This window comes from Lactuca serriola, chromosome 9 (genome assembly GCF_051521515.1).
Source record: "Lactuca serriola cultivar US96UC23 chromosome 9, Lser_US96UC23_V15, whole genome shotgun sequence".
Taxonomy (NCBI): Eukaryota; Viridiplantae; Streptophyta; class Magnoliopsida; order Asterales; family Asteraceae; genus Lactuca; species Lactuca serriola.
Window position 1 is genome coordinate 162,205,082 of NC_136416.1, and position 72,089 is coordinate 162,277,170.

Genomic DNA, 72,089 nt, shown 5'->3' on the forward strand with positions numbered 1-72,089 from the left:
GAACAATTTTACCTAAGGCTTGGAATGAATTAAAATCACCAAATACAACACTTAAGGGAGTTTACGGCCTTGGCATGGGGCCTATGGCCTTAAACTCTCATACTCCCATGAATAAGTGTTTTTAAGGTTCCAAAGTTAATCATATGTGATTCTAAAAATTCCTACAAGCCTTGAAATGATTTTTGGGAACAATTTGACATCCTTTTTGGAGTTTACGGCCTTGGAGCACCTTCTATGGACGTAAAATCTCAAATGAAGAGTTTTGATGTGTTTAAAGCCCTTAAACTATTTTTGGTTGGTTCTATGATTTATTCCAAGGCTTTTGGTAGTGTTGGATGGCTTTCTAACACCTTAGAAGTGAGTTTACACCCATGTTTGAGGAGTTTACGGCCCAAGCACATTCCTTGGCCGTAAACTCATACAAATTCCCCAAAATTCATGTTTGAAGTGTTCTAAGTCCATTACCAAGTTCCTAAAAGTCATAACTAGGTCTAAATTGGGTCATGGAAGGGTTTAAGGGCTTAAAAACCCTTTAAATATGGGTTTACGGCCTAAGCACCATTCTGGGCTGTAAACTCATATACAAGCCTCTAAATCACAAATAAATCTCGAATTTGAAGGACCAATATGATGCAAAATGAGTATAGGAAGGTACCTTGAAGATTTGAGACCTTAAACTCAAGATTTGGACCCTTAAATCTAGTTTGAGGAGAGAGGTTGGAGTGATAGTTGTAAAATGAAGCAAAAACTTCAAAATGAAGACTTAGATCACTTTAAATAGTGTCCAAGTTCGGGACACGGTAGAATTCTACCCGATACCGGCATTAGACGGGGCTTTTGGTCGCACCCGGCCAATTTGCTGTAACCCGATATGGTTGATTCTAGAAATGTTCCGATCATTAATATGAGATGTTAGAATGAGTTCTAAGGGTATTAAGACACTTATTAAGTCATAAAATAAAACCCACATCAACGACTTAATAAAAGGTCGGAAACGGAAACGAAATCGGAAACGGCGATTAGATGATCGGAACGACTCGCGAGAAGGGTTACATTTAGGGATATGAATTTCGGGTTGTTACATTATCCCCCCGTTAGAGGGAATTTCGTCCCGAAATTCAGAGATTCGAACACAGATCACGAAGTGAAAAGAGATATAAGGATGAATCTACTGCTTCGGGTCTTCAAGCTCCTAAGTGGAATCGGGTCTCCGCTTGACATTCCAGCGAACCCTCACTGTCAGGATGTGGCTTTGTTACGCATGGTTAACCTCTCAATCCATGATCTCAATTGATTCATCCATGAAGGTTCGGATTTTTATTGGTTTTGACCTCATCAAAGGGCGACTAGGGTTTTCATCAGGTTTGCACTTCTCACAAACAACGTTGTGGAATATTGGATGCTCGCTGCTAAGTTCCTAAAGATAGCTCAGAGAGGGCTATGGAATCGGTTCCTAACGAGGGTCTCGAAGAGTCTAAGGTTCCACAAGCTAAGTTTTCCACACTTCCCAAGGCGTACTATGTCTTTCCAGGGTAAAACCTCCAACAAGTGGGTACACTTTCACATGACAAAGTAATTAAGGGTCTGATGGTTCTAAGGGAAACTTCTACATGAGTCTACGATTATAGTCGGCGGAACCCAAGAATCGACAGGTTTCCATGGGTGTTCCTGGTATCGACTAGTTCTTTATTGCCTTAGCTTTTGGAAAGGTTTACGAGTATGACTGCTTTGCTTATCTATATGACCAAGAAAATGGTTCGACCGAAAGGCGCCACTACTACCTCGTAGTGATCGTATCATGCCCTGATTGCTGACTTGCACACATCGTGCTTACTGAGGTTTCGCTACGAGGAAATTCCTGGGATTAGGTCAATGCGAGACTGGACTGCACGTTCGGAAAGAATTACCAAGAATTCTTTGGAAATAGTATCGGGGAAGGAATCATAGACTTCTCGTTTCTCGATGATCACTCGGACGAGAAATACATGGAAAGACTTCTTAAGCTTTGATGTACGAAGATCATGAAAGTCGAGTCGGAGGAAGGTTGGAACGAACGGCTTTCTCGAAACTAGGAATGACAACATGAATGAGTCTCGGTCATTAGATGCTAAGGGTGACATCAAAGCATCTCATAAAAAGTTTGCCACTAGGTCGAATGGAAAAAGAATATCACTCGGATTGAGAATACAATCTACAAATACGACACAAGTGTTCTCATTCTCACGTGATAACCATATCAAAGATATACATATTCGGTTACTCGAAAACGACGGGGTTAGAAAATGTTCAAATGGATGGTTGACGAATTTCTTTCGGTGCTAGAATCGAAAAGAATCACAGGCATATAAATTTAACAAGGGAAAATATACCTGTGGCAACGGTGGGATCGGTGGTTGTCTCCTTTTGTCCTATCGCTATAACTTTTCCGGTGTTGCCAGGTGTTACAGCCTTGGGACAATTTCGCTTAAGATTCCCAACTTCTCCACAACCATAGCAGGCCCGACCAATGCCCGCTCCGGAAGTTTGACTCGTTGATTGGGTTGGTGTCTTATAGTTTTTCGCCATGTGACCCTTTATGCCACATTTGTTGCAAATTATCTCTATACATGGACCGGAAGGAAGATGATGATAGTTGCACTTGTCACAACTAGGAAGGGTTCCAGCATACTTACTGGCAGGTTTTCGAGTTGAGGATCCAACAACAGAGACAGCTGCAGGGGAAGTGGCAGCGTGAACTGCCACCGTTTGTTGTCTCTTCGAAGACTCATGCGATGCCTGACTTTTCTCTTTCTCCCCAAGTTTTCTTTTCTCAACACTCCTCACTGTCGGCTCAGGAGTGGTAGCTGCCTCCTCAAGGTCTTCGCTATGATCGATTAGGACCTGTGCTAAGCGTTTGGCGCTGTCGTATGTATCCGGCCTCGTGGCTATAACGTTCCCTTTCGTTGGCTGGGTCAGACCCCAAATGAATCTCTCTATCTTCTTACTCTCCGGGGTAACCATTCCCGGGCAAAGTAGTGCCAAGTCGTCGAACCTGGAAGTATAAGCAGTGATGTCGGAACCTTTCATCTTCAGGTTCCAAAGTTCATGTTCTAACTTCTGCATTTCGCCCCGATGGCAGTACTCAGCCAGCAGAAGTTCCTTCATGGCTTTCCAACCCATGGCGTTGGCTACAGGTAAGGTTAGGGATTTGACTCGACCGTTCCACCAAGTCAAGGCTTTTTCGATAAAGGTGCAGGCGGCAAACTTCACCTTGTCTGAATCTGAACAGGCGCAAATTTCAAAGATGGATTCGATCTTCTCGAACCATCGGGTGAGGGAAATGACACCTCTAGTGCCATCAAAGGACGGGGGTTTTGCGTTCATGAAATCCTTATATGAACGCTCTTTTCGGTGTCCCTGACTTCTTTCTTGGTTTTGGGTTTGGGTATCACCTCCCGAACCACCGGAACCGTCGGAGTTCCGTTGAGACATGGTAGCTGCTACCGCGGCTATAACAGCTGCCTGGAATACTACTGGATCAATTTGGGGAGGAGGTGGTGGCGGAGGGTTGTTGGTCGTGGAGCTGGGTCTCTTTCTTGGAGGCATCTTGATCTAATAAGATCAAGGAAGAGAGGATAATAAGTCCTCTGAATTGAATCAAGAGATATGACAGATATATGCTAACAAGCGATAAGGAAGGATAGAGTTATCAAGACAAGAAAATTATCGCTAAGAGGATGATCAAAGAACAATGTATGAACGAGGATTTCTACCAAGGATTGGCTCGAGAAATACTCCCATAGTATTTCAGGATTCGTTACGACACTAGCTCGATGTTTGTGGTATTAGGGTAAGTTTTAGGCATGCCGCATACCACAGTCACTCCCAAGCACATGTTGACCGTGTCTCGAATGAATATAGTTGGCCAGGCTATATTGATCCTAGACACGACTACATAACTGCCCAGGTTTAACCGCAGCATACAACACCCATTTATTTATGTTTTGTTCTACTTGTAGTTACGGATCTCGACGGGTCGGTATACATATATACTTTCGAAAATACTTATATTTTGAAGGATACTTTTAGTTCAGAGCACTTAGGCCCCTTAATGTTTATAGTTTTATACCATGTAAGGTTTGGTATACTTCATTCACTATAAACAAGGGCTCTGATACCAATCTGTCACACCCCGAAAACCAAAGGCGGAAACATTTCCGGGGTTGACTCCACTTTGAGTATCAAATCCAATGTACATAGTAAGTAAAGTAAATCAACCATTACATTACATCTAAGAAAGTTTTACATTTGTTTCAAAAGCATAAGCTATACAAGTGATACATATCATATATAAACAACACGAAACGAGTCTTCTACGCACTTCTTCTTCACCAAAAGAGATCGTTGGGTACCTGTCTAATGTGAACCTGAGAATACAAGCGGTTTGAAAATCAGCATAAAGCTGGCGAGTTCATAAGCGGTTTTGTTTTCTGAAAATGTACGAGTTCCCTTAGTTTTCTGAAAACGTGATTATCCAAGAAAATCCCATATTTTCTTATGTAAAGTTAGTTTCCAAATCCGAAAAGTAAAGTAAACGATGTACAATGAAAAGCATTATTGTTTATTGTGAATTGTAAAGTTTAGTTATCCAACTCGTTATACTTTTCTGGTTACATACTACTGTTACTCAGGAAAATCCTATATTTTCCTACATGTGTGAGTGTGAACTATTACTGGTTCTATGTGAGCTAACTGATACTGATTCCGATTATGTTCATTATTATCCATAGGAAAACCCCATGTTTTCCTAAATGAGTGAGGGTGTGCTATTACAATTCTGTGTATACTAACTGTTACCGATTCTGATTATGTTCATTATTATCCATAGGAAAACCCCATGTTTTCCTGAATGTGTGTGTGCATCATTACCGATTCTGGTTATGTTCAGTGTTCTCCCCAGGAAAACCCCATGTTTTCCTGAATGTGCGTATGTGTGTGCCTGTTATCCTTGAACGTACATTAGCTTTACTACGTACATAAAGCTAGTAAATGAGTCTAAAGCGTTAATAATCTAGATTGCGAGTCCTTAACCATACTCAGACTAGATATGACTCGAGTCGTGGTCAATATCCTTTTCATGACTTTCATCACCATTGAACCTTTCGGTTCGGCTGTAGCTAGCAGCCAGGTGTGGGATTGTCAGTCCCGTATAGATCTATACACTCAAGTCACGCTCTCCTACGTACGGAGATTCTGGTTACAGGGGCAGTCCTCCACTATCTCGTGCCGAGGAAGTGTTACAAGGACGTGTCTCCAATCTTTAAGATTACTCATCACTTCTCGCCTAGAGAAGTAGTATCTACGACTAACTAAGTTCTAACGTGCCTGTCCTTTACACTCGAGCCTAGGTGTTTTATTAAGGACATTACACTCGAGCCTAGGTGTTATCTAAATGATGACTGTCCTTTACACTCGAGCCTAGGTGTTTTATTAAGGACATTACAGTTTTTCTAAGTTATTTAATGATTACTTGTCCTTTACACTCGATCCTAGGGGTATTATTAACGACGTTACAATTGATTTGTGTGTTACGATGGTATTTATCTATCACACTCGAGCCTAGGTGTATTGTTAAGGACATACAGATGTTTTATGTTTTCTGATGGTGTCTGTCTTTTACACTCGAACCTTAGTGTTTTATTACAGACATTACAATATTTTATGTGTTCTATCAATTTAAGTGTGAACAATCAAACGTGAAGTAGACATTATAACAGTGTATAATAAGAATTGAAAATCGGGTTAAAACAAACAACTCTGCAAGTTAAAAATAGTTTGTTAAAAGGTTTTCAATTCTTAAAAATATACAAAGTGAAACCATTTAACTGAAATCGCCAGTTTAAGTACAAGATATTCTTGTAGTTTTGCTTGTATTCCCCCCCTGAAAACATTGAAAAACCATTGAAAAAGGGTAAGGATATGAACTCACCGGACGCGGAAGTGTATCGATTTCGGATGCTAAACGTTGAATCGAGGCCTGATAACACGCGAGGTTCCTATGTAATATGAAATGGCATACAAATATATCTAATTAAATTCATAAACTCTAATTAGATATGAAGTCACACTCCAACGAACGAAAACACCTCAAAACGGGTGTTTGGAGTGACCCGGGTGACATCTACGGACGAGAATTGAAGCGAAGGACTTGGGATTTGAGTTTACTCCCCAAGAGTAAACTTCCTAATGAATTTACGGCCTATACACCACTCACACATGAGTTCACGGCCGTGAACTCATGTTGGCAAGATTTATGGTGCTTAAAGGGTCATTAACACTTGGGAAAGGTTGGAACAATTTTACCTAAGGCTTGGAATGAATTAAAATCACCAAATACAACACTTAAGGGAGTTTATGGCCTTGGCATGGGGCCTATGGCCTTAAACTCTCATACTCCCATGAATAAGTGTTTTTAAGGTTCCAAAGTTAATCACATGTGATTCTAAAAATTCCTACAAGCCTTGAAATGATTTTTGGGCACAATTTGACATCCTTTTTGGAGTTTACGGCCTTGGAGCACCTTCTATGGACGTAAACTCTCAAATGAAGAGCTTTGATGTGTTTAAAGCCCTTAAACTATTTTTGGTTGGTTCTATGATTTATTCCAAGGCTTTTGGTGGTGTTGGATGGCTTTCTAACACCTTAGAAGTGAGTTTACACCCATGTTTGAGGAGTTTACGGCCCAAGCACATGCCTTGGCCGTAAACTCATACAAATTCCCCAAAATTCATGTTTGAAGTGTTCTAAGTCCATTACCAAGTTCCTAAAAGTCATAACTAGGTCTAGATTGGGTCATGGAAGGGTTTAAGGGCTTAAAAACCCTTTAAATATGGGTTTACAGCCTAAGCACCATTCTGGGCCGTAAACTCATATACAAGCCTCTAAATCACGAATAAATCTCGAATTTGAAGGACCAATATGATGTAAAATGAGTATAGGAAGCCTTGAAGATTTGAGACCTTAAACACAAGATTTGGACCCTTAAATCTAGTTTGAGGAGAGAGGTTGGAGTGATAGTTGTAAAATGAAGCAAAAGCTTCAAAATGAAGACTTAGATCACTTTAAATAGTGTCCAAGTTTGGGACACGGTAGAATTCTACCCGATACCGGCGTTAGACGGGGCTTTTGGTCGCACCCGGCCAATTTGCCGTAACCCGATATGGTTTATTCTAGAAATGTTCTGATCATTAATATGAGAAGTTAGAATAAGTTCTAAGGGTATTAAGACACTTATTAAGTCATAAAATAAAACCCACATCAACGACTTAATAAAAGGTCGGAAACGGAAACGAAATCAGAAACGGCGATTGGATGATCGGAACGAGTCGCGAGAAGGGTTACATTTAGGGATATGAATTCCGGGGTGTTACACTTTCTGTTTCAGTTCTTTTATTTGTGCATGGTTATATTGTTATGGTTCTATGTCATCATTCGGTATGAGTATTTTATTTTTGAGCGGTTGCTTGTGATTATGTTATATGCCATCTGCATACCTTGGATATTCGAATGGTAGTGAGGGGATGTGCCCTATGGGAGAAGGTTATATAGGATGCAGTAATTGTAGCATGCTTGGGAGGGACTTGGTATGTCTCGCTAGATCTGAGTTGTACAGTGTTAGAGATGGATTGGTAGATCCCTAGCTATGGTAAGCTTGGGTTCCTCAGTAGATTGATTATGGAATGGTAGCAAGGATTTCTTTGGAGTATTGAGCAACAAGGGGTAAACAGGATCGAAGTGGGGGAGAATCCCCCGAGTGTGCAAAGGTAGGAGCACGCAGATCCAAAATGAGTGTCCGACCTCTGAGAAGGAAAAGAAGTAGTTCATTATTTGATGAATTGAGGATTTCAGGGTTGGGAGTTTGAGAAAACTCCCCATCAGCTAGTGCGTGTGATGGTAATGGTTAGTACGTGGTTAGGAATTCAGGTTGTGGATCGCTCATAAGACTCGAGGGAGTCAGAATGAGGATCTTGAGAGCTAATGGCACATGGGTGCCTTCGTACTAGCATTCAGTGATGGAAGTGATGTAAGACTACGGGGCCGCCGTAGCATTCACTAGCAGTCAGTAATGGAAGTGTTGTAAGACTACAGGGCAGCCGTAGCATTCACTAGCAGTCAGCAAAGGATGGTGATGTAAGACTATGGGTAAGCCGTAGCATTCCTTAGTAGCTTAGATAGCGGAGTTGGGGCGAGGCCCTTACCTCCTAGTGATCGGTCAGGGATCAGGAATGGGTAGTGGATGAGAATGATAGGAAGTTTGCCTATATAGCCCAAGAGAGGTGAGACCTTGGGAGAGGCCGCTCCAGGATATAGTTGGGTGAGACCCGTGGGCGAGGCCCATATGAGATTAGCAGTGTAGATAAGACCTGAGAGCAGGGTTGCTTAGTAGTATGGTTGGGTGAGACCCATGGGCGAGGCGCGAGCGAGAGTGATTAGACTATTGGGACTAGAAGGATAGAGGCGGGTGGGACCTGTGGTCGAGGCCCGTGAATTTTAACAGCGTAGGTGGGACCTGGTAGGGACCTTAGTGTCAAGCCAGGGGATCGAGGATCCCAGGTTTGTAGTACCTGAATGGCAGAATATATTGAGCAGTTATAGTTGGTCGAAGTTTCCTCGGAAGTCGCTGGGAGCGACTAGTGGTAGTGTTGGGACTAGCTACCGGTGGGAGCCGGTAATCCAGACATTGATAGGTTGGTAGGGACCAGGGTGGTCTCAGTTCATCCGGAAGGCAGACAAGGAATAGCAGAATTTTCAGTCAGTAGTACTGCGGGTAAGCAGTGTATGGTGGAATTTAGTTAGTTGAATCGAGGGGTGCTCGACACCAAGTTTTGACAGAGAAAGGTGTCAGTGGTTACTGAAGGTGATGACCCATACTGGAAATACCCGGGTTGATGGAGTTGGTGAAGGATAGGACCTTCACAGTGACAGAGGAAATAGTTGGATATGGAGCATCGCCTTAGGAAGGCAAGGGAATCGCGTAAGGAAAGAAGGGGTCAACCACTATGAGTTCAAGTGCAGTACTTGGAGAATACCAGAAGGATTGTCGGTTGAGTAAGTTGTGTTTCTAAGTTGTTCAAGGTCAGGTTTGACCTGAGGTTTTATCCACGAGGTTTATGTTAGTCAGAATGACCAGGTGGAAGACCAGCGAAGGTAGGCAGCTGGTGTTGGGATAATTGGTGGGTTTTGGAAGCAAATCGCAGGCGGTGGACCATGGAAAACTTCGAGGATGAAGTTTAGTTTAAGTGGGGGAGAGTTGTAGCACCCAAAGTTTTGAAGGCCAAGAAAGGAAAGAAAACCCTAACTTTAATGGGGGGCACTCGGCGAGTCCAAGGAAGAACTCTGCGAGTCCAAGCGGGATCCGGGTCGAGGAGTAAGTGATCGACTCGGCGAGTCGGCCAAGGAGACTCGGCGAGTCAGGTCTGTTCGAGGAAAACCCTACATCCGGGACTTTGGGCGTTATTTAAACTCCTTATTCTCTCCATTAGGGTTCCTTAGAGCCTCCCTCATACAGAAAACGAACCCTAAGCCCTTATTGTTGTGCATTCAAGCTTCCAAGTCATTTTTGGGTGAATTTAAGGAAGAAGAAAGAGGGAAATCATTGAAGTCTCAAGGATTGGCCTTAGATCTGGAGTTTGTGGAACCTTTCTGAGTTATTGAAGGTAATAAGTCGTTTCTTTCCTTTAGTTCTTCTTTGGTTGTGAGATTTGGGGGTTTTTAAGCCATGGATAGTCATCCATTTGAGTTAGAAGCCGGATCTGGAGTTGCTACTTCAGATCCAAGCATATTATGGTCTTGAGAAGCATAAAGTTTCAGCCCTTGAGTTGATTATGGAGCCTCCTTGCCTTAAACCCTAGTTTATGGTGTATTTTGCCTAGATCTCCTTCTCTACACGTAAAGTTTGCAACTTTACGTGAGGAATAGGCTTGGGAAGGGTAGATCTACAGTTTGGAGTCCATGCATGACTCAAAAGTCCTCTGCATGTATAGAGATCTGAATGGACTCGGCGAGTCCTTTGAGTGGACTCGGCGAGTATCATGAAGATGAGGAGGAACTCGACGAGTGGGATGAACAGCTCGTCGAGTCAGATGAAGTTGGGCAGGAACTCGGCGAGTCTGTTGAAGGTTGTCTTGGGCTCGGCGAGTCAGTTCTTAGACTCGGCGAGTCAGGTCGCGAAACCCCCAAACCCTTCGAGTTGAGACTCGAATCAGTGATTTGAATGGAGACTCGGTGAGTTGGACAGATCAGGACTCGGAAATCGGTAGACTCGGCGAGTCATGGACTAAGTCGGCGAGTCGAGTCGCGAATAGAAGGACTCTGAACATATGAACTCGGCAAGTCAATAGGGTGACTCGGCGAGTAAGGTTGACCTGGAAGGTTGACTTTGACCAGGACTTTGACTTTGACCAGAGTTGACTTGGTTGTCTTTCGGGGGTCAGTTAGACTCAGTGTTGCATTGATATTGGTAGCTCGGGGAGCAAGTGGAGCAGGAGTTCAGAGAGTTGTCGGGCAGCACCTAGTGGGTTCATCAGCCAGTTCAGCCAGTGCAAGTGAGTTTCCCTTTGTATGAATGGGTCTACGGCCACAATGCTGGCCCATGTAGTTATGAGTAGAAGACCCAGGGGTTAGCCCTAGGCACAGTATGCTAGTATGATATTCGGGACGAGGTCCAATGATAGAGGGCGGGTGCCCAAGGAATGGTTTATGTGATAGTTTATACTTGTTGTCTGTGTGATACTTGTATGTGCCTGGTAGGGAGGTGAGTGTGGGCGAGGTCCCATATCTCACCAATAGCAGAGTGTGGATGGTGTTCCACATCTCAGTAGCAGCAGATCAGGGGCGAGGCCCAAGTCAGGGAAGGAGTGAGGGTGGGCTGGGTCCGTACCTCACTATCAGCAGGAGTATGGACGTAGTTCCATGACTCATCAGTAGCGGGACAAGGACGGGGCCCAAATATAGGCGAGGCCTTAGGACAAGATCCGTTAGAATGTGTTAAGCTTATGTGATGTGATGTGATATGTTTATGTGCTATTATATGTTAGTGGGCGAGGCCCTGTGACAGGCGAGGCCTAAATGAAACAGATCTGTATCCGAGCGGGGCTCGAAGCCAGGCGGGGCCTGGAGCGGCGGGGTCGTTGTAGCGGGCGAGGCCCGAGGTAGGGGTGGGCGAGGCCCAGGATAGCGGGCGTGGCCCAGTATGTGCAGTATGTGGTTATGCATGGTATGTGGTAGGGTGGGGAACTCACTAAGCTTTGTGCTTACGGTTTTCAGTTTTGGTTTCAGGTACTTCCGGTTGCGGATGATGGAGCTCAGGGTGATCGCATCGCACACACCATAAATTAGTCAGTCTGGGAATGTTTACTCTGATAACGATCATGTATTTTGGAAACTATTACTCTGTTTATGTTTTGAAAAGATGAATTTGCTTAAAGTGATGTTTTATTAAAAGAAATTTTTAGTTTTGAATTTTGGGATGTTACAGTTTCAAACAATGGATTTCATATACTTCAATAACTATGTTTCAAACAAAGGATTTCAGTTACTTTAAACTGTGTTATAAAAAAAACTGCTTTTCAATCGTTTTATAAATTGACATTAAGTCATCAATATTTATTATTAAACTCTTCAAATGTTTTAACAAACTTATTTTAAGCTTATATATTGTCAAATGCATGCCTATATATGTATAGTTATGTAAGAAATGTTTAAAGGACTTAGGACTGATAACTCCCTTTATTTCTTTTTCCTTGTTTGGATGTGGCCTTAGGGTATTGGTTATTTGTCTGAATGTTGTCTAAATATTAATTATATATTATGTATACATATGTGGACATAAAATTTCTATTCAATCAGTTCAGTACCTTTGGGTTGCAAAGGTATACATTCATCTATTCATATACATAAATTGCTAGTAAACTATAATAGGTATGGTTTAGGAGAATACTATCATATACAAGTACATACAGAGAATACTATCATATACAATTACATATACAGAGAATACTATCATATACAAGTACATATACAGAGAATACTATCATATATAGAGAATACTATTCAGAGAATACTATACATAAAATACTATTACTATAACAAGTATACTATAACAAGATTCAAAGATAACATAATGTGAGATACTATTTCTTGACACATCGACTATTTCGTTGTGTCACGTTTTGTAACCAGAATCTCCTGGAGGGAGAGCGTGAGTTTGCGTATAGATCTATACTGGATTGACTATCCTACACCTTTGATGTTCGCTACAATGAGACTTACAAGTCTACGGGGTGCCAAATGTCATTTCTTCCGATGTCTTTCATCGTCGTGTTATAGTCGGTTTAGCATGGTAACAACCATATCACATTTTACCTTATTTAACCATTGGTTTTGAGGTAGTTATTACTACAGTGATTAATACAAATAATACTGCAGTACGCACTTATAGTTTTCCCATTATATTCAAATTGTGATCTTCTCACATAAAGGGTAATATAGAACTATATTTTGGTAATAATAGTCAACTTGGGAAAGATATGTTTTTACAAAGAACAAACATACAAAACAGTCGGGTCTTGGTAGAAGACTACTTTTTATTATACTAGTAGAAAATATAGGATTTTATAGGGTTTTCAAACATATACAAACACTTACATTGAACATTTACAAACATATACATTGAACATATACAATCATTTTCATCAAACTTATACATACATTGACACTAAATACTTATGAACTCACCAGCTTAAATGCTGATCTACGCTTTCAAAATAACTTGTATTCTCAGGTCACCAGTAGACAAGTACCTATGATCAGGTTTTGAGAGGACGGAGCATCTTGTAGACTCATCTTTTATTTTGATTATTCTCTTTTGGTGTCTTATTACTATTAAAGAACACACTTGTATGGAATTATACTATTAATGTTATCGATGATGTTGTTGCTTATTTACTACTTTACATTGTTGTGATACTATATATGACGTCCTTCCCCCCCCCCCCAAAAAAAAACGTTTCCGCCGTTCTTGGTTTTGGGGTATGACAGATTGGTATCAGAGCATTGTTTATAGTGAATCGAGTATATCAACCCATAAAAGATATACAAACTATAAACACAATGGGATTAAAATACTCTGACCAAGAGTTTATACTTTTAAATAATAAAATATTTAACTAAGTATACATACCTGCATTCATACTAAAATCAGTGTCACTAGGATAGAACAAAAGTATTACGATTGTTGAATATCACAAGTAGGCTCGGGGATGTATGGTCAGTCCTGGGAGTGGCATAGCCTGATCAACTATGCTGGTCTGAGGAGTGATTAACATATGCCCAAGAATGGTTATGATATGGCAACAAGTCTAAAAACTTACCAACACCACTACAATGATAACATTAGAACAAAACATAAACTTAAAATACTATAGGAGTATTTTGTGTTACTATAATTACTTATTTGAGAACTAAAAAAAGGTCTTTACTAATAGGTCAATAGTTGCTAAGTGGATACACTAAGGTTATATGGGACTAAGGTGTCATAGACTTAGAATTTGTGATCTTTGCTTTACTTCCTATTCCTTGTTTGGTTGTGGATTTGGAGTTAGGGTTACTTATTCGAAGGTCTATCTTGTTTTGATTTCATATAACTGGTATGCACTATGAAAATATTGAAGTAACTGGTAAGGATCATCTTATAATTATCTTAAGTAGTACGTCTATTATATAAGATTCTTATACCCCTTTTCTCGTGTAGATATCATCGCTGGATTCCATCCCCATGGCGACCCGTACTTCCTAAACAAAGGCAATGCTAGATGGCTAGAGGATGAACAAGAAGATGATCACCCAATCCCTTTGGATGATCACCATGCTGAAGGCTTTTCTGATAGTTCTAACTCAGAGCATACTATCACATAATCATAAAGATAACAATATACCAGATTATTATCACAAAGACAATCATCTCAACTAATGCTCTTACTAGGGGGTCGGCCTTGGTGCCTTAGACTCACTTCTACTGGAAGGTAACTCACCTCGTTGTCGTGTAGTGTTTGCACTGTCCTCGGTACGGGAATCAACTCGTCTCAACTCCTCAATCCCTACACAACAACCTTTCTTGATTACTATTTCATGCTCATAACCCTCTTACAAGGGTCAACTTAAGTCCATGATAAAGTCAAGGTCAAACCCTAGTCAAAGTCAACATCAAGTTGACTCGAATCATCGAGTTGGTCCACCAACTCGTCGAGTCCCTATCCTTACAAAGTGATACAACCCCAACTCTATTCATCGATTCTAGCAAGAGGTCGACGAGTTCTCCTTCAACTATAACATCGGGAGCATCTTCAACTGACTCGCCGAGTTCGTCCTTGAACTCATCGAGTTCATCTTCATCCGTACGAATATGTCTAGTCTACGACTCACTGAGTTCTCCTTGAACTCCTCGAGTCCGTCTTCATGGGGTTGGGACATTGCCTTGGACTTGTCGAGTTTTTTCATCCACTCGCCGAGTCCCATGATTTCCAGGTCCCTAATGAGCCTAGGCAACTGAGTGTTCTTCTATCTTAGTATCTGGTCCATCAATAGAAAGGATCTGATAGGGAACACGACCCGATTCGCCGAGTCCCTCTTTGCCCAAAACTATACAGTCGATTTCAGTGGGTCTTAATACATCTAAATCATAGATCTGACCTCCTTGGGTCCCTTTTATATGTAAAGTTCCAATCTTGACGTCCATGCATGGGGGGTTTTGGCTCAAAAAGCCATAAAAGAGGTATATATGAAGCATGGGTCTCCCATGGCCATAAAGTTGGCACCTTTATGCCATGGGAACCCTCAATGGTTCCAGATCTGAAGCACAAACCCACTTTTACACACAATCCTAACTATAACTTCTCTAAAGCTTAGAAAAAGGTAGAAAATAGCCCCAAATCAAGATCTAAGCAATGAATAGCCAACGTTTCAGCTTTATACCTCAAATAATCTGGAAATGGGGCACAACCTCTGGATCTACTAGCCTCCACTTGAACTTCCAAGCTTCCTTCTTCTTTTCCAACTTCAAATACACACAAAAGGCACTAAAAGGCTCAAGAACACTCAATAATGGCTTAGGGTTTTGAGTTAGGATTTCTCTAGGTTGGAAGGGACGATGGAGGCTGGGTTGAGGCAAGGAAAGCTGTTTAAATATGGTGTAAACCCTAAATATTGGGGTTTCATCCAGACAACTTCTACTCGTCGAGTCAGTTGTGACAACCCGAAATTTCCATTTTGAACAAACCACACCAAGCCAATAGAAGTAGAGCAGTTACAGTGAAAACTCAAATTTCGAGTATAAGTTTGGCAATTTTCAGGATTATACATCTAAGGAGATATTAGGAGAGTGGATGCACTAGGGTTTTGTGCAACACTGTAATTCCAATACTCTAGGACATTAGAATTCATTCCGAGAATAGAAATATTTTCTGCCAAAAATCTCAGGACTATAAATAGAATTCTGAACCAAATTGGTTCCTTAGTTGAATTCCAATTAGAGAAAAGCCAAATTCTCTCTCACAGATCTTCGGGTTTTCATCCCAAATTGTGAGTACACTTCTCTAGTTTTGTTATAAGGCTTGTTTTATGCTTATTAACATAGATTGTATGTCAAATACATGAGATCCGGGAGTTTACCGCCCAAGAACATTCTTGGGGAGTAAACTCCAAAATCAAGCTTAAAGGCCACCTAGTCCCATTTCCTTGTTAGACAACTAGTTAAGGATAATATGTATGTACATTTGAGACTAGAACTCAATCAAGAACACCTAGCTTTAGGAGTTTACGGCCCAAGAGTTTCTTGGACCGTAAACACCAATTCCAAGGGCTTAATGTGCCCTAATCACCCCAAAGGATTAGGCTTTATTATAGACATGTACCCTAATGTGTTTAGAACATAGAAAACATAAGAAAGCACAAGTGTTGAAGAGTTTACGGCCAAGAGTAGTTCTTGGGCCGTAAACTCCTATAAAGGGGTTAAAGGACACCCTAACACCTTCCTTAAGCCAAGAGACAATTTGGGCATGTACCTAAATGAGTTTTGGACTAGTTAAAACACTTAGAACACCAAGAGTGAGGGAGTTTACGGCCCAAAAGGTTCTAAGGCCGTAAACTCCATAAAATGGTGCCAAATGGTGCCATAAACTCTTCTAAAGCCAAGTACAAAAGCCTAGTTTAGTTCCTAGAAATGTTTGAGACTTGAAAACACCATAAAAAACCTCCCAAGGGAGTTTACGACCGTAAACTCCAAGGGAATGTGGTCTCTGGGCCGTAACTCCCCAAAGGAGTTCATATGGTACCCAAACACTTGTATAGCCTTGAAACAATTTCCCACTAGAGTTGTAGTAATTCTAAGCTTCAATTAGGGACCCAAAGGAGAGTTTACGGCCAGGAGTTTACTCCCCTGGGCTGTAAACTCCAAAACATATGGTCATTTGACCATAAACTTCCATTAGGGACATTACACTCCTTTGTTGCAACCCATTAGCCTCCTAGCACTTGATCAAAAGTGTTTTCCTCGCGCTTAAATGTTATTACTTGTATAATTAGTGTTTTAATCACTAATTATTTATATACATATGTTTTCATATGTAATTAGGATCATTGTGTGTGTCTAAGTCTTCACTTGACACCAAGCACTTGTCCGATCCTTCCGTACGATAACAGTCCGTTCAATTCCAGTCACTTACTGCAGGTGAGTTCATACCCCTTAACTAATGTTTTAAACTATCTTAAATGTTTTATGGGGGGATACAAGTAGAATCATGCAAGTTATTATATCAATCACATGCGATTAATAAGTAGAATTACGCTAGTTATTATATCAATCACATGTGATTAATATACAGCATTCAAAAGATTTGGCTACTCATTAGCCGTTTTACCAAACGGTTTCCTTCAAATGATTTTTATAAACATTTTATATGTTTTAAACTACTTATTACACTGTACATCTTACTCTGTACATTACCTTTCAAACTTATTTACAACTGTGTTTCAAACAAATGTTTCCTTATACTTAAACTGTTTTATCAAACTTATGCCTTCAAATTGTTTTATAGATTGACATCAAGTCAATCATTTCTTAAAATAATATTTAAGTTTCAAATGTCTTACAAAACTTATTTATGCTTTTATATTATAAATTGCATGCCTCTATATGTATAGTTATATAAGAAATGTTTAAAAGACTTAGGAAGGCTATCTACCCTATTTCCTTTTCGTGCTTGAGATGTGGTCTGGTGGGACATTGGGTACCCGTACGAAAGTCGTTTAAATATTAGTTATATATCATGTGTACATATATAGTCATAAAAGGTCCTTCCAGTTCATCCCATGCCCTTCGGTAGCAAGGATATACATCAATGTCCATACGTACCAGTTAGACTACTAGTAAACTACCATACGGGTAGTTTAGGAAGATACTAGAACTATTACTAGAACACGATATCATAAAATGAGTCAGTTCATTCATGAGTCAATACTTTCTAGAACATTACAGTACATTACTATACTTGCTAGATAGAGAGAACTCACATTACAGCTAGCACACGTAGAACACTACAGTACATTACTATACTTTCTAGATAGAGAGAACATACATTACAGCTAGCACATGTAGAACATTACAGTACATTACTATACTTGCTAGATAGAGAGAATATACATTACAGCTAGCACACGTAGAACATTACAGGACTCTACTATACAATTACATGATCACACTTATATGAGTACTTTTACATAGATATTACAGGAGGAGTCCTATTACATTTTATATGTATCGACTCTGTTATCAAATCCTCATTCATATCTTTACCTTGTGATACAATCACATAATCGACGAGATAGATTGGATTTAATATCCTAGTACCAAAGGATACGTTGCGGGATTGACCATTCCTAGAATCTCTGTTAGCTACAGAGGTAAAAGCACATCCACGGATGTCAACGGTTGATACCATTACAGGTATACTTTAAGGGACTGAATATTCCTATACCCAGTTGTTAGCAACAGAGGTAAATGTACATCTACGGATGTCATCAGTTAACATCGTTAGTTACGCTGGTACCAAAGGGTAGTACTAAGACTACATTCAGAACAGTTAGGTCTTGGTAGAAGACACCTTCATATACTAGTAGGAATCATATGGATTCTAGGGTTTTTCAAACACTTACAGTTCATATACACTTTCAATACTTACAATACATATACTTACAAATTTTTACATACAAATTAAGACACTAAATACTTATGATCTCACCAGCTTCAAAGCTGATACTCGCTTTCAAAATTACTTGTATCCTCAGGTCATCATAGACAGGTACCGATGCAAGGAGAAAGGAAGATGGAGCTTGTTCAAGACTTATCTTTCATTTTGATTTATGCTTTAGTGTTTATCAAAATTTGACATAACATATTTGTATAATAATTATATTATTAATGCAATGGATGATGTTGTTGCTTGTTTACTACTTTACATTGTTGTTGATATTATACATGACGTCCTCCGCCCCAGAACGTTTCCGTCGTTCTTGGTTTTGGGGTGTGACATCAGTCCTCTGACTTGTCGAGTAGATCACTAAAATCCCTACATAATGTCGAGTCTACTCAACAAGTTGGGCCTCCAACTCGCCGAGTCGCGGAGTAAAATATGAAATTATTTGAATTAAAATACGTACCAGGAACCGGGTGATACACATTAAATCCATGAAGTAATCTCTAAGTATGAGTTTTCCAATACTTAAATCTCCATTAAGTACTCATGATACCAACTGTGATATCCCCAAATTCACGGTCATTGTAAAAAATTGTATTTATGCTTATATTAAAATCAGAGTATCATTTTTTAAAGAATAATATTGCAGAATTTGTTCCTAGAAAACATGATAATGATATTATCAAAGCATTTCTGAAGAAATGTATTTTGTTTATACTAAAAAATTGGGATGGCATCGTCAATATAGAAACATAAGCATAAATAGACCTTACATTCATTTACATTAATGATTTACATCTCCGTTAATCTCTCAGTGTAATGTAGCTTCGTATCGATACCTGTGACACAAATAAACTGAGTGGGTTAGGTTCGGAAACCTGGTGAATACATATAGTTTTCAACCCACAATAATATAGTTAATTTGTTGCTTCACATACTTTATTTCAAACAATTAACCCGATTACCCATCCCCATTATCTTTATTTATTCTTCCTTAAAGATTTACCCTAAGGTTCATCTCCAACATAGTATTTACCTCTCATCACCTTACATCGCATTTCCTTATATGTTTGTTCCTAAGGACTTTTCCTAAGGATCATCACCTACATCGCATAGACAGTATTAATTCGGGGATTATGTCACACCCCCAAACCAAGGATGGCGGAAACGTCCGGGGGTGGCGGACTTCATGTATAGTATCACAACAACGAGTATAATAGTGCTCAAAGTAAATACAACCAATCATAAATATAATTGAAAAAGTTACACCAAAATATGTGTTTACATGATTCAAATCAATTACATTATGATGACAAAATGAACTGTTTGACGATTATTCGTCCCATCCTCAAGACGCTGTTGATTTCCTGTTTCACTGAATTCCTGAGAATACAAGTAGTTTTGAAAAAGTGTCAACAATTAAGTTGGTGATTTCATAAGCTTTTGATAGTAAGAGTTTGAAAATCGATCTTTTTAATGAGTTGTATGTTACCAAGAAAAATCCAATATTTTCCTTATAAAAGTTATGTAGTCCTAAATACCAGGACCGAGAATGAACAAGTATTTGTCATACTTAAAGATATAAATTGGTTTTAAATTGGCGTAAAACCCTTTCTAATTTGAGAAAAAACCCCGTAATGAATGATGTGTAGTCTTAAATACCAAGACCGAAAGTATACCATAATATCTATAAATTATTGATATAAAAAGTGATTTTAAATCAACATAAAACCCCTTTTGATTTATAAAAATCCCCATAAACTTTATGTGTTTCTAACTCCCTATGTGAGCGTTATAACCATACTATGACTGAATGAACCTGCCACGACGTTTCTCAGGCGTTGAAAACTGATATGACATTTGTCACCCGTAGACCTGCAGGTCCCACTGTAGCTAGAAGCAAGGTGTGGGGTGTCAAACCCAATATAGATCTATACACAACTATCACGTTCTCCCTACAAGAGACTCTAGTTATAACTACCAGGAATTTTAACCCGTACTCTAGGAGTACTGAGAAGGATATCTCACAATTTAAGTTAACAAGTTTACGTGTGGTGTGCGTGAGTGTAAAAACCCTTTTTATGTGGGAATAAAACTTCCGAAAAGTGTTTGTTGTGTTAATAGAAACATAAACCATACCTATTATAGTTTATCAAAAACAAGGGTAGTAATGGTAATGTACGTAGACTATATCCAATGTAGTTTATTCAATTGTTTGAGTAAAATGGATGTACTTTGATTATAACAATTGTGTTATCCTTTATATCTCATATGTATATATATATATATATATATATATATATATATATATATATATATATATATATGTTAAAATCCATTTATTAACTGATGCATGTTTATATACTAAGACAAAATGTCATTTATTTGCTATAACACACATTCACATAAAGATATACACCTTGCTCAACATGTTACAAGGTGATAAGAAATTGTTAGCATTTTTCTGTTATTAATAGTTTCGATCACTGTTATTAGAACATTTATAAAAACTTCTTAACATATCCAAATCAGAATTTGGAAATTCTGGGAGTTTGGAAAATGAGTCTAGTTTGTTCATATATTTTTCCATGATTTTTAGTGACCTCCAACTTAGGTGAAAACGTCCATAAACACAGACTGGTCCGGATTGGTTCTTGAAATGATAGGCGGTTTTGTAAAAATCACCATAAATTGTAGAAAAACCGTATGGAGATGTGCAAGTAGTCATTTTAAAGGTATAAACCTGAACTATTTTCATCTAATACAATTTTGAAAAGAAAAATGTTTAAATTGACCAAAACAGTCCGTGAATGGTGTCCAACTTTTCTGATGAAAGTTTTCAAAAGAATTTAGTTGTGTTCTTGGTGTTTTATCTTGTATCCCCCCCCCCCCCCCTTAAAACTTAAGAAAACATGAAAATATAGGGGTATGAACTCACCTTGAGTGATTTTAGTAGATGGATGATGGAGAAAAGAAGTGTTCAACTCAAGAACACTTTGGGAGATTGCTTGAAGATTCGAAGATCTAACACAAATATGATGGAGTTTGTGTAAGCTATCCATGATTTGAGTAAAAGGAAGTGAAATAATCATATGGAGGATGTTAATACTTACCAAAAGTAGAAGAAAAGCTTGGAGAATGGCCTTGAATCTCGAATTTTAGAGAGAGAAAATGAAGTTTGATCTTGATGGAAGAATGAGAGGAAATGGAAGAAATGTGAGGAGAGAGGAGGGTTTTCTAACCCTTGACCAAGTGTGTGGCTGAAAATGGTGGGAAAAGTACCATGAAATAACTAGGTATGGGCTGATGGTGAATAGTGACATGGAGTGGGTATGGGAGTGGTTGCTTGTGTCATAAGGTAAAGCAAAGTCAACACTCAACCTTTGTACTTCACCCACTCTTCTTGGATAAGCTTTATCCCCCCAAAAACATGGGTAATTAGAAGATATGGGTCCCTAAATGTTAACATAAAGTTTCGGGTGAAAATCCCGCGTTAAAACGATGAAAACGAAGTCGGAATCGAAAATCGGGAAGAAATGGGTTTCCTGCGAGACCTCTCGGTCCTGGCCGAGGTTAGGTCCCTTCTGCTGCTGGGCCGAAGGAGAAATGGAGCGAAAGGGGTAGGAGGCGAAGGCGAAGGTTGGGTTCGGCCTATGCGAGGTTTGGACCCGAAGGGTCCTTAGTAGGGGTTTCGGCTCAGCAGGGTTCGGTCCCTTCTTGGACCTTCGGCTCTAAGAGGCTTCGGCCCAATAGAGGGGTTTCGGGTCTTTTAGGGTATGTTACCCGTTCTAACCCCGTTTTTGGCCCGGTTAAGGGTCGGAATCGCCCGAGAGACTATAAAAACTTTAAGGAACTTTTGAGAGAGATTTGGGAGAGATTTCAGATAAAGAGAGATAGAGTGAAAACGATTGAGAGAGGTTTCGTGTGTGACATTTGTGAGTGTCCGGCTTCGTATCGCAAGGTCTGTAAACCCCGTTAAGCTATGTTTAAGGATCTCACACACTCCCGATGAGTATGCAACATTGTTTTATCGGTTTGGTTCATTACTTAACACCGTTTTAGGTTAATGAAATCTAGATATACAAACTTTTCAATTGATGATTTCTCATTAGAATAACGAGTTGTACGGAAAATAACATAGCGCAAACCCTAGCACAAGGGCTAATTGAGTTGATTGGTTTGACTTGTTGACTGGTTTGATTTGTTGACTTTAGTTGACTTTGACTTGACCAAAAATTGACGGTTATCACAGATTAGTCCTCTAATACATGTCCAGTAAGGGTTAGAGTATCATCACATGAATACCTAGTTACTACTTCGCCTGAACTCGTAATTCATCACCTACAGGTTATGAGTCTGTTGGTGTTTCCACATGACTTGTTTAGTTTAGTTAGTGGCCACCATCTTTACCCTGGTAGATGACTACATCACAACATCGCAGGTTAAGGTTATGGCATCTCATAATCATCTCTTATCTCATCCCCCTTATTCATCTTTGCATATCTATCATCATTTAGTTATCAGCACCTATCTCTCATCACTCATCTACCCATCTTTACCCAATATATTTATAGGTATAAAAATACATATACAGTTTAAATCACGTAAAACATGTATAAAGCGTTCATTTATCGTTGATATCAAGAAGACCAATAATAAGAACATATAGCATGTATTAATATTAAATACTTTATATTTATGTGTAAGATGAAAGTAACTATGCACTCACTTGTTAAAGTGATGACTCCAAACTCGGGCAGCGGTTCGCTTCTAACAATTTTATTTTCCTTCGACGAAACCTAGTATCATTATCACTAGATTTTAGTCTAATATTTATTGTGACTAATTATTAGTCTAGATTTATTATTAACTCGAGGTCTACGAGCAATATTGTTTTTCTTAGTATTATATAAGTGTTAAACAATACTTTTCAACTACTATGCACAGACAGGGGCCAAACATGAAACACCGGAGGGCAGGACCATTTTGACATTTAAGTTGTTCTGAAATCCAATAACCCTATGCGGCCCTTCAAACCAGATTCCTTATACCGCCAGCAATTAAAAGGTATTATAATAACACTTTGTATACTTTATAATACTTAGCACATATATTGTTTATAGGTTCATAATAATGATAATGAACTTAAACATTAGTTATACTTAAATTAGGGTAAGCATAACTCACTTACAAGGGGGTTTAGCGAGGAACCCCGCTCTGCGCGGGCAGAACTTCATCGTTGAATCTTTCTAAAAAGATTCTTGTAGCGCTTCAACGCTCACCTTACTATACTAAAACTACAGAAAGAGAAGTCGAATCACGAGGGACCGAAATGATCGAGAGATAAGGAGATAAAAACTCTTGAATCAAGAGAATGGTGCAAGAGAGCCTAGAACCTTTTATTTATAGTAATTGAATTTTCAAAAACCACTCTTTATAGTTACTTAAATGACTAAACACTCCTTTATAATAGTATTTTAAATAGATTTAACGATTTTTGTACTAAACTATATAATGTCGAAAGTACTCAACACTAGTCTTATAACGACTACATCGTCGATACATTTCTAATGATATATATATATATATATATATATATATATATATATATATATATATATGTGTGTGTGTGTGTGTATATATAATTTATACTTTATTTTAATACGTAAATATGCTATTATAAATTCAAACTCGTTCATACGAACTTCCTTTTGACGTTCTTTATATCCACGCTTAGCTATCGACGAGATCTACAACTTTCGCTTAGACTCCGTCGGCTAATTTTGACTTTACTTTTCGTCCATATTTTTATAAAATTAAATGATTTTGCTAACATCATAACTCTCGTATGGACTCCGTTTTTGTCATTCTTTTTCTCAAAATTCCTATTTTAAGGAGTACTACAATTTTTATTTTGGTGACATTAGCTAAAAGGCAATCATTCTCTTCGTACAATCATTCTCTTCGTAGCTTTTTACGTCATACATTCGTTGTGTGCGGCTGACTTTTATATCTTATAAAAATCATATCTAATTCATACGCAGTTAGATTTCTACGAAATTTATATTTTCAGGATCGTGAAGACGTGTACTTTCTATATAAATTATATATATATATATATATATATATATATATATATATATATATATATATATATATATATATATGTTTTGGCGCACTTATTTTTTATGACTTACGGACGATTCGACTGACTTTTCCTATTTTATTAAATTATAATAATAATTAAACACATAATTTTCATATAATTCTTCTTTATTATGTTAAATAAGTTACAATTGTTGCCCTAGCTATTATTTTGGTTAAGATTATTTATCCTACATAATCTTCTATGAAAAATAAATTATTTTTAACGCTTATTATATCTTAGTTGACTAGCCCGAATCTACTGGTGTTACAATGCATCACAGGTAGCGGATGTAAGGCTATCGAAGTCTAGTTAGGATGTTGAATAAAATAAAGAGATATGTCTGTAATAAGTAGTTTCAGGACCTTTTAATATTTACATTGTAATGTATGTTTGGATATGAACGATTGCATCCTCAAAGGTTTAAATAAATGAAATATCTTTTGTTACCTCAAAAAAATGTTTTTGTTTAAATGGGAATTTATGCGTCTCAATTTTATGAAGCGTAAAGAAAATGTTTTAATTGGTTCTGGAAAAATAAGGGATGTCACATAACCATTACATTATTTGATGTGAAGATTGGCGACTTCAGTGAGTATTTGAAGATGCATATGCGTGTATTTATTGATCATTCCCTTGATATTGGTTGTAGTTAAGGCTTGTATGTTGAATGGGTTATTAAGTGGCTTTGAATCAGGGATAAAACACAAAACTCATGATCTTTTGAATTTATAGGATCTCACTAAGGGAACTTCATCGAAGAGGATTTATATTTTTGTGAGGAATTGGTCTATTTGGTTAAGGATTGTTTGGAGCTATGCAATAAAGTTTTGAGCAAGGATAAATTGATTGTTTCCGATTATTATGTAGTTTTTGGGTGCACTTCTAGGTACTTTTGAACACCTGATGTTTCAGGTACCGTTATAGCATTAAAATCCTTGTATTTTCAATGGAAAACGTTTGGCTGATCGACAATTGTTTGTGTACTTTGGGTTTTGTAGTTGGGTGTCTTTGTATCGACTGAAAACTTTTTCTGTGTATTTTGTTTCATTGTTTCCTTGGTTGTCATTTTTTCTTCGAATATATTTTGCATGGCTTGTCTAGAAGTTCATTTGTATAATTTTGGGGACAAAAGTCCATTTGGTGCATGTTATTTATATTTGGGTATTTCTTTCAACGTTTTGATTATGTTGGTGATGAAGTTAGATCAGTTATTAGTTGATTGAGGTTTATTTGTATTTCTTGAACCTAATTTATATTGTAACAAGAAATATTTAGGATATGGAGTTCCTCTTATCTTTCTTAATGGAGATATTTTTTGTTATTTTTTCATCACAACACATTTAGGATCCATAGCCCTTGGATTGTTAGTTGCTGCTTATTATGGGATAAGTTCTTGTTCGGCAAACTATGATATTGCTTCTGGTAGGTTAAATTCTATCATTTTAGATTTGTGCATATTTGGTGTCTACTTTTAACTCCATACTTGACATAAAAAAGTTGGATTCATGTGTTATCGGTGGATTTACTTGTTTAGCAAGGAGGATGATTTTTCTTATTCATAGGTTTTACTTTTAAGGAGTGCTTGGAGATCTTGTGATCCCATTATTCATTTGTTTAGAGAAGTTGTCTGGATTTTGGATGCTTGTTCGTTTTTCGCCTTCCAATTTCTATGTGTACTATATAGAGAAGTTTTGGGATTAACGTGGAGCATATTAGAGCATTGTTCATGTTGTTACTTCATGGAGACGTGTGTATGTGATGCTTAGGAACAAAGTCTTTTGCATTCTCGTATCCGTATCAAAGTTTCCTGAGATTTCTTTGTAACCTTTCATCTAATATTAAGTTGAAGTACTCAAACTGTTATATTTAATTGATTTGTACCTTAATTCCTATTAACATATCGACATTGATTGATACACTCTAACATTTGACTATAAGGAATTTGGTAAAGAGAGGTATTTGGCTATTGGGCAATTTTTTCAAAAGAAATTCGGTTTGAAAGGAATTCGAACGATACACGTTTTGTTGCACATTCATGCTTGGTTTGAGATTAAACAACTTAGTTTCATTATATATGTTATTTATTTGGGTTTGACTAGTTTGGGATATAATGCAAGTTTTCTTTAAGGGATGGCCATGTGGAAGCTCGGGGTGACATTTGAATTTTGGAAATGAGCTTATTCAAATGTGTGGGGATTACTTTTGAGGTTACTTTGGATTTCCTTATTCTTTTAGGTTGTGTGTACTTTTGTATCATTTGTAGTTTTCTGATACACTCATTATCTATACACAATCATGTGAGAGTCGACAAAAATTCTGTTATTTATTCTTCGGGTTTGTGGGTGCAGTGGTATCAAGGTGGAGTGTTGTTCATACTGCAATAATTCATATGCAAAATTGTTCAAGATTTTAGGAAATCATCAGAAGAATTTTGAACAATTCAAAACCGCCACATGTTGGCCACTTGTTTGCTACTTCAAGTATCAATTGCTTGAGTTTTGTGAATCAAACCATATTCATCACTTTATGGCCATAGCCACCTGGTCGCCACTTGAAGTTGTGATTTTTGATTGAAATGTCAATTCTTTTACTGAAATGGCCACTTTGTATGATCACCCAAAGTAGTGGCTAAGTAGTCATTTTTTCTCCCAATGAGTTTTCTTTAAATAATCATTTTATGACTAGTTTTTCCTAATTTCTTTCTAGCGATTTTTTGAAGACAAAAACTTTTGTTTTTTTTATTTTGGTCACTTGTAAGTGATTTGTAACGCCAGTTTGATTATTGCTTAATACTACATGTCATTTGTTTCTTCTTGTGGATGTAAACCATCTCCCTAATGGTGGAACCACGTTAATTTCTCATGTATCGTTACTTTGTCATTTACATTAGCTATATCTTGATATTTGTTTTTCTCAATATTAGAAATAGTTATCATATTTCTGTGTCCTAGTTTGTTATGAGATTTTGTTGTTTGATTTTATACTTATTTACGAGACAAAGTGTTTGATATCTCTTTGGAATATGTTTGGATTATTAAGATAGTCGTTTAGATATGCTATGTCCAATAGAACCTAATATTATCTTAGGGTCAAACTCATCTAGCATTTTTTATTTTTATTTTTATTTTCTGATAATAACATCATGGTTTACCTCTTTTATGTTGGTAGTAGTGGTTATGACCGATTGTTGGGGACACACGATCAAGAATTTCACCCTTTTGATAACAATAAATCACCATACCCCTTATTTAGAGTGTAGATCCAAAACAATAAATCACTAAATCCATAAAACTATTTTGCTTAATGCACAAGTGGTGGGGCAACAATGGTTGCACGTTGTTTTCAAGTAACCATTTTTAAATACTAAACGCATACAAATATACAATAACGTCCGAGAATGAATCATTTAAAAACGTCAACAAAAAACTATAAAATTAGAACAATGATCCAATTGTTAGGGCAAACCTTCTCTGTGCACCCACCAACCGCTGTTGACATCTAAGCAGTGAATTTAAGATTCACGACTCTTCAATCGTTACTAAGATGATAATTAATCTATAGTTATTGAGTCAATTTATTATTAGTTGTTCTTATTATCCATTAAAATTTAAAACCCATCATGATAACATAATATTACGTAACCCACTTTTAAAGTTATTGAGTACCCATCTTTGAGAAGGAACATAAAAATAACGTGCATAAAACAATCCTTCTAAAAATCTCAACAAAAGCTATCATATTGCTAGGTGGTATATGTATGGATCAAGCATGAGTCCCATATATGTGTAATTCGGTAGATTGGTGTATTCGCCCCTTTAATTAGGTGGTGCATTTTATTTTCCTGTTTAGAACTCTAATGTTGTTTCCCCTTTGCCTTTCTAGCTACTTGCTAATTATGATCTCTTTATAAAGTGATTTTCTAATATGTGTTCTAAGTCCACATATAAGAAATATTAATTAATCATAATTATTATCATAATTAAATGTGAAATGCATTAATTATGGAGATTATTAATGAATTTTATATTTAATTATGGTAATATTTCTTATAATTAATGTGTTTAACATTTAATTATGATAATAATTGTGATTAATTAATACTTCTTATATGTGCCCTTAAACACATGTTAAAAAATCCCCTAGATTTTCTAATATGTTATTTGTCGATTCCAAAATACTTGTCGATTCCAAAAAAGAAAAAAGAAAACTATCATACTAGAAATATCCAACTATTATTATTATTATTATTATTCTTTTTTCGTGCATAGACATCGGGCTAGATTGTCAAGACAAACCTTCTTAATTTGTCTAGTGCACTCCCAACTATTGCCAACTCTAAGCAATGAATTTAAGTCGATAATCAATCTTTAATTATTAAGTCGATCTCGTTTATTCATTAAAACTATGATTATAACACAATTTTACGTAACTCGCATATGTATAAGTAATTACGTATTAGAAAGAAAAAAAAATTATATGATATAACACAAGATAACAAGGAACATATATTAAAAGTCATAACCAAAACAAGCAACCAAACCTAACTACCATTTTCTCTAAATAAACAATAATAAATAAATATTTAAATAATAAAACGAAATGCCTCCAAAACATAAATAATAAGTTAATAACCAACTAAACGACACCATCAAGGCATCAACGCTCATAATTTTCCTCCTAATATCCCGTAGGAAATTTGCAGCTGCCGAATCCTGTAAAAAATATATTCTTGTTAAACTAAAATATGTAAAACCTAAATTATTTTACTAATTATTATGTTAATAATGAGATTTTGTAACCTTAAATATTTATAAAATTCTAAAATTAAATCAAGTAATACAAGATAAAGAGAGAATCTAGGATACATACGAGGAGGTTGAGAGACCACGTACGCCGCACCCCCAAAATCGCACGATCCACTCACACGTGTCTGCTTTTGGTAATAGCTGTTGAACGCATATGAAGCATGAGCTTCAAGTGTGCTAGGATTATAACACGTGGCACCAGACTGAATCGGACGGCAATCAGCACCACCTTCCCCACAAGCATAATCTAACGCAGCTTGTAACTTCTCATCCCCGACATTCCCGTTCGCCACACACCACGTCTGCCCTACTGTATTCGCCGCCGATACATCGCCGGAGCTAGGCGCCGGAGCCTCCGCCACCGGAACCTGTGACTTGCTACCATTACTCGCCGCCGCCGACGGCAAATCCGCCAAAGCTTGCCTGCTCAACGGCACATTATACACTTTTTCCTCATTCGGATAAAATAAACCGTAATTCCGTTCGGAAGTAGGGCCGGATTTTTGATCTTCGTTGAAAAGAGCAAACAGGTAAACAACGAGAGGATCGTTTGGTCTCAACGGAGTTCCACCGCCGGTGAGTACTCTTCGGACCAGGTTACCGTTGTATTGAGCAGCATTGTCTTCTCCGGCGCCAGGTTCGTTAGAATCTCCTTTTGAAGGCCAACCAGTTTCTGAAACAACCATTTTCACATCGGTGAATTGTAATGCATCCATGGCGGCGTACACTGCATCGAGTTGTGCTTCAAGAAGCGTTTTGTAAGTGATTCCGGTTTTTGGATCCTTCACGCCATTGTTGTCACGTAACAAAGCGTAATCTAATGAAATCGTATCGGTGTTTGCTCCATATGCGAAAAACGGGTAGGCGTTCACCATGAGATACGATCCGGTTTTTTTGAGGAAGCTAAGCATTGGTTTGATCACCGGTTCTATTAGATCCGGTTTGAATGAACCTGAAGAAGAAGGGTAAGAGGTGGCTAAAGCGCTGAGAGCAATCGGAGAAGACACGTTGATGGAAATTTTGTTTTTCAGAAGCGAAGCGTAAACGTTTTCCATGGCGGGAACAAGGAAATCGGTGGTGTTGTTTGGATCAACGAATACTTCATTACCGACGGCGATTGCTTCGATGATGGTGGCAGGGTGGTACGGAAGGATATTGGATTGGACCCAATTGTCAGTGAAGGCTTGGTTAGCGGCGGCGGAGGAGAGGAGTTGATTGGGAAGGGCGACGGTGACGGCGATGTTGGAACCGGAGAGTGCTTTGAGGACGGTGGAGTCGGTGTCGTAGAGCTTGATATGGTCGATGGCGTTGGATTTGAGTAGTTGAACGACTTTGGTTGGATCAGGGAGGTTATCAGCAATGCGGCCGTAGTTGACACCGATCATGCCGGTGGAGGCGGAGAATGCGACGCCGGAGAAGAGGTGGAGGAGTAGGAGGAGGGTGTTAATCGTGGAGGAAGCCATTGTTGGATGGAGGATGGAAGTTGAAGGTCGATTGGGTCTAGTATTTATAAGTGTCAGAATGGTGGGGTAAAATGGTGGGTAATGTGGTGGGTAAAAGGGTGGAGTGGGTAAGTTCATGGGTCATTCTAATTTTCTCTTTAAGTATTAAAAAATGTTTAGATTTTTATTTTCACATTCTTCCAAAAATAAAAAGAGCGAATAACATTATATATATCATATTATCAATGTTTATATGGTATTTAGATAACTAACAATTACAAAAAAATAACCATAATTTATTTTGATAAGAGATCGAATAATCAAGTGTAGGGACCTTGTAAATTTATAAAAAATGGTAAATTAGGAAAATCTATTTTACTATTTGATTATTATTATTAAAAGAGTTGATATGATGCTTATTTATTTCACCTTAAAGCTAGTTTGAGAAAATCAAAAGTATAAATTGTTAATCTAAACATTGATATTGGATATCGTAATTCAAATCACAATAATCATATAGCAAATTTCAATATGTGCATCATAAAACGTTTCACTCATAAATATTAACTTGTAATGTTTGAATATGTTTGTCCCTGTAAAAATAAATTCTGTAAAAATAAATTCTCAGTATGGAGGGTGATGCTTAATAGGATTTCTAAAAGACTAAATTTGGGACTGGAATGGTTGATACTCCTACTCGTGTCCAGTTTTGATAAAGAAGTGAAAGATGTCGATCACTTACTATTACATGTGAAATCGCTAATTAAGTTTGATTTTTAGGGGTGTCTTTGTAAGCTTTTTTATTAGTTTATTAGCTTAAAAACTTAAAGAACTTATAAACTTATAAGATAAAAAAATGTTTGGATTAGCTTATTTTTTTAAAATGACTAACAAAAAGAATAATATAATGTTAGGAAAAGAAAATTTATTTAAGATCGAGGGTAAATAGATAAATATAGATAAATAAGTTAATTATTTGAAAAGAAAAAATATTTTTACTTTGTTTATGGAAATTGACTTATTTTTTGGTAAAAATAAGCTTACCTAAACATTAATTTTTTATAAGCCCAAAAAATAAGTTTAAAAAAATAATAAAAAACTTGAAAAATAAAAAACAAACACCCCCTTGATGTTCAAAGTTAAAATAGATCAATCATTCATTGGGTTCAAGGTGGATAATGTGTCTTTGGTAGTAGCGAATAAGATAGCTTTGGAGGCCATTGCCATGACTCGGGGTGTTGCGGACGTGTCAAAATACGGTGGTCTTTACTAAGTAATGTAGTTTGGACTTTATGGTTGCAAAACTCCCAACATGAATCTCTTTGTAATTTGTTTCTTTTTGCTAGTTATTTGCTAGCTCTCTATATAATAATATGATGTTCTTACAAGAACTTGTAATGTAAAATGGATTGTCATCTTATGACGTTTGTTTTAATATGAGGCGAACTTGAAACATTTATCAATCATTCTCATATTATTTCAATATAGGTTTCTCGATATAAAACTTGAATACAATTATCGGAATAAGTTGACCAATTTGTTAATGTTGTATGGGTATGGACATAATCTTATATCTATTTGAATGAGGACCAATCATATCTTTTTTGTTTGAAGGGCTCAATTTTATTAACCAAAACTGACTAGCAATAAACTAGCCAAGCAAACAAAACATTAAGCAGAAATAGCAAGTTGGGGGTTTTGAAGCCAACCGACCCAGTTTAAGATTTTCTTAGATCTATCCTTGCACCAAAAAAAAGTTTGTGTAACAAAATTATCAAATAAAACCGTCGGCGTCGGACGAGAAGAACCAAATGTAACATCCCAAAATTCATGACAACAAATTTCATTTTTAATTACGTAATTATAAAAACCAGTAGTCTGAAAACATCAATAGTGTCATCCCATATCATAATCAAAACCAATATCTCAGTAATCAAAATATGTCATAAGAAAACAACATCAGAGTACAACTCACAAAAATCTCATGTGCGGAAAATCAGTGTGATGCGTTGCGATCATGTCGGCTCTTTTTCTTTCGAAGTAGAAATACCTGAAACCAAAACTGAATCTGTAAGCACGAAGCTAAGGGAGTTCCCACATCATACCACATACCATACAATAAACAAACTGCCTAGCATATCCGGGTGTTGGCCTACCCCTTCGGTCTCTTTCAACCGGTTACTACCGAGCATATCTGGGTGTTGGCCTACCCCTTCGGTCTCTTTCAAACAGTTACCACCCAGGGGCGGACGCAGGAATTAGTAATAGGGGTTGCACAATTTTTTTTTCCCGTCACACATAATATAAAACATTAAAAAAAAATAAACAAATTTCGGTCAAACATAATATAAAACATCTATTCATCTAATACATTTTTTTTTCTGGTTAAACATAATATAACAACGATATACTAGAATTTAAATTTGTCCTCTTCGTGCAGACATCTTTTGAAACCGCTCCATTACTTTTTCATTCTCAACTTTCGCAAGTGCTTCGGTCTCGACATTACACAGCAATGCGTCGTTCAAAAATTCATCGCCAATTTTGTTACGCAAGTCGGTCTTCAAGAACTTCATCTTTGAAAAACATCTTTCTACACTTGCGGTCGCTACAGGTAATATCAAAACCAACTTCAATAGCTTATAAACCAAAGGATAAGATCGATGCTTCCCCGTATTAACCATCAAACGAGAAAGGTCGGAAATTCCTTTCAAACTAGCGAAGCGCTCATCTTTGATGCAAGAGTGATAAAATATCTCAAGTTGTCCTTCAAGGTCTATCATATCTGAATCATCAAAGTCATACTTGTATAACTTACCCAACTTCAATAACTTTGATTTGTCAAATTTTGCAAATGAATCACAAGGGCTCAAAGCACCCATGTATTCTAGTAATTGGGTGCTTGTTTCACTAAATCGATCCCGATATTCTGTAAGTTGTATATCTACCACCGTGTTGAAGATTTCAACCTCAAAATGAAACCTATTAGTCTTTGTAGTCCTACGGTTTCTCGCACCAATATACAACTCTTCCATATCCAAAGTATCAATTTCGTGTGTTTCACAAAAAGAGGATACTTTTGGCAAAATGCTAGCAAACCCTATGTTTCTAAAAGATTGCAATGCCTCCATTGTCCCTCTAACCATCGAAGCCGCTTCTAAAATGTCTAGATCTTTTCTTTGAAGTTGTTTTGACAATGTACCCGTGAGGTGTAAAATATCATACATCATATGTAAGTAAAACACGAACTCATATGATTTAAAATATGCTAAGATTCCAAATGCTTGTTGACGGTTTGCCAATGACCCTCCCTCCTCTTTCACAAAATCTAAAACTACAAGAACATCCGCAAATAACTTCATCAAACTTGTGAGTGTGTTGAAATGTGAACCCCATCTTGTTTCTCCCACTCGAACAAGTGTAGTCTCTTGATTTAACCCTCTTCCGATTTCAAGTTCACCACTACACAAGCCTTTTTGCACCCTTTCTCTTGCTTGCTCTCGTAGTAAGTCTTTTCTTTTACACGATGCACAACCTACATTAACCACCAACGAAATTTGCTCAAAAAAGTCACTAACACCATCATGCTTCTTTGCTACAGCCACAACTACTAATTGAAGTTGGTGTGCAAAGCAATGTATATAAAAAGCCGTGTCATTCTCTTGTAATATCAAAGCTTTCAAACCATTGAATTCCCCTCGCATATTGCTAGCCCCATCATAACCTTGTCCTCTTATCTATTAAAATTTAAAACAATTTATATATATATATATATATATATATATATATATATATATATATATATATATATATATTAAATTGAAATAACAAAAAAACTAAAGAATAAATTACCTGACTAAAACTCAACTTATTACTTGTAAGTACTTCATTTATGGCGTTTTTGAGTGTCAAAGAAGACGTATCCTTCACGTGCACTAGACCTATGAATCTTTCTTTCACAAAGCCAAGAGTATAGACATAACGCAAAACAATAGCCATTTGTTCCTTTTTTGAAACATCACTAGATTCATCAACTAGTAAAGCAAAAACATCTTGACCAATCTCTTCACGAATACTCAAAAGTACTTCTTGTGCAAAACATTGCACAAGTTCTTTTTGAATTTTAGAGGAAATTAGTTGATTGTTTTTTGGAGCATTTTCTAAAGTATTTTTGAATATATCTTCACTAGTCTCTCAAATGGCTTTTAACACTTCAATGTATAGCCCTCTATTTTCCGAGTTATCCGACTCGTCATGACCACGAAACGGTAAACCGGTTTTCAATAAAAGTCTAACAACAATAATAGAAACACGTAATCAAGCTTTATATTTATGATCCTCTGCTTCGGTTTGCCTCCTAAGACTACATTGATAGCTTGTTTTTCCCTCATTAAAAACTCACACTTTTCTTTTGCTTTGTTGTGAAAACTATCAATACCACCCACATGAGTCCGAAATGCATCTTTTTTATTCCAAGTATCAAAACCTTGAGAAACAAATGCATCTCTCCCTCCTTTTTGTCCCATGAGGTCCCCACACAAATAACAATATAAACAATATGCACTATCCTTTTTCACACTATATTCCAACCAATCAAAGTCATCAAACCATGAAGGAACGAATCTTCTAAATCTATCACCTATTTTTTTTAGGAAACTTATGTGCCCTTACTTGACACGGTCCTTGAAGCAAATATGCTCTTCTTACATCATCTCTTATATTTGGTTTGTAACTTGTAATCAATGGCCTATCCGTCGGGTCCTTTGGAAGATCCTTCAAGTCAACATTATCATTATGTTGGTTAGAGCATTGTGTTTGTGGAGTTGCATTAGAAACCGAAGGGATTGATTGATTGGTGATTGGTGTTTGTGGAGTTGCATTAGGATTAGAAACGGAAGGCATTGATTGATTGGTGATTGGTATTTGGGAACATTCTTCACCACTTTCATTAGGATTAGGTCTTTGTCTTTTGGTAAAAAAACCACTTAGTTTAACCTATAAAAACATAACAATGACTTCAATAAACAACTTGCTTTCACCTAATCAAACAATAAATTCAATAAAAACATAACAATTACACCTAATCAAACAATGACTTCAATAAAACAAGTTGGTTTCACCTAATCAAACACTAAATTAAATAAAACATATCAATTTCACCTAATCAAACAATCAATTCAATAAAACAAGTTGCTTTCACCTAATCAAACAATAAATTCAATAAAACATATCAATTTCACATAATCAAACAATCAATTCAATAAAAAACATAGCAATATAACCTAAGCAAACAATATAACTTCAACAAAACAAATCAATTTCACCAAGTCAATCACTAACTTCAAAAACACATATCAATTTCAAATATCTTAATGAATTGGTAATTGGTAAAACTTACTTGCTTCATGATGAAATCGATCAAGACATCAAGTATTGTGAATTTTGATCCATCAAACCATTGAAATCGATCAAGTCTCAGCCCTTAAGGTCGATTGATCGATTGAATTTTGGGGCCAAAAGTCGATAGTCGTGGTCGTGCCTACTGCTTCGTGCGTCGCCTGTGAAGTCTTCGATCGTGTTTTTTTTTCCCTTTCAACCGATGAATTAATTACAATTTCACAATTAGGATTATTGGGCTATCTTTTTTACAAGCAATTAGCCCAATTGCTAATTTATCAAATTAAGTTTCATTTGGGTTTTAGGGCTTTAGACAATTGGACTAACTACAATTGAATAAAACATTTGGCTCGTTATTATTTTTTTTTCGTTCGGTAATTCCCGAAAGAGTGACAATATATTTTTATGTACTTGCACAATTTTTTTAGTAGGTGCATGATTTTTTTACGTAGTGGCACAATAGGTAAAAATTAAAAAAAAAATTCTACTTCGTACGCGGAAGCTAGGTGTTGTCGGTGCCACACCGGGCACCTAGCTAGGACCGCCCATGTTACCACCGAGCATATCTGGGTGTTGGCCAACCCCTTCGGTCTCTTTCAACCAGTTACCGCCGAGCATATCTGGGTGTCGGCATACCCCTTTGATCTCTTTCAACTGGATACTGCCTATCATATTTGGGTACTAGCCTACCCCTTCGGTCTCTTTCAACTGGTTACGGGGTCTATTTCACCCCTACCACTACCACATAATATCCTCGCATATAAGCACATAAATCACATATTGTCTAGCATATATGGATGTCGGCCTACCCCTTCGGTCTCTTTCGACCGGTGACGGGGTCTACCTCACCCCTACCACTACCACGTAATAACATAGCATACAAGCACATAAATCTCAACAAATAGTGGCATACCAAACAATTATCACAAAGACAATCATCTCTACTGTAAACAACTACTAGTGGGTCGGCATTGGTGCCTTTGACCCACTTATACCGGGAAGGTAACTCACCTCAAAAACTGGAAGTAGCTAAACAGTCCCCGAATCCGAATTTCAACCCAAATCAATCCCCTACACATAAAAGATTTCCTTAAGTTCCCCTTTCATACTCATAACCCCTTAAGGGTTAACTTTGGTCCAAGTCAAAGTCAAAGTCAACGCTTCGAGTTGAATCAACTCGTCGAGTTTGCCCTTCAGCTCGCCGAGTTCCCATGAATCACAGAATCGTGAAATCGCGATCCAACTCGTAAAGTTTTCCTCCAACTTTTTGAGTTCTTCCTTTTCAACAGAATCGTGACTTCTCAATACAACTCGTCGAGTCCTTCCATGAACTCGTCGAGTTTTCAGTTAACCCTTCTTAATACATAAAGCCCTTATTCTTCATATCTACATCCTATACTCCAGATCTAGGCTGGAAATGCCTCTAGAAGGATAAAGTTTCCAACTTTACCCATTAATACCTTTCCTAAAGGGATTAAGCTCAAACCCTAACTCAAAAAGGCCAAAGTCATAATTCAAACACCACTAAAACTACAAGATAGACCATGAGGTCATAAATCTGGACTCTAAGGACTGAAAGATCACGTAAAGTTCCAGCTTTCTCTACATGCATGGCCATTAGAAGCTCCAAAAGGCCAAATGTAACGACCCAATTTTCAAGTCCAAAAATTTCATTTAATTAACTGACTCATAAAAATATTCTTAAGAAAATACTGTGAAATCACATCATCTCATAAAACAATGTATCATATCTGAAAACCCAAGTCATAAAAATAGTAACATGTCAGAGTACAATCCTAGAATATCCATAGTGCGGAAAACAATGTGTGTGCGTATGATGTGCCGCTACCGCGCTAGCTCCTTCCCCTTCGATGAAGAGGTACCTGAAACTAATACTGTAAACTATAAGCACGAAGCTTAGTGAGTTCCCCCCATCGTACCGCATACCATACAATCACATAACATACACATATTGTCAGGCATATCAGGGTGCCCGACCTACCCCTTCGGTCCTCTCGACCGGATGCTGCCTAGCATACATGGGTGCTGGCCTCCCCTTCGGTCCTCTCGACCGGATACTATCCAGCATTTCTGGGTGCTGGCCTCCCTAGCGGTCTTCTCGACCAGATACTGCCTGGCATACCTAGGTGTTGGCCACCCCTTCGGTCCTCTCGACCGGATGTTGTGGACTTTTCACCCCTCTACTACTACCACATAGCATGTAACACATAACCATATTCTATCTAGTATGACTGGGTATGACCACCCCCTTTTGGCCCTATCGACCGATAACCTTGGGGACTATCTCCCCTACTACTACTAGCATCTAATATCATATCATACTAGCTCATAACATATCAGGCAGTAGCAAACCTATATGAATATTACAAAGAAAATCATCTAATATACAACTCCTACTGGTGGGCCAACATTGGTGCCTTAGACCCACCTCTACTGGAAGGTAACTCACCTTAAACTAGAAGCTGTTGGTGAACGGTGCGGGAAAACTTTGTCTGCTGCTGCTACTCCGGAAATCCTCGGGCTATAATTTCCACAAACACCCAGTCAGAAACTGGTATCTACTCTTGGGGTAAAATGACTATTTTATCCCCGACCAAATCAAAGTCAAAGTCAACTTCTAGTTGACTTTACTCGCCGAGTTGGGCCGTCAACTCGTCGAGTCCCTATCCTTTTAACCGTCCTTATCCACGACTCTACTCGTCGAGTTTAGCAATGACTCGACGAGTTCTCCTCCTTTATGAACATTGAATGAACCTTCATCTGACTCGCCGAGTTATATGAACAACCCGGCGAGTTCACCTTCATCAGATGAACAAGTTCTGACCTTGACTCATCGAGTTATATGAACAACTCGTCGAGTTCATCTTCAACCATAAAAAGATTGTCTTGGGCTCACCGAGTCTGTTCATGAACTCGCCGAGTCCCAAGAACTCCAAATTTAAGGCTAAGTCCAGAATGTTGGGTCACTCCTTTGGTCCTTCTACCACCTCTCTAGCACCCAGATGGGTTCCTTTGACCCTCAACAAATTTTGGGACTTTATGCCTTGGACTCGCCGAGTCCCAAGAACGGACTCGCCGAGTCGATAATGTCCCAGTCTCATTTCTTGATTTCTGATGTACAACTCTCATCCAAATGATAGATCTAGACTCCTAAGATCCATCTAGCATGTAAAGTTACGAACTTTACGTGCATGCATGGGACTATGAGCTCGAAAGACCCCAAAATGGTTCTTATGTTGCAAGGGACCTTCCATGGATGCAAAAAGCAACCCCAATCTGCCTTGTGACCCTCCCAGGTCCAAGATCCGAAGTCTTGACCCCCAACCATGCTTGCAATCATGGTTGGTTACCTCATTATGGCTCAAAAGCCCTAAATCTTCCCCAAAAAGGTATCTAACAAACAAGCAAGCAAGGTACAAACTTTATACCTTTCAAGGACTGCAAATGATGTACCAAACTCGAATCCTTCAGTCTCCTATTGATCCTTCTATGCTCTTCCTTCTTCCTTATGGTCAAAACCCACGAAAATCACTCAAAAGCCTTAGATCTTGCACCAAAACACTTAGGGTTTGCTATGGAGGGTTTCTGGAAGCACTAGGGACGAGTGGGGGCTGAATGAGACGATTAAATAGGGTGCAAACTCTCATATTAGGGTTTTGTCCAGTCAGATCCTACTCGTCGAGTCCAGACGCCGACTCGACGAGTCCGATACTTAAGTCCCGCGACCAATCCCGCTTCGACTCGACGAGTTGGGCCTTAAACTCGCCAAGTCCCAGGCCAAGAATGTAAAGCACTTAGATAAAATACATACTAGGAATCAGGTGCTATACCAAAATGATGGTCTAAAGGTTGCATGGGACTTCCATGGCCATAAAGTTAGCACCTTTATGCCATGAAAACCCCTCAAGACCCTATATCTGAAGTGTTACACCATTTGGGACGTCCCATTCCCAAGGACCATGATATTTGGACAAAAACATCCAAAATAACCCAAAAAGGAGATCTACTCAACTACAAGGCAAGGTTAAAGCTTGATACCAGAAAAGTGTCGCTGATGAGGCAAGGATTATGGATCTATAAGCTCCTTCTTGAGTCTTCAAGATTTTCCTTCTTCCAATGGCATCAACACACACCAAAAAAACCCAAAATGGCTCACAATCACTCAAAGTAGCTTTAGGATTTCGAGATTTAGGGCTAGGAAAGTAGAGGCTGGGAAATGAGGCTAACATGAAAGGTTTAAGGTGTTTAAATAGGGTGCAAAACCCTGAATTTAGGGCTTCATTTCACCCAACCAACTCGTTGAGTTGATACCTCCCAACTCGTCGAGTTGGTCACCAAAACGCACAGTCTAAAACATCTCTACTCGAAGAGTCTGGGGCCTCCAACTCATCGAGTTGCTCTATAAAAATGAATAATTTATAAGTTAAATACATACCAAGAACCAGGCGTTAAAATTCTCCCCCACTTGTCTCAGACTTCGTCCTCGAAGTCTGCTGTCTCAAATAATCCTAGATAGTGCTCCCTCATCTCCTCCTCTGGCTCCCACGTCCACTCTGACCCCTTGCGGTGCAGACACTGCACCTTCACTAACTGTAGAACTTTGTTCCTCAAGGTTTTTGTCTTCTGATCCAAAATCGACACTGGCTTCTCAACATAGTTCAGGCGATCCACCTGGATATCCTCTAAGGGCACAACTGTGGATTCATCCACTAAGCACTTCCGCAGCTGGTGTTGGATTAGTGTTTAAGCCCGTAACTATATTTGGTATGTACTTGACCCGGTTGTGCATGGTCCTTTTGGGTTGCCTTCACCAAAGCAACTTGATAGGATGATTTATGAAGAGAGAGGTTAATTATGATTTATTAATATATTATAGGAGTAATATATTAAAGGAGAAATCATATTGTTTAATTAATATTAGACAATAATTAATTAAGAATTAATTATGTGGCTAGAAGATATTAATTAAATAAAGGGGACTGATATTGTAATTATAAGATAGTTGCATAAATGGGCTAATGGACTCCATAGAAGTTGGAGTGGACGAAATCTGTGACATCCCCAAAATCTCGGCTAGAAAAGACCGGTTTCATTTATGATTTTTAAACATTTTCAGAGTAAATCCTTTTGATTTTAATAGAGATGCGGAATTTGTTCCCAAAAACAAAACATGATAAAATAGATTTTTATCAAAACATTTCATTAAGAAATATAATTTCATTCCATAATCAAAAACCCGGGATGTCATGTTCCTATTAGATTAGTGTCTAAGTCCATAACTATTTTGGTATGTACTTGACCCGATGGTGCATGGTCCTTTTGGGTTTCCTTCACCAAAGCAACTTAATTGGAGAAATAAATAGAGAGAGAGAGAGAGATTATTATGATTTATTAATATGTTATAAGAATAATATATTAAAGGAGAAATCATATTTGTTTAATTAATATTGGTCAATAATTAATTAAGAATTAATTTTGTGATCAAGTGTAATTAATTAAACTAGAGGGGCTGAATTGTAATTATGTGATAGTTACAAAATAAGGTAAGGATTATCTTAAATATAGGGTGAACGAATTTAAGGTGATAATGCCTTAGAATTCGACTAGGATAAGGGTTTCTAAGACTTATCTTATGGTTGCTTGGTGGGCAAGCAACTAGATAAGGATAAGGACTAAAACCCTAATCTTTACACCTATATAAACCCCCTAAGGCTCATGAATTCGTCTAAGCCTTCCCTAGAAGTCCTAAGGACGAATTCCTAACTCTCTCCTTTCTCTTTATACCTTCTCCATTTGCTCTTGGTGTTTGTGAACCATTAGAGGAGTGACACTTGTGACTCTAAGCCTTACAAAGTCAATTCATGGAGGAATTAGGATTGTTATTGCTACATAACAATCAAGGTAATATCATAAACCTAATTATATGTTAATATTGATTTCCATATGCTAGAATTAGGGTTTATAGTCTTGGATTCAAAGCATGTACAATAGAGAAACCTAGATCCAAGCATTAGGGTTTGTATGAGCACATAGGATGTCTTATGACTAAACCCCATCAGTGGTATCAGAGCCATGATTGGTTTCTATTGTATTGATGCTTGATATGCTTTAAAAAATTCGATTTTTGGTGTTCTGTTTGATGGACTCGGCGAGTCCCACTGTGGACTCGGTGAGTTGCCCCTACTCGGCGAGTTCCAGAGGGTGACTCGGCGAGTCGGTGCGTCAGACAGAGGGATATTCGGGATTTCTTGCTGGTTTTGCTTATGGATAGTTACCTTATCTTGTTAGATCAATATTAATCCGATTATATGATATATTTGACTATAATTTTGATCTAATTGAAGATATTTATCAATTAATAAGATAATTGTTTCCTTATAAGATAATTGATTAATTATTTTAAGTAAATTGATAAATTGTTTTGCAAGAAATCATTAAATAAATCAAATATGGATAATTATGTGATTAAATGTTAATTTGAATTATTTGTTATTTGATCCTTGTTGTTATTAAAAGTTTCATATTTTTCCCTTTAGGTTTTATAGTTTAAATTTGAACCCAAAAGTTTTGTAGTTTTGAAATTTAAATAGTTGAAACCCTAATGTTTTGAAAAAAAGGTTTCAAAACTTGCCCTCAAGTTTTGGAATTTAAATTTTGATTAAATAGTTTAATTTTGATGCATATTTAAATTCTAATCCCTAATGTGTTGAAATGTTTCAAAACTTGCCCTCAAGTTTTGGAATTTAAAAGTTGATTAAAAGTTTAATTAGGAATGTTAAATTCTAAAACTCTAATATGTTTTGAAAAAGGTTCAAATCACACCCTTATGTTTTTATTAATTAATTAAGGTGTATAATTAAAAGAAGTTTAATAAATCCATAAAAGTTTAGGTTTACAATTTAATTGAATTAATAGTATAATTGTTAAATTAAACCGCATAGTATTTTAAAAGTGTTAAAATGCACCCTATACTATATATACATAACATTAAAAGTCTAACATTATATATATATATATATATATATATATATATATATATATATATATATATATATATATATATATGAGTAAAAGTCAGTCTTACCGTTAGTAGGCCTCATTCACGAAGCTGGTCTATAAGGGGTGTTTAAGGAAATTGCCTATAAAATGGTGATTGAATGGGTATCCACTCCTACCCACCGCACTCTTGACTAGTAGAGGGTCGTTAGCCGAACGGGTAGGATAGGACGAAACCTTCCATTATAAGTATAATAAAGTATAAAAGTAACTAAATGTTTTCATAAAATTCCCAATCTTAGTTACTTAGGCAAAAGTGAATTGATGCAACTCCATGAATTTACACTTTGTGCCCTTGCGAAGACGTTAGTGGAGCGTGTGTGGTTTACCGGCACACTAAATGGTTCTAAGCAAACGCAGCAAAGGGTGACTCAATGTTTGTCATAGTTCGGTGGAGCGTGTGTGGTTTACCGGCACATCGAATAGGTGACTGTAACATGTGAGGGCACCATGTAAGTTTGCATGGTTATTCACACCCGCTTTGTGATCCTCGGCATCCCAATCACAAACAAGAGGGGCATATCGAGATTTAAACATGCCATTGAAAGTTCAATGAATCTCAAAGAATCTAGGAGTTTTCATAGATTTAAAACTTAAATTCCTTTTCGTTTTTCGTGTTGGAAATTAGTGAATCGTCATTCACTTACCTTCAAATATTCTGCAATTAGGGTTACGGCATCCCTCTCCCGAGTTGTAGAATATTGTGTTGGGTCCTAGCCTTAGTATCTCATTTGGGTGATTTACTAAGGACTCAATCAATCAACTAACTTGAATTTGTTATTCTCCCGTTTTGTAGATGTCAAAGTTCGACAACTATGGTCTTCGCAAATCCCGTGGAACAAGCATTCCACATGAAGATGGTATTCCACGATTCAATCGAGGAACGAGAAATCATGCTTCACTTCCTCCTCCTCCTCCTATTGTTCTCCCCAACCCACAAGATCGAAGAATTGAAAGGTTCAATATCACTAAAGCCCTATTGGAAATGAAACATGAAGATGGTAAACCCGTGTGTGCCCATGTTCTAGGAATGAAATCACACATTGATAGGTTGATAATGTTGGGTGTGTCATTCCCAAATGAGTTGGCTGTGAATTGGGTTTTGAAGTCACTTCCTGAATCATATAATGAGTTCAAAAGAAAGTATTATATGATGGATCATGACGACAACCTCATTGACCTAACTTACATGCTCATTGCTGCTGAATCAGAAATGATTTGGCGAAGCAATGGAGCGTATTTGTTGGAAAAGTCAACCGACCATGCTTCCGAGGACGTTCTAGGAGAACCGACTTGCGTTTACTGCCAAAACAAAGGGCGTTGGATACAAGTCTGCCCAAAGAGCCTGAAGAGTCCAGAAGATGGGAGAGTTAAAGAGTATGGCTGCGCTTCAGGTAAAAACCAGTATCTAACTCCATTAAGTTCCTATTCCTTAATTCTTAATACGTAATGTAATAAGATTGCATTTGAATGTTTTACAGGATCGGTGAAAAGAAAGGAAGCTTGGTGAAAGAGCAAGATGAATCTAATCACAAGGAATGGATCTTGATCGCATGGACTTGAAGATTAGATTTTGAGCTTAGATAGTTATGATAGAGTTGTTAGAAATTTTTTATGTTGAAATACATAGTTTTCAATGGATTTTGCATTGTAAGGACAAATGTTTTCCGCTGCTTTTATAAATAAAATAAATTTTCGTTTGACTTATTTATTTGTTTGTTTATTTCCTTGTAATGAAATCGTTATGAAAATTGGTGTTTGCATATTTCTACAACAAATGGATATGATTCTTATTTATGGTGTTTATGGAAAGATCGAGAATTTACCAAATAGGGAGAGTTTCTCATTGCCCAAGTTTCAATTGGACAAAAACTTGGAATCATGCAACGTGGATGCACGATGAATGAGAAATTTTGTATTTGGAAATTAGACTAATTCATTGACAAAGTGACAAGTGAAGGACTAGGAGATCAAGTACACAAAGTTGTGTGTTGATCAAAGTCCACCATAAGAGTAACAAGATATTCGTCATGATTTACTAAAGGTTTAGTAAATATGATTATACTTATAAGATTAAGTGTAATTCGGAATTGATTAAAAAGGTTTAAATCAATAGCAAACGAATAAGAAGAATCAAGTAGGCAGAAAGATAAAAGTTTCTCCATTCTAAGAAGAAGGGAGAGTAGCTTTTATGCTTTATGATAAGTCTTAATGATTAAGAACCATATCTCAATTGATCCTCTAAGTGAGTCTTAGTACAATTGTATGTTTAAGAAGAGGAATCAAGAATTGAAAAAAAAAATGGTTAAATCAAGAAGTCAATCATACTTCATTCCAATAACAAGTCTTAAACTTAAGATTGTGACAATGAGTGAAAAGTATTAAGAAGGTTTATAACATTCATTAAATGTGGTAAGTTGTGATGTCTTGGATAAGACAAAGACCAACTAGGACCAATTTATGAAGTGTTTTGATAAAAGCTACACTAACTCTTGAATATTTGGTTATTGACAAGAGAATCTTATATGTCAAGGAGTCAGTGGGAGTCTTAATGGTCTTGAAAGGTTTCAAGAACAAATCAAATAAACCTTATCGATCATCACTAGCACACGAGTTGAGGTTTAATCGTGATGACATTATTTTGGTTCTGTGCCAATCCAATCGAGTTAATTATGCATGAGAGTTCTATGAGTTCTCATTTTGAATGCATAAAAGGCAAAGCACATTAATCAATGAAAGGTACATTGATAGGAAAGGGTGAGCTGCTTAACTACTTGGAAGACATGGTGGGCAGCTGTGCTACCATAAGGCAAGAAATCAAGATTAAGAAAGTTCGGTCCATATGAGTTTGAATTTGTCGTAAACTTTGGTTTTAACAAATTCACATGGATAGGAACACATACACCGTTTAAATCTAAGTGTCATAAGATTTCCTCCTTCATGAAAATGATTGTGAGGAAATTCTTTCACTAAGAAAGACTTTAAGAAGATAGTGATTGTAAAATTGCATTCTCGAATTCGATTATGGTTACGGTATCCCTTTCCATAATTTGAATTGTGAGGTTTGACAATTAGTCTTAATTGTTTAGACACACATATGAACTATCGAAGGCAAAGGTGTATAAGTTCAAGAAGCCTTGATAAAAGATTATCAAAGCACTAAGTATTAGAAACATGAACTTAAGAAATTCAATAAGTATTGTCTTTCTGGAAGTTAAGATGTTTATGAATACATGTCTAAGCTAGTGGGAGCATAAGTGTTATGTTTTATAATAATCATCATGATAGTGGGAGCATAAATGTTATGATTGTATGATTATTAAGGCACGTATTGCAAGTTGGAAATATTAATTAAAGAAAACAAGAGTCATTCTTTGCAAAGTTGTAAGGAATGAATAGTTGTTTTGCTATAATTAAGGGAGAGAATATTATGCTTCATTCCAAATCTAAAGGTTTAGGTTGAGAAATGTTAATAAATTTAGTCAAGGGTATATAGTGTGTTCTTAAAATTTCGATTATGATTACAACATTCCTCTTCACAATTCGAATTTTGAGAACATAGCAAATAAAACATTATGCGTCGTGTCCCATACGCTTCGGGTATAGGATCGATTGCAAATGCTTTAATGACCGACCATTCTAAATTTTTCCAAATGTCTAGCACATTTAGAGGGAAAAAGGACTAGAATCGGTTTTGACTAAAATAATTAAACAACTATCAAAGGACAATCCAAAGTTCGACGAGGATTGGTCACTTGTGAGTAGTTGGAAGCATGATATTGGATGGACCATATCGACATTATTATGAATAGAAAAGATTCTATTAAGAATGAGTTGTCATATGGAAAATATGGAAATGTGTCCATATTGGATGGACCATATCGACATCATTACGAATAGATGAGATTCTATTAAGAATGAGTTGTCATATGGAAAATATGGAAATGTATCCATATTGGGAATTGAATATTAAAAATCTATGACTAGATTAGAAACTTTTATGCAAAAGGATGTTCAAAGGAATGTACCTTGAGTGAGAGACATCATATCTAAGGAATTGTCTTGTAACAATCTCCGATAGAAGACTTTGTAATATCATTGGCAATAGTCTTTGTGACTTTGGTGCATTGGCATTACGAAAGGGTAAGTTGCACAAAATGTTAGAATCTAGTATATTCTATAAGTGGCAAGAATTTGATATTCTTAAACTTATGAAAAATGGATTTGGAGTTGTGAAATGAGAATGATTGGAAATGTATTCAATGTGATCTATTTCACAAAGTAAGAACCATAGGTAAACATTGTGTGCATGCTAGGAGCATGGGACAAGTGTAATAATTCAAGTAAGAAGTTGATTACCCGAAACGACAAATAATGAGTAATCAATATGGTGATAAATAAAAGGCGTTTTATTTATACTTAAAGGTTTTAGGCCATATGGGATTAGTATTATTCTTGTGTTTCACATTTGCATGTTTTGACTTCCAGAATAATTGAGTTTATTAAGAATAATCGAATTATTCAAACGGGCCACAGTCGTTCATATGTTGGAAGTAGGTATGAATGAAGACTGTCGTGAATTGGTGTGTGGATTGTCTAAAGAGCATTAGACATAAGCAAATGTTTGCTGCAACGTTCATGAGTGCTTACGAATATGATTTGAGCATTGGATTAAACCCACGCTCACTTGGATCACTCCATGAATTGTGTCACGAGTGATTGGTGAGACGATAACATCTTATATTCTTGAAACCGAGATGTGTGAGTTGTATCTTGCGAATCGGTTGCACATTGATAATATGTAAACGCACTAGGAACTTGGTGTTATAAAACATATTGTTGTGTGTGATTCGGTGCGTGAGTGCAAGCAAGCATTGTATCAAAGTTTATCCATTCCTTTTATTCAAAGTAGGATAAAGGCGATATTTTTGGGCCCCTCGATGGTTTAGTGATGACAAACGTAAATGCTCGGCCGGGCTAGGGCTAATCTGATTTGTTCAATTAGTTTGTCATCATAAATTGGAAATCGAGATATAGTACAAAGAGAATGATTTGAAATCATATCTCATATGATATCTAGAATGGAGGAATATATGATCCCTTATCTAAGGACACGCGTATCTGATATGATCAGAGTTGACAGCGGCTTTGGAAAGCTACGAGTGCAGATCAGGATCTGAAGTCATACGCAAAATAGTTGTTAGACTTATCCAAGTGGGAGACTATTGGATTAGTGTCTAAGTCCATAACTATTTTGGTATGTACTTGACCCGATGGTGTATGGTCCTTTTGGGTTGCCTTCACCAAAGCAACTTGATTGGAGAAATAAATAGAGAGAGAGAGAGAGGTTATTATGATTTATTAATATGTTATAAGAATAATATATTAAAGGAGAAATCATATTTGTTTAATTAATATTGGTTAATAATTAATTAAGAATTAATTTTGTGATCAAGTGTAATTAATTAAACTAGAGGGGCTGAATTGTAATTATGTGATAGTTACAAAATAAGGTACGGATTATCTTAAATATAGGGTGAACGAATTTAAGGTGATAATGCCTTAGAATTCGACTAGGATAAGGGTTTCTAAGACTTATCTTATGGTTGCTTGGTGGGCAAGCAACTAGATAAGGATAAGGACTAAAACCCTAATCTTTACACCTATATAAACCCCTAAGGCTCATAAATTTGTCTAAGCCTTCCCTAGAAGTCCTAAGGACGAATTCCTACCTCTCTCCTTTCTCTTTATACCTTCTCCATTTGCTCTTGGTGTTTGTGAACCATTAGAGGAGTGACACTTGTGACTCTAAGCCTTCCAAAGTCAATTCAAGGAGGAATTGGGATTGTTATTGCTACATAACAATCAAGGTAATATCATAAACCTAATTATATGTTAATATTGATTTCCATATGCTAGAATTAGGGTTTATAGTCTTGGATTCAAAGCATGTACAATAGAGAAACCTAGATCCAAGCATTAGGGTTTGTATGAGCACATAGGATGTCTTATGACTAAAACCCATCAGTTCCGATACAGACCATAAAGCATAAACGATAACATTACAAGTCATTCAACAAATATATACATATACAGAATTGTAAACAAAATAACTTGATGATTATCCATCTTATGCCCTCGCGCCACTTCCTGTAATACAAAGAAACTGAGTGGGTCAGGCTTGGGAGCCTGGTGAGCATATAGGGTTTTCAACCCACAATAAATAATTAAATTAATTTTCATCAACCAACAATAACCCAATTACCCATTCCCGTTATTCTCACTTTATGTCCCTAAAATAACTAACACAAGGGACCTAGTCTAAGAATATTTCATCGGGGCGACAACACATGCTTCGGGGTTCCTCAGCAATATAAGTCAATTAAGGCAACCATGGGGGGATGGAGTACAACGAATGAACACCCAAGTTCATTAACACCTACAGGTGGCGAGCCTGCTAGTGTTCCACAAGACTGTCTAGAAAAGTCCGTGGTCGTGATCTAAACTCCGTTAGATGACTAAATCAAAACAACATTGAGGTCACTCATCTGTTTATTACACACCAACATATTAGTAGATAAAAATATACATTTTTATACATAGTTTAAAACCTGTATAGCATGCTTTAATCAATACATATTCCACATAACAGATGAGGCACACACACATAACACGTATTTCATAGAGAATAAATCAGATCTATGAGATAGAAGAGAGTGGATATACATTCACACATATAACAACAAAATATATACACATAGCACGTATTTTATATAAAATACATCATAATAATGTGTTGGAAGAAAGTAACTACACACTCACTTGATCAAAAGATGATCGGACAGCACTACGGCTTGCAGAAATAGTGTTTCTCAGTAGATCTGGAAGATTTTCACAAAAAACCGGGCTTCTCGCGGGCAGGGCTTCGGATCGGGAATAACGCTCTTCGGGATTCTCGGGACTTTGGATTTTGCTTCGGGGATCGAGAATGATACTGAGGCTTCGGGATATGATTGACACGCAAATCGAGGCAAAAACTAGAGAGAAGAAAGAGTTTGAACTAGAGAAAATGGTTGATCTCGGTTTCTATTTATAAGTTGGGGGTCTGGGATTACGTTGGCCGTAATTTCAATTTACGCTGGGCGTAACTAGGTTACGCTGGGCGTAATTTAACGTCACTGCATGTGTCAATCGGTGGCACTCGAGTATTGGTCAGACAACTTGCATCCTCCTGAGTACGCTGGGCGTACTCAAATTACGCTCGGTGTAATTTGACTCGTCAAACTTCTAAATTGCGTAACTTTCGCATAAGAGCTCCGTTTTCGACGTTCTTTATATCCACGCGTAGGTGAGACTACGCTCTACAACTTTCGTTTAGACTCCGTCGGCTAATTTTGACTTTATTTTTATTATTTATTTTTAGTAGTCCCGGACAGGAAAACTTCGTTATAAATTCATAACTTCTTCGTCTGACGTCCGTTCTCACCTAAATTTTCATCGTTTCGCTACTAACAACGAGATCTTCGATTCTCGTTTAGATTGTTTCGGATAAAAACCGCTCGATCTCAAATCGAGTATTCGGGCTGCACATCGCTAAGTCGAAACTTCAGAAAATCATAACTTCCTCATACGAAGTCAGATTTGGGCGTTCTTTTCATGCACGCTCTCGGTTTAACGAACTTTGCGACTTTCGTTTAGATAACTAAGGCTAAATATTGCACTAACGTAAATTTCACTTTTTACGTCATTCAGCGTTGTTGGTTCTGTCGCGAAACTTCGACATGTCATAACTTCTTCGTTATAACTCGGATTTCGGCATTCTTTATATATTCGGAAACCTTGTTTCGACCACTACAACTCTATGAAAAGATATCGGGCTTATCTCACACTTTAATTTTGACATTTATTTTATTCTTAATTCATTAAATTATAATAATTAAGAAAATACACACATAATTCACATAATTCACAAATAATACATTCTTATTATTTCAAAACGGGTTACAAAGGTTAACCTAGACTATTACATCAACAAAAATGCCTAGCCTGGAAATGAGGGCGTTACAAAATCTATGGGGAAACCCATGAGAATTCGTCCAAGGCCTCTAAGGAGGGAGTCCATGAGTTGCTTAAGGCCTAAGCAGAGAATTAGGGTTTCACCTGAAAACCTAGCAGCCCACACTAGTATATAAAGGCCCCTAAGGCTCCCAAAAACGTAGTGAAGTAATCCCTATAGGTTCTTAGACGTTTTTGGTGCCTCCTCCTCCCTCTCATAAGTCATGCTCTTGCTCTTGGTGTTTGTGAGCCATTAGAGGTGTGACACTTGTGACACTAAGCTTCTTGAAGATCAAAGAACTCTTGTAACCATTGAAAGGTAAGATCTAAACCCTAATTCATATGTTAATTTGATTATTGTATGCTATATCTAGGGTTTATAAGCTTTGGATGATTATTTCATGTTCATTAGAAAAACTAGATCCAAAAGCTTTAGGGTTTGCATGTACCCATAGGATTGATGCAGTGCTCAAAACCCATCAGCTGGGAGATGTAAAAAGTGTTGTGGATTTGACTGAACTCGGCTGGCAGATCCAATCGATACGCCACCCGGCCCACCCGAGCCAAAACCCTAAACGGACCAATGTACCTGGGGCCCAACTTGTTCTGCTTCCTGAATCGAATGACACCTTTCCAAGGTGGCACCTTCAAGAGAATCATATCCCCCACCTGAAACTCCAGTCCGACCGGCGCTTGTCGGCATAGCTCTTTTGCCGACTCTGACTAGTCTGGAGCCCGATCCACACCCTCTAGAAGAGTCAATATTGGTGCCTTGCACAACTTCTGCCTCAAAGTCTCGAAAGTCGCCTACTGCTCAGGACCCTAGAGGAATGTCACCGACTTCTTGGTCAGTCGGGTCAGTCGAACATCAATCTTGGAGAAATCCAAGATGAATCTCCGATAATAACCCGCCAGACCAAGAAAACTCTGAATCTCGGATGGAGACCTCGGAACCTCCTATCTCATCACGACCTCTACCTTGGCTGGATCAACCAGTATACTGTTCTGGTTGACGAGGTGCCCTAGAAACTGCACCTCGCGCAACCAAAACTCATACTTTGAGAAGTTTGTGAAAAGTCTCTCCCTCCTCAATGTCTCCATCACCTCCCTCAGGTGCTCCCCGTGTTGTTCCTGCGTATTGGGGTAGCCCAAGATGTCATCAATAAAGACTATCACAAACCGATCCAGAATTGGTCTGCATACGCGATTCATGAGATCCATGAACGCAGCAGGAGCATTGGTGAACCCAAACGACATCACCACAAACTCGTAATGACCATAGCGAGTTCGAAAGGCTGTCTTCTTCACATCGTTGTCCCTAACTCGCATCTGGTGATAACCTGATCACAGATCCATCTTAGAGAACCAATATGCTCCCTGAAGTTTGTCAAATAGGTCATCAATCCTCGGTATGGGGTAACGGTTCTTCATCATTACCTTATTCAACTCTCGGTAATCTATAGACATCTGATGTGACTCGTCCTTCTTCTTCACAAAAAGGATCGGGGTTCCCCATGGCGAACTGCTCGGCCTAATAAATCCTTTGTCTAACAGCTCCTGCAGCAGTGTAGACAACTCCTGCATCTCAGGGGGAGCCAACCGATATGGTGCCTTGGCTATTAGACCCACACCAGGAACTAGATCAATCCTGAACTCTACCTGCCTCTCCGGAGGCACCCCAACAAATCCTACGGGAACACGTACGGGTACTCCCGTACGATCAGTGCGTCGTGCACGGTCGCCTTACCCTTCTCCTGAGTATCCATCACATAAGCTACATAACCTACGCAACCCTGTTGAAGGTAGTGTATCGCCCTTACTGCTGAACACAAAGTCGGTCACACTGCGGCCTCTCGCCCTGAATCACTAACCCTCCCCTACTTGGGATCCTAACTCACACTAGCTGATGCTTGCAGTCGATAACTGCCTCATTAGGGCTCAACCAGTCCATACCCACAATGACCTTATTCCCTCGCAGGGTAATAGGGACTAAATTCATGGAATACTGCTCATCGAACAATTGTAGTGTACATCCCCGATGAACCCTCACGACCCGAACGGTCCTATCATTCGCAATCTCTACATTAAGGGGACAGTCCAGCTCCCCTGGAGCTCCAACGAATCGCTTGCTAAGCGCGAGCAATACAAAGGATCGGGTAGCCCCTGAGTTGAATAATACCAGCACTGGGATATCGTTCACATGGAACGATCCTAAAACAAGATATATGGAATATAAATATCAAAAATGGCATATAATAAAACTAGGGAGAAGAAACATACCCGTCACCACAGCTGGTGCGACACGCGCCTCCTCGCCGGTCAGCTGGAAGGCTCGACTCCTTACCACTGGAGCATCTGACTTGCCCTAGCAGCTATCTGTGATTCGCAGGGTCGCTGGAGCTGGCGTAGCCACTAGCGCTCCTGATACCAATCTCAGGCAATTGGCCTTTTTATGGCCTCGTTGATTGCAGTGAAAACAAAGCAGGTCTGATGTTTGATTGGTGGGGGTATGGGCAGTACAATCCCTGCTAAAGTGCCCCAACTTGTCGCACTTATAGCAGCCCAACCCCCTACTCTGCAAGCCCCCTCATGCGTCTTGCCGCATTTCCCATAGCGGCTCTGTCCCTGCTGACCCTTCGACCACGAGTTGAATCCTTGGGTTTTTTCACTGAAACCCAGTCGTCTGCCCAGTCTCCGCCTTCATCTTCCTAATGTGCTCTATATCAATCTCCCTTTCTTGTGCCTTGGCTATCATATCATCCAAAGTCGGGCACACCGAATAGCTGACATATTTCTGAATGTCATCTCTCAACATATCATGGTACCAGGTTTTCTTCATTTCCTCATCACCCGCGTACTAGGGCACCAACAAGGCCCTCTCCCTGAACTTGGCGGTAATCTCCGCCAGCGTCTCAGTAGTCTATCTCATATCCAAAAACTCCCTGGCCAGCTGTTGAACCTCCACGACTAGCAGAAACTTCGCCCGAAACCTGGACAAAAAATGATAGCATTCGTTCTATGTAGTTTAAGTTGGATATCTTGAGAACTCTTGGTCTAATGCCTTATTGTGATATTCTTGTTTGATTGTTCATTCTTAGGTGGATCATCTGTTCGATTGTCTATCTAATCTTTGACCGCATACGACTTTATGGATTGTATGAAAGACCGAGATTTGGCTTATGACAATTGCATGAAAGACCATGGGTAGGACCATGACATTTGTATGAAATACCATAGGAGGACCATGGCACTTGTATGAAAGACCATGGGAGGACCATGGTAACCTTATGTAAGGTTGTGGGAGGACCATAATAATTAAAACTACAGGTGGACTGCAACAATGAGTGATTGTAAGACTATGGGAGGACCGTAGCATTCATATGTTTTGTACTGGCATTATGTTGATATATCGATTCTATAGATAAGGTCCTTGTGTGGATGCGTTGTATGTATAGTTGAATATGTGGTATTATGGGGAACTCATGAAGCTTTATGCTTACAGTTATGGATTAAAGGTTTTGCAGGTTGTTCGTGAGAATAGCTCGGCAAAACTATACAAACGCATCGAAGATATCCTTTTCCACGGTTTTGTAAATCAACTCTAATAATTCATGGTTTCAATCAAACAAATGTATGTCAATGGTTTTTGAGATAAAGGTTATAAATGGTTAATCTATTTTATAAATCAAAAATCTCTTTGTAATTTTTGGGAGGTTATAGCAAGGATGAAAGATCCAACATGGCACCCTTCTAACGGAATTAAACCCACAACATCAAAAGCAAAAGGATTAAAATCCAAGTCAGGTTTACATGTAAATCACCAAACCTAAGAGAGAGGTTGTGATGTCATATATATATATATATATATATATATATAGAGAGAGAGAGAGAGAGAGAGAAAGAAAGAGAAAGATGTGGAGTGTAAATGATTTTGAGAAAGGAATAACTAACTTTAGGGTTTAACCCTAGTAGTCTATTCATAGGCAGCTAAGAGAATTATAAAAGGATACAAACTCTAGGGTTTATCCTTATCTGAATTAAACATGTCATATCCCTATCTTATGGATATCAAAACTATCCACTATAGGCTCTCCAAAAGCTTTTGAAATATTCAAATTAATCCATTTAATTAATTAATATTCAACTTTTTAATTAATTAAAACTTTTTAATTAATTATCAGAATAATTTCTAATTAATTTATTATTTCCTTAACAAATCAACATCTTATTAATCTCCATTTCCTTATGTTATTTAGGTCATGAGGCCAATTCAAGAGACCTTATTATTATTAGAAATATTACCAAAACAGTTAATGACCTTAGACACTATTTTCAACAATTTCCTACTTGGACAGGTCGTCAACTTTTATGATCAAACTATTTCACTAACAATCAACAAAGAGTAGTCGTCCAATCTAACTACCAAATTCTAACTAGAATCAAAATTTGACCATTAGACAAGTGATCAACTTATTCATTTGTTCTAGTTATCTCTATCAACACGATCCATGAATATAGGCCAATCTCAATGTTCAACATTCTGTTTTCTAATTAATAATTTCTGACGTTACATCTGACTACTAAATTGAACACATTAGTTTAGTCAGGGTTTAACCAAACACTTCAAATGCCATCACTAAATCATTGACGGGCTCATAGATATCGCTTCCTAGTTACGACAAGGAACAAATAAAATTTGACTACATAGTTTTTTCCTACTCGTCTATTCATACATGGAAATACCCTTTACGACTACCAATTATGGATAGCATTGTAGCACACCAATACATAATAGATTTTGTAAACAAAACCCTGTATGTATCTCAATTTGAAGAATAAAATATATTATCGCTTTAGAATTACTCGTGACAAGATCCATGAAGTAATCTCTTAAGTGCGGTTTGTTCCAATACTTATTATCTCTATTTTCAAGTACTAATACAGTATCGCTGCAATACCAATTACAATGCCCAATACAATTTGGTTAATCAACCAATACTCATGACAGTCTTTAATTTGCGGTGTACTCTACATGTATGCCCAACATACGTTGGCCTTGACCAACTACGGGTGGTTGACCCAGTACGTGCAACGTACCATGGATTACCCCCAGTGGCCCAGTGTACTGGCCAGCCAACCCAAATCCTTCTAATGACTTATTCCATTAAGCCCTAACATCCAAAACATAGATCCAGATCCCTAAAAACGTCCTAAGCCATAAAATTATAAAGTTTATGCTTTTGCATGCATTGATGGGGATTATGACATAAATTAAGTCCATAAACACACTTAGTTAATATCTAACACTTGCATGGTTGAGGCTAAACTATCAAGGTCCAATTTTTATGGCCCTTAACACTTCCAAGAGCCTAAAAGGACAGCTCATATGGACTGAAACTCCTTTAACTAAAAGAATCTAAACTATGGGACCAAAACATAACATTAATCACCCCAAAACTAGATCTAAGCATGCAATGGCCAAAGTTTAAGCTTTATACATCAAATAGGTCATAAATGATGCCAAACTTCTGGATCTACAAGCTCTCTTCACGTCCTTGCTTCTTCTCCAAATACCTTCTTCTTCAAAACCAACAAATAACACCAAAAATGCACAAGGTAAGCTCAAAATGCCTGCAAAAGGTTTAGGGTTCGGTTCTATCACTCTAAGGGCAATGGAGGCTGAGAGGATGAGGGTTATGAGGGACTTATGTTCTTTACATGGGGTGTAAGCCCTAAAATTTAGGGTTTACTTTTGGCCAGACTACACCCAACATACACATGGGTACGCCCAGCGTACGCAGGGACTTCCCCGATTCGCGCCTCATCTTGTGTACGCCGTGTGTACACTATGTACGCCCAGCGTACCACTACTACAAAATCGAAAATACATTACGGCATATATAATACGGGTTATAGAGTAATTCGTATTATATAATGTTAGATGGCTTAGAAAATATTTAGTATACGGTTTTATGAAAAAACAATTGTACTCTTTGGTGTAGTGCATGAAAAGGGAAATGGAATACGCTAGAATACGCTTAGTCATTTATAGTCGTATTTTATATATAACCAGATAAAGAGTCTTATATTTAAAATATAATACCTAAAAATTAGGCACCGTTATAGTAGTGCCACGTCCATATTCTATACAACCCCTTGTACATAAATACGTATCACCTCAATGCCAATATTTATCTTTCTTTAAAAAAAACATTAGAAAAATCGACCTTTGTTTTTAATATCTCTGCTATGAGGTGTTTTGGAGACGGTGGTATTCATTCTGATTGAAGCATACATAGTGATGATCTTCATCTGAAGACAAGTTGTCAAGTTTTCTTCCGACCTTGGTATCAAGTATGTTTTTATCAATTATACTCTGTTTCTGCTTCTTGCTTTCTGTTACCTATTAAATCAATTTCCAACCATATGATTTTGCAATTTATGCATTAAATAGTTTGATTGATTCTATTTGATGAAAACAAAATATATTTTTTCTTGAACGACATTCAAATTGAAAAAAAAAACCCCAATCACAATTCCATCATCTCTTTTTTTCATTTTAGCTTCCTTGTTCCTTGTTCTTGCCTTCGCTAGTTGCAATACAAACATAATCACTCCCAATTGATTCTCGCCCCCATCCATTCCCCGCACCCCAATTACTAAGCTTCACGTGCGGTTTCAATTTCCCCTCAAATCCAACTGTAAACCCTCCCTCCCTCAATTTGGATTGAACATCTTCCATTGTCGATCATAGACGTTGACTCTTGGATGTTGTCTGTATTTTACATCCAAACATTGGATCTTCAATCCCGATCGTCTGACATGATTGTGTCTTAGTATTTTATTTTTAACTACTATTTTATTATAGTTACTTTTTATTATTTGGAATGACCAATTATTATCGTTTGTAAAAGCTAATATATTCATGTTTATTTTTTATTGTAGTTGTCAATTTTATAATTTCTCATGACTAAATTTCCGAATTTTATAAACACGCATATCCATGTATTAAACGGAAGATCGATATAATTGGTTTCGAAACTATTTTATAATTGATTTTTTTTATTAATAGATATATACATTACAACCGTATTCTATTTCCTAGATTAGCGTACTAAATCTTCTTATATATTACGGTTCTACAGTCGTATTCTATTACTTAGATTACCGTACTATATATTCTTATAAGTTACGGTTCTACAACCATATTCTATGCATAGTTTACCATATTATATCTTCTAAATAGAATACGGTTCTACAACCGTATTTTATTACTTCTTCAAATAAAACACGTTCTATTAGAATACACTTCAATGTTTGTATTTTAATTGCTTTTTCAACCGCATTTTATTTTTGATTTTGTAGTAGTGTACGGCCCTCACCCATAATATATTTGCATAAGAAAAATACATGACGACTCGGACGTTACACTGTAGTTCACCACGGTTTCACACACTAGTTGTATACTAAACAATCAAATAATTCTTTTAATCAAATTGATATAATCAAACGAGCGATGAAGATAGGTTACCATCCAACCTTATGGTTGAACTCTATTTAATTTCAAATACATATGTTGCAAATTCAACCATCTTGTTTGGTTGTTCGGTTTCCATTTTATAATTTACAATAGAATACGTATAAAAAAGTTGACTTTTGTGACATTTTTTCTATGCATATAAACATTCCCGTATAATAATATATGTTAGCACTTTCTTTCTATGGTATAATACTTTAAAAATAATTTATTTATAAGTTGTTTGGTAAATGATGTTGAACTGAATAGTTCTAACATCTTAATGATCAGAAGAAGTTGATGTTGCTTAATTATTCGCATACAATTCCATTGTTTTTGGTTTGTTCAAAGGTTGTTTAGATATTGAACCAAATATACTGAATGCAAGCCGATTCTTGACTTTGGTGCAAGATGGGGTAATTGTCTAAGGAAACGTAAGACGCTACTCACCATATTTTATTGTCTTATCTCACGAATATGGAAGGCGAGAAACAATAAAATATACAACAATATGATACAACCCCACACCATGGTAGCTGACGAAGTAATTTCATTGGTCTATTCATGGCAAATATATGAAAAACCATGAAAATTATAAATAGATTTATTGGTGTTGTTCTCCGTTTCTTTGTTGTAATATGTAATTGTAAACTTGTTTATTGGTCCGGCTAGTTACTTGTTAGTCTCGTGGTCTTATAAATTTTATTCGTCGTTTCCAAAAAAGAATGCAAACCGATTCAAATATCTTAATTGCCACATTCAAATATTATCAATGAACATGGTGCGGTTTTAGGGTTAAACTGAACCGCAAACCGCAAGGTGCGGTTTTTGAATTCTAGAAACCGTTGGGTGCGGTTTTTCAATGGTTCGGTTTTGCGGTTATTGTGTGTGGTTTCGGTTTGTAACGGTTCGGTGTCGGTTTTAATCCGATTCAAACATATGGTGCGGTTTTTTATGTTCACCGATACGATTTTTTTAACCGTAGTGTTCATGTGAAGATTTATGATTGTATGACATGCTATCATTTCATTTCCTCACATTTAGAAGCTGTAATTTTGTGTTTTTTTTATGTTGTTTACTTGATCACTTCATTTGCAACCTATATTCTCAAGCTTATTTTTTTATTCAAATTGTGCTTACAAGTTACAAGCTTGCAAGTTGTAGCTCACATAATGTTTATACTTTACACATAATCATTAAATCACAAACACAAAGTGACAAACTCACATATTAAACCTAATATCTAATTACTAATTACCATCAAATTCAATATATAATATATGTATAAATTAGAATTTATTGGTTTTTTATATAATATATATAATTTTATAATATAAATTAGTGATTTATTTTATTGTTAATAAACTTGCGGTGCGGTTCGGTTTTGATGGTCCGGTTTCTAGTTAAAAACCGCACCGCACCAATAAATTCGGTTTTTCGAAAAAAATAAAATTCGCACCATCGGTTTTTGCGTCGGTTTCGGTTTTTCGGTTACGGTTTATTGCACTTTTTACGGTTTTTCTTTTATCGGTTTGTTTTTTGCTCACCTTTAAGCCTCTTAGACCAGTTTGATTCAAAACGATATGAAATATTTTATCACAAATGTTTGCATAGATAACTGAACGGAATTAAATAAAAAGAAGCATTATTTTCAAAAATCATCCATGTTATCGGAGATTAGTAGATAATTACCTAATAATTTTGTGACTCCGTATGATTTTCTTCCAAGTCAGAGAATTACTATTATTTTCCAAATCGATTTGTGTTTTGGTATTATTAATGTATAATATGAAGTAACAAAATAACAATATTCTCTAAGTTTTATTATCCAGTTTGAATGCAAGTGACGTGTTGTTTTATAAAGTAAAATAATTAGATAAATTGACAATAAGGATTAGGAGAAGTGGGTAAGGGCAGACGAGAAAAGAGGAATCTGTTGGGAGTAGATTTTGTCTAACCTTTTGTGTTGACTTTGTAAGAGTACATAATGGTCATAAACTATGAGATTAAGATGTCGATATGCAATTTCTTAGAAGTTTATAATTTTTTGTTCAAAGAAACTTAAAAAAGTTGATGATCCGTACATAACATTTTTTAACCATGCATAACAAATTATGTTTTATACAGTTTTATAGTACAATCATCTAAAATATAAATTATTGTGTACAGCTAAAAATTGTTATGTTTTAGTTAAAGGAAAAATGTCATTCTAACCCTATAAACTTTTTTCAGTTTACTCTAAAATGTCTCTATTTTTTTTGTACTTAAAGGAAGTGATGAGATTTAGAACCAGAACACCGAACCAAAACCAGAATCAGAACCGTTAAAACCGGAATATGTAAAACCGGTTCGGGTCCCGATACCGGAACCGTGTTAGGAACCGGAACCGGTTTTAGGAGCCGAAACCGATTTCTGTGAAAAGTTTAAAACATGCATATCTCATTCGTTTGAAGTCGAATTAACATGAGGTTTTTCCAAAGTGTATTTTATAGTTTATAAATGATTTTAAATTATAATTTTGTTATTTTTGAGTTTATATTCATTGACTTACAGTCTCTCAAAGTCGGGATATCAAAGCTGAAAATTTTATGTTTTTCAACTTTTGTTTTATATGATAGTTTTAAAACATGCATATCTCATTCGTTTGAAGTCGGATTGACATGAGGTTTTTTCATAGTGTAGTTTATAATTTGTATATGATTTTAGACTATAATTTTGTCATTTATGAGTTTATATTCATTGACTTATAATCACTCAAAGTCGGGATAATCAAAATTGAAAATTTTATGTTTGTCAGCTTTCTTTGTATTTGTGTGATAGTTTTAAAACATGCATATCTAATTCGTTTGAAATTGGAATAACACGTGGTTTTTTCCAACGTGTAGTATAGAGTTTGTACATGATTTTAGACTATAATTTTGTCATTTTTTGTTTCATATTCATTAATTTATAGTCTCTCAAAGTCGGGATATCAAAGTTGCAATTCTTTTTTTCAGCTTTATTTTTGTATTATGTGAAATTTTAAAACATGCATAACTAATTCGTTTGAAATCAAACTATCATGAGTTTTTTTTTTGCATTGTGTAGTTAAGAGTTTTTACATGATTTTAGAATATAAATTTGTCATTTTTGGTTTAATATTCAATGACTTATAGTCCCTCAAAGTTGGGATATCAAAGTAGAAAATTTTCAAAGTTCAACTACTAGTAATTACCAAAAAATTCCGGTTTTCCCAGGTTTTCCAGTTCTAGACCCACTTTACCCGGCACCTTACTCGGAACCGAACCAGAAGCGGTTCCTATATATCGATTCGGTTTCCGATCCTACAAAATCTTGTTAATTGGTTTTCGGGTTTTCCGGGTCCGAGTCTATTGGTCTGGGTTTTGACCCACTCTCATCCTTACTCGAAGGGCTTAAGTCCATTTTAACATCTTAAAACACCATTTAAAAAGATAAGAAGTAGTCACTCGGTAACTTACATGTAATTAGCAAGTTTGACTCTAATTGCCAACAAGGCTAATAGCTAAAGCTTTGTAATTGTAACACCCGGAAACCATAAGGCTAATTAAGGAAAGATAATAAGCAAATTGAAGGTCTACTCGTCGAGTCCGTGGGGAATAACTCGACGAGTAGGAAATTGTTTTGGACGCGGGTAGAGAGACCTACTCAACGAGTTGGGGAGGACCAACTCGACGAGTTGGTCTGGGTTTAGGAAACCCTAGATTCGGGGTTTTGCACCCTATTTAAAAATCTTAATCTTCACTTTAGGGCCTCATTTCCAGCCTCTACTGTCCAAACCCTAGATCTCGAAACCTTAATGCTTGTGATCCATTTTTGAGTGAACCTTGTGTGATTTGGAGCTTGTGAAGATGAGGAGAGGCTTGGAGATTCAGAAGAAAATTGTAGATCCAGAAGCAACATCTCATTCTCTTCATTTTCTGGTAATAAAGCCTCTAACTTGCCTAATAGTCTCATAGATCTCCTGATGTTCACTTTATGAGGGTTTTGGTCCAAGAATCTTAGTACTTGGGGAATGGATGTCCCAGGTGACTTACCTTTCAGATCTGAGGTCTATAAGGGGTTTCATGGCATAAAGGTGCAAACTTTATGGCCATGGAAGCCCTATGCAAGCTTTAAAGTATTGTTATGGCCTTGTAAGCCCCAAAAGGCCATGCATGGAAGGAAATCTTGATACTTTACGTATTCATTGGGTGACCAGGGCCTAGATCTCAGTTTGCATGCTTTGGTGTGGAGTATTATGGTTTTTGGACAAAGAGCTATGTCATAAAGAACTATGGTTTTAGCTAAACCCATTAAGATGGACTATTAGTGGGTAAAGCTGGAAACTTTATTCTTAAAAGAGCATTTCCAGTATGTAGTTGAAGCATGAAGCTTGGAATTGAAGAGTATGGGCTTAACCCTTTAAGATAACCCAATCAGACAGAGGGACTCGGCAAGTCCAAGGACTCGACGAGTTGAGTCGTGACGTCCCATTTCTGTTTATGGTAGAACTCGACGAGCCTGAGGATGACTCGACGAGTTGATTCGCTAAATCACGACTGTAAGGCAACTCGGCGAGTCAATGGGGCGACTCGACGAGTTGGATTGCGATTTCAGGGATCTGACTTCTATAACCCGGCGAGTTAATGGAGCAACTCGGCGAGTTAAGTCAACTCAGGGTGTTGACTTTGACTTTGACCAGAATGGTGAATTTGACCATGGGTAAAATGGTCATTTTACCCTAAGAATGATTATCAGTTCTTGGCTAAGTATTATCTTGGTAATGATAGCGTGGTAAGTCGAGAGATCAGCAGTTTGGGGATCTGCCAGCTAGCAGCGAGAGGTTTACTCGTAGGATTTAGCAGCCAGCTTGTGAGGTGAGTTTTCTCCAGTAGGAGCGGGTCGAAGGCACCAATGCTGGCCTGTTTATGTATGTTAGTGTATGTCGGACTTAGGTCTGATGTCGGGGTTAGCTCGATGTAGATTGTATGTTTCCAGACTTCGGTCCGATGTCGGGGCAAGCCCAAGTAATGTTTAGCTTATATGTTATGTGTTGTATGTTCCGGACTTCGGTCCGATGCTGGGCGGGGCCCGAGGAAATAATGCATGTTTAGTTATACTTGTTGTCCTTATGATACTTGTATGTTCCTGGTAGGGAGGTGAGTGTGGACGGGGTCCCGTGTCTCATCACTAGCTGAGTGTGGATGGGGTTTCATATCTAATTATTAGCAGAATAGGGGCGGCAACTTGAGACTAGCAGTTATAATGTTGTGTTGATTGTTATGCACTAGCATGAGTATATGTTATTATTTGTATGAGCACAGCGGGCGGGGCCTAGTAGAAACATATTTGTATAACGAGCGGGGCTTCATGTCAGGCAGGTCCTGATGTCGGATTCGTCCGATGTCGGGCGGGGCCCGAGGTAGCGGGCTAGGCCCAATGTTTGCAATATTTGTTTAGGTGTATGGTATGAGGTAGTTTGGGGAGATTCACTGAGTTTCGTGCTTACAGTTTTAATTTTTGGTTTCAGGTACTTCCATTAGCAAGGGGAAGAGCTCGAGATGATTGCATGGCACACACCACAACTTTTAGCCTGAGATGATTTACTCTGATATTTTGATATATGATTTTGATGTAGTGATTGATATGATGTTTTGAAATATTTTCACTTATGTTTCCATGAGATGATTTAGATTACTATGGGTTTATTTATAATTTAAAAAGAAAATTTTGGATTGTATTTTTAAGATGTTACAATAATAACTTTCCCATCTCCATATATCTTAGTCAAATCCTCCTGAGATAAAATATCTCCTAATATCACACAAGAATTGCAATAAACTAATATATGTTTCCCATGATAATTTTCTCAACACCACCATATATTATCTTCCAAACTCGACAACAAGCAATGACTTTACATATACCTCGTTGGTGTATCCTGACTCCGATATCTGAGGTAGGAATGAATATTCTCGTCCAAAATCTCCAAGATACCCTCCTTAACCGTACCAAAGATCACAAGAGTATGATCCAAATATTGCGCGTAATCTCAGCTGAAATAAGCTCTCTCGTCTGCTCATTCACCATATATTCTCCTAACATGCCCTTAACTCTTTCGTTTTCATATTATATCTTGAGTATTCATTCCTAACTCAGATGTCGGAGTCAGTACACACCAACGAGGGAACAATTACGATCGATCCTAGCTTCTATTTGTGATCGATAAGTATTGGAATCAATAGTTCAGCCTAAGAACACTCTTATATTCACTGACCTTTCACTTGGAACCATCTCTTTACATTAATTGGTTCCAATCCCCACACACTATCAAGGTATTAAACCTCTCCTCATCCAAACTATGTAGGAGAGCCACTGTAACAACCAAACATTTCACACCAAAAAATTTATTTTAATACTCATAAAACACATGTCCCAACATTAATTCTCAAAATCAACAACAAGTTTTCAAAACAATTATTCAAATCCAGGATCCACATACATAGCTCCATATCAAGAGTGTGTGTACAATCACGTCGGTGCCTTCCCGCAATCCTCTGGGGTACCTGAAACACATAACACATAACACGGTAAGCACGAATGCTTAGCGAGTTCCCCAAAATACCACATACAACAATTCGTCACTCGAGGCTATACTCTGTACAAACCCCTGGTCAATGTGTCTCAACGGGACCCTCCAGTCCCGTAGCTCGTTGGACCCTCTGGTCCAGTCTGGTTGAGGACCCTCTGGCCTCGTAAATCGTTGACCCTCCGGTCCGGTCATAAAAGCACATAACATACATAATCACAATACACATAATCTCAAGCAAACACGTATGACCTTATGGTCCACACATAGATACCACCCTAGGTAATGTATAGTGAGAAGACTCACCTCGGGTAAACTCGAATGATCTCGAACTCGAAACACTGATCTAGCCTCCGCCTAATCACATACAGAAATTAACTCTAATTAATAACGACTCTCAAAGGCTAGACTAATCCCTTCCTATGTTCTCTCAGAAGGGTAAAAGACCATTCTACCCCTCCAATGGTCCAAAAGTCCACTTGTTGACTAAACCCTAAAAGTCAACGAAAGTAAACCCTGAGGAGTACGCGGCGCGTACCAGCTCTGTACACTGGGCGTGCTTGGATGTTATACAGAATCGGGGACACTCGAACCCTACATTGCGCATACTGGGATTACGCCCGGCGTACGCCCCAGTTTTCACAATCTTCATGATTTTATTCTTAATCGATTAAGACACAAGCTCATATCCTAGATTTGGTTACTCTAATGCCTCTTAATCCATAAAGTCGATGACTTTACGCCTTTGCATGGCTGTAAAGGTCATCATCATCCCAATCACACCACTTCCTTCCCTAAGGAACTCATATCTCATGCATGGCTCACTCCTAATGTCCAAGATTGGATTTTTATGGATCTATATCACAATATACACTGAAAATGGGCAGGTCAAGGCCTATGGAGCTCCTTTACTCATAACGTCTCCACCTTTGGGACAAAAATCCTAGAAATGGTCCATAATGCACAAATCAAAAAGGGTTGAGAAAGCTTTGAGCTTTTTACCTCGAACTGATGCTCCAACCTCAGAAAGCTTGGATCCAAGGCTTGCCCTCCAACTCTAGCTCCTTTAATAGCACCTTCTTCTCTTTAAAAGCACACAAGAACACTTTCAAGCTCAACCACACACACATAAGCTCTAGAACGAGGGTAGCCTCTGCATCTAGAACACGCTCATGAGTACGCGCAAGGTACTTTCCCTTACGCCCAACGTACTCAAAAGCCATACGTTATTTTCAAGGACTAATTTTGACAACTTGAGGAAAGAAAAGGATCAAAGAGATATACCTGAATTCTGGGATGTTACAATTCTCCCCCACTTGAACTAGACTTCGCCCCCTAAGTCATGCTCCGCAAACAACTCTGGATGTTGCTCCCGCATCTATGACTCTGATTCCCAAGTCATCTCGGACCCCCTTCGATGTTGCCATTGGACGGACCTGGACCAAGGGTATTTCCTTGTTCCTCAAAGTCTTCACCTTGCGATCCACAATCGCGATCGGTCTCTCAATATAATTCAGGCCCGCATCCACCTGAATGTCCTCTAGTGGAACCACCGCCGTCTCATCGGCCACACACTTCCTCAACTGTGACACATGAAAGGTGTCATGAATCTGACTCAACTCCTCAGGTAGCTCTAAACGACAAGTTAACTTACCCACTCTAGCGGTCACTCTGAAAGGACCAATGTATCGGGGTCCTAGCTTGCTCCTCTTCTTGAACCGAATCACCCCCTTCCACGGGGATACCTTCAGGAGAACGAAATCCTCAACCTGGACTCAAGCTCGGATCGACGTCTATCCGCGTAACTCTTCTAACGACTCTGAGCCGTTTGCAACCTCTGTCTGACCTGCTGAATCTGCTCGGTCATCTTCAACACTATCTCAGTGCCGCCCATAACTCTCTGCCCCACCTCTCCCCAACAGACGGGAGTACGACACCACCTCCCATAAAGGAGCTCAAAGGGAGGCATACCGATACTCGAGTGATGGTTGTTGTTATTGGAAAACTCAGCCAATGGTAGGTATGTGTCCCAACTCCCACCGAAATCCATAACACATGCTCGAAGCATGTCCTCGAACGTCTGAATCGTCCGCTCACTCTGTCTGTCTGTATGCGGATGGTACACGGTGCTGAAATGCAATCGCGTGCCCAACTCCTCATGAAATTTCTTCCAAAACTGGGAAGTAGAACGCACGTCTCGATCTGACACAATCGAGATCCATACCGAAATACCACCTCTCTCACATAATTCTCGACCAGCTTCTCTGCAGAAGAGCCCTCACTAATAGCAAGGAAGTGAGCACTCTCATCAACCGATCCACAATCACCCAGATCGTGTCAACTCCATGCGCCGTTCTCGGTAATTTGGTGATAAAGTCCATCGAGATCTGTTCCCACTTCTACTGGGGAATCTCCACAGGATGCAATGGACCATGTGGATGCTGGTGCTCTGCCTTGACCTGACGACCGGTCAAGTACCTCTCTACTACTCACGCGACATCCCTTTTCATACAGGGCCACCAATAGTCTCTCTTCAGGTCTGAATACATCTTAGTTGCCCGGGGATGGATCGAAAATCTCGACCTATGCGCCTCCTCCATCAGAGTGCTACGAGTTTCGCCCGTATAAGGCACCCAAATCCAACCTCGAAAGGTCATATGTCCCCGGATATCTGTCATAAACTCGGATACCCGGCCGATCACCCGCTCCTTCTTGCGGTTCTCCGGTCTCACGGCCTCCGCTTGGGCCTCTCGAATGGTATCCAATACCGGAGTCATCACTGTCATCCTCATGCATATATCCCGAATCGAGGCACTCTAAGCCTTGCGGCTCAGGGCATCGGCTACCACGTTAGCCTTGCCCGGGTGGTACAAAATCTCATAGTTGTAATCTTTCACCACGTCCAACCACCTTCTCTAGCGCATATTCAGGTTGGGCTGATCCATCAGATACTTCAAGCTCTTGTGGTCCGTGTATATGGTACACCGAACCCCGTATAAGTAATGGCGCCAGATCTTAAGGGCGAACACCATTGCCTCCAACTCTAAATCATGGGTGGGATACCTCATCTCATGAGGCTTCAGCTGCCTCGATGCGTATGCTATCACGTGCACTATCTGCATAAGCACTGCACCTAACCCCGATATAAATGCATCGCAGATTCGCAGTGAACCACAAAGTCCTCCGTCCCCTCAGGAGGAGCTAACACTAGAGCTTCGCACAATCTCTGGCGAAGAGTCTCAAACAAGGTCTGCTGCGCGGGACCCCAAGTAAAAGCAATGCCCTTTCGGGTCAACCTAGTGAGAGGAACGACGATCTTGTAGAAATCTCAAATGAATCTCCGATAGTAGCTAGCCAACCCTAGAAAACTCCTGATCTCGATGAGGGATCTCGGCACCTCCCAACTCATAACTGCCTCAATCTTGGCCGGGTCGACCAAAATACCATTTTGATTAACGAGGTGCCCCAAGAACTGGACCTCTCGTAACCAGAAATCACACTTGGATAATTTGGCATAAAGCCTCTCCGATCTCAATACTCCAAGGACCTCTCTCAAATGCTCCTCATGCTGCTCTCTAGACCTCGAATATACCAAAATATCATCGATGAACACGATCACCGAACTATCCAACATAGACCTGCATACCCGGTTCATGAGATCCATGAGCGATGTTGGTGCATTGGTGAGCCCGAAAGGCATCACCACAAACTCGTAATGCCCATAACGAGTTCTAAATGTTGTCTTCTGAATATCTTCCTCACGAACCCTCATCTGATGATAATCAGACCTCAAATCGATCTTGGAAAACCAAGATGCACCCTGCAACTGATCGAACAGATCGTCAATCCTCGGGAGTGGATAACAGTTCTTGCCCTAACACTCGGCCCCTACGCTGCGCGTATTGGGATTACGTCCAGCGTACGCCCCAATTTTCACAATTTTCATGATTTTGTTCTTAATCAATTAAGACACAAGCTCATATCCCAAATCTGGTTACTCTAATGCCTCTTAATCCATAAAGTCGATGACTTTACGCCTTTGCATGGTTGTAAAGGTCATCATCATCCCAATCACACCACTTCCTTCCCTAAGGAGCTCATATCTCATGCATGGCTCACTCCTAATGTCCAATATTGGATTTTTATGGATCTATATCACAATATACACTGAAAATGGGCATATCAAGGTCTATGGAGCTTTTTTACTCATAAAGTCTCCACCTTTGGGACAAAAATGTGACATCCCCATTTTCACGGCCAGAAAAGACCGATTTTGTTTATGCTTTATAAAAATCAGAGTACTTATTTTAATAAAAATGTTGCGGAATTTGTTCCCAGAAAAACATGATAATCGCGTTATCAAAGCATTTCTAACGAAATATATTTTTATTCACTTTTAAAAACATTTGGGATGTCATCGTCAATACAGAAACATAAGCATAAACATAACTTACATTTATTTACACTAGTGATCTACATCTCTTTTAAATCTCTCAGTGTAATGTGACTTCATATCGACACCTGTGATACAAATAAACTGAGTGGGTCAGGTTGGGAAACCTGGTGAGTACATAGGGTTTTCAACCCACAATAATATAATTATTATGTTTTAACAATCAAACAATCAACCCAATTACCCATCCCCATTATCTTCTTTATTCTTAAGGATCTACCCTAAGAACCAACTATTTCTCATTCATTCATTCCTAAGGATCATCCTAAGGAAACAACATGAAGTCCATTGTTGCCAATGACACTTTGGTCAAGCGCAGCTGCTAATCTTGTCACTTAGGCGCAACTGCCAGAATTGGGACATTTCCTATGAGGCGCTTCTGCCGGTATTAACCTTTTTAACGCCACTGTCATGGCCATAAGGCTCCCTATTAGGCGCAGCTGCCGATACTGTCCTTAGAGCGTAGCTGCTAGGACGTTTACCGTAGATCTAAAACATCTACGGGTTGTGGCGCAGCTGCCAGTGCTCATCTATAGGGTACTAGGTCCACTGATACCAATGTATACCTATAGGACACTAGGTCCATGCTACTAATGTTCCTCTATTTCAGCTTTTATCCCTCATCATTCATCTACCCATGTTTTACCCAACATATCTTGTAGATATAAAATACTTTATACAGTTTACATCATTTAAAACATGTATAAAAATCTTTCACCGGCATAGACAGCAAGTATTCAGACAATATGCACACATAGCACGTAAATTTATAATAAAATACTTCATATCTATGTGTAAGCTGAAAGTAACTACGCACTCACTTGTTAAAGTGATGATTCCAAAATCGGGCAGCGCTTGCTTCTAACGATTCTATTTTCCTTCGACGAAACCTAGCATTATTATCGCTAAATTTTAGTCTAATATTTACCGTGACCAACTATTAGTCTTAGTATTATTATTATTATTATTATATACGCGTTAAACAATATTTTCCAACCACTATGTACAGACAGGGGCCAGACATAAAACACCGGAGGGCAGGACCATTTTGGCATATAGCACTTCTGAAATCCAACAACCCTATGCGGCCCTTTAAACCAGATTCCCCGTACCGCGAGTAGTTAAAAAAAAATATTATAACGACACTTATATAAGTTATAATAACAGCTCAAATATTTATTACAAGTTCATAATAACAATACTAATTTTAAATATAAGCTTTATTAAAATAAGGTAAGCATAACTTACTTACAAGGGGGTTTTAGCTAGGAGTCGGGCTCTGCAGGGGCAGAACTTCGTCGCTGAATCTTTCTAAGAAAGATTCGTGCAGCGCTTCAGCGCTCACCTTACTATACTAAACTATAGAAAGAGAAGTCGAATCACGAGGGACCGAAATGCTCGGGGGATAAGGAGAGAAAGACTCTTGAATCAAGAGAATGGTGCAAGAAATATGAGAGCCCAAGGCTCTTATTTATACTAATTGAATTTTCAAAAACTACCCTCCATAATTACTTAATGACCTTTTAGTTATTTAAACAACTAAACACCCGTCTATAATACTATTTTAAATTGATTTAATGATATTTGTACTAAACTAATGTCGAAAGAACTCAACATTAGTCTTATAATGACTGCATCGTCGATACCTTTCTAATGATATATACATATGTATATATATGTGTACGTATACATGATTTATACTTTATTTTAATACGTAAATATGCTATTATAATTTGTAACTCGTTTATACGAGCTCCGTTTTTGACGTTCTTTATATCCACGCGTAGGTGGAGACGTACTCTACAACTTTCGTTTAGACTCCGTCGGCTAATTTTGACTTTATTTTTAAAGTTATATTTTTAACAGGCCGGGACAGGATTGGTCCGTTAAAATCTCATAACTTCTTTATCCGATGTCCATTTTCGTCTGTCTTTTTATCGTTACGCTACTAATAACGAGATCTTCGATTCTCGTGTAGTTGTGTCGGCTAAAAATCAATCAATCTAAAATTCGAATTTCGGGCTGTACACCGCTAATCCGAAACTTCGAAAAATCATAACTTCTTCATACGAAGTCAGATTTGGGCGTTCTTTTTATCGATGTTCTTAGTTTAACATATTCTACGACTTTTGTTTAGAGTGCTAAGGCTAAATCTCGCTCTATCATAAATTTACTATTTACGTCTCCTGGTGCCGTGTCGGTTTTGCCGAAAAACTTCGACGGGTCATAACTTCTTCGTTATAACTCGGATTTCGGCGTTCTTTATATGTATTGAACCCTTGTAACATATACTACAACTTCGTTAAGGTTAGTCCTTCTA

General features: G+C 37.9%; 2 protein-coding genes across 2 annotated transcripts; both read right to left on the reverse strand.

Moving 5' to 3' along the window:
* Positions 1–28,917: 28,917 nt before the first annotated feature.
* On the reverse strand, positions 28,918–30,729 carry LOC145074413 (glucan endo-1,3-beta-glucosidase 13-like). Its single transcript, XM_079020793.1, has 2 exons — positions 29,305–30,729; positions 28,918–29,147 (listed from the first exon to the last, which is right to left on the reverse strand). The coding sequence occupies exons 1-2, from the start codon at positions 30,701–30,703 to the stop codon at positions 29,113–29,115; spliced, it is 1,434 nt and encodes a 477-aa protein (XP_078876919.1). The 5' UTR covers positions 30,704–30,729; the 3' UTR covers positions 28,918–29,112.
* Positions 30,730–33,099: 2,370 nt separating this feature from the next.
* Positions 33,100–57,953, reverse strand: LOC145076226 (uncharacterized). The gene is made up of 6 exons (XM_079022178.1): positions 57,819–57,953; positions 57,507–57,614; positions 35,354–35,677; positions 35,037–35,250; positions 34,535–34,842; positions 33,100–34,419 (listed from the first exon to the last, which is right to left on the reverse strand). The coding sequence occupies exons 1-6, from the start codon at positions 57,951–57,953 to the stop codon at positions 33,100–33,102; spliced, it is 2,409 nt and encodes an 802-aa protein (XP_078878304.1).
* Positions 57,954–72,089: the final 14,136 nt, after the last annotated feature.

Bases quoted from the DNA above. Each gene is read 5' to 3' on its own strand.
- LOC145074413 (XM_079020793.1), bottom strand. From the start codon at position 30,703: ATGGCTTCCTCCACGATTAACACCCTCCTCCTACTCCTCCACCTCTTC. The intron at 29,148-29,304 runs GTATGTATCCTA...TATTTTTTACAG, and splicing joins CGTGGTCTCTCAACCTCCTC to GATTCGGCAGCTGCAAATTT.
- LOC145076226 (XM_079022178.1), bottom strand. From the start codon at position 57,953: ATGGAAGATGTTCAATCCAAATTGAGGGAGGGAGGGTTTACAGTTGGA. The intron at 57,615-57,818 runs GTTTGTATTGCA...TTGATTTAATAG, and splicing joins AATCAATTGGGAGTGATTAT to GTAACAGAAAGCAAGAAGCA. The intron at 35,251-35,353 runs GTAAGGGCACAT...AGTGTGAAAAAG, and splicing joins TGCTTCAAGGACCGTGTCAA to GATAGTGCATATTGTTTATA.